The 70,621-nt window shown below is 41.0% G+C and overlaps 5 protein-coding genes across 12 annotated transcripts in view; 1 reads left to right on the top strand and 4 right to left on the bottom strand.

Annotated features, from left to right (window-relative positions):
* Positions 1-1,094, bottom strand: part of LOC120413746 (structural maintenance of chromosomes protein 6) — a 9,137-nt gene extending 8,043 nt beyond the window's left edge. For both annotated transcript variants that reach the window (XM_039574670.2, XM_039574671.2), the window contains exons 1-3: positions 871-1,094; positions 512-803; positions 1-454 (exon numbers count right to left, since the gene is read on the bottom strand). The exon at positions 1-454 is cut by the window's left edge and continues 405 nt beyond it. In XM_039574670.2, coding sequence (XP_039430604.1) covers positions 1-454; positions 512-803; positions 871-960 — 836 coding nt within the window. In that variant the 5' untranslated portion in view covers positions 961-1,094. The remainder of the gene's footprint in view (positions 455-511; positions 804-870) is intronic.
* A 1,006-nt stretch (positions 1,095-2,100) lies between these two features.
* Positions 2,101-8,480, bottom strand: LOC120413758 (uncharacterized). The gene is made up of 2 exons (XM_039574693.1): positions 8,468-8,480; positions 2,101-4,994 (listed from the first exon to the last, which is right to left on the bottom strand). The coding sequence occupies exons 1-2, from the start codon at positions 8,478-8,480 to the stop codon at positions 2,101-2,103; spliced, it is 2,907 nt and encodes a 968-aa protein (XP_039430627.1).
* On the bottom strand, positions 8,347-30,861 carry LOC120413747 (methionine-R-sulfoxide reductase B1). Of its 7 annotated transcripts, none has more exons than XR_008212349.1 (4): positions 30,338-30,590; positions 14,323-14,631; positions 8,650-9,087; positions 8,347-8,566 (listed from the first exon to the last, which is right to left on the bottom strand). XR_008212349.1 is itself a non-coding variant. In XM_039574676.2 (4 exons), exons 2-4 carry the CDS (start codon positions 30,384-30,386, stop codon positions 8,894-8,896), a joined length of 552 nt encoding a protein of 183 aa, XP_039430610.1. In that variant the 5' UTR covers positions 30,387-30,475; positions 30,673-30,861; the 3' UTR covers positions 8,347-8,893. The 7 variants fall into 7 exon arrangements, 6 of the variants coding, with proteins under 6 accessions (XP_039430610.1, XP_039430613.1, XP_039430607.1 ...); XM_039574676.2 differs by adding an exon at positions 30,673-30,861 and having other exon boundaries at positions 8,347-9,087; positions 30,338-30,475; XM_039574679.2 differs by lacking the exon at positions 30,338-30,590 and adding an exon at positions 30,673-30,860 and having other exon boundaries at positions 8,347-9,087.
* A 4,479-nt stretch (positions 30,862-35,340) lies between these two features.
* On the bottom strand, positions 35,341-37,013 carry LOC120413800 (aurora kinase C). The gene is made up of 2 exons (XM_039574750.2): positions 36,256-37,013; positions 35,341-36,197 (listed from the first exon to the last, which is right to left on the bottom strand). Exons 1-2 carry the CDS (start codon positions 36,748-36,750, stop codon positions 35,550-35,552), a joined length of 1,143 nt encoding a protein of 380 aa, XP_039430684.1. The 5' UTR covers positions 36,751-37,013; the 3' UTR covers positions 35,341-35,549.
* Positions 37,014-46,091: 9,078 nt separating this feature from the next.
* On the top strand, positions 46,092-64,455 carry LOC120413807 (E3 SUMO-protein ligase RanBP2). The gene is made up of 7 exons (XM_039574763.2): positions 46,092-46,460; positions 49,923-51,095; positions 51,159-55,949; positions 56,016-56,158; positions 61,841-62,601; positions 62,662-63,480; positions 63,553-64,455. The coding sequence occupies exons 1-7, from the start codon at positions 46,383-46,385 to the stop codon at positions 63,858-63,860; spliced, it is 8,073 nt and encodes a 2,690-aa protein (XP_039430697.1). The 5' UTR covers positions 46,092-46,382; the 3' UTR covers positions 63,861-64,455.
* The last annotated feature ends 6,166 nt before the right edge of the window (positions 64,456-70,621 follow it).

Raw genomic sequence — 70,621 nt, 5'->3', positions numbered from 1 at the left:
TCGTACTTTTCCTTCATCCTCGTGATCTCCCCCTCCAGAAAGCGCAAACTCCGCTCGTTGCACTCCAGATTGTGCTTGGCGTTCTCGTACTGGGGCGTACATCCGTTCAGCTTGGCCATAATCGCCTCCACCTGGGTGGCTTTCAGGAACAACGTGTACTGCTTCTTCTCGTCCGAGTCCTTCAGAAAGGAGCGCGCCAGGTCCTGGTTCAGCACGCACACCGGATTGTCCACCTGGATGTTCAGGAACAGAATCATCTTCTGCAGCTCGGCCCGGCTGGTGGTGACGACTTGGCCGCTTTCGCTCTTGAGCTTGTACGCGCTCGAGCCGGAAGCGCTGATCGTGCGCGTCACGATGATTTTGTCCCCGTACACGTCCCGCTCGTACGCCTCCACGCTGTCGTTCTCCAGGTGGATCTCGATCGTGGCCTGCGACTCGCCGTGCTTGATGAGTTCTAGAAGTGAAGTACAATGCAATGTGGTTTTCAGGCAACCTCGGAGTGCAAACTTACGCTTCAAGCTGCTGCTCCGGTTGGTCGCGCTGGCCGAGCAGCCCAGCCCGATGGTCAGGGCCGCCAGCACGGCACTCTTCCCGCTGCCGTTGTTACCCACCAGCAGGTTGGCCCGCTTGTTGAACTCCACGACCATGTTCCGGTGGCACATAAAGTTCTTCAGCTGGATCTTCAGAATCTTCCCGCTGCGGATGTTCTGCTCGATGTCGTGGATGATGGCGCGCTCCATCCGCTCGGTCGAGTCCGTTTGGGACACCCCGGCCGTGGTGCCGGAGGTCGACTCCGTACCAACCTGCAAATAAAGCCAGCGCAAGTTTAGCCAACCACCAACCAAAACAATCCGCAAAGCACCAAAATACCTCCTCACTGTCGCTGCTGCTTTGGATGCGGGTGCGCTTCTTTCGGGAGGTGCTGACGGGGGAGCTTTCCCGTTTCCGGCGACTACTCATCGCTGCGGTTTTTCCGGCGGAACTTTTCCGATTCCTTCAACGCAAAGCCTACTTGGGCGTTCAACCAACTCTGTGGACAGGAAATTTCGCGTCCTCCTTCGCCGGCTGTTGGTTTTGTTTTCTGCGTGTTCTGTCAAATCAAATTTGCGCGCAATGAAGGTTCAGCACGGTGTACAATGCCCGCGACACAAAAGGTTCAGGCGTTCAGGTAGGGTCGCGGCAGGGGTGCCAGGTTGCCAGATAAATCTGGCATTGCCAGATTTTTTGAGTGCCTATCTGAAAAAAAATATTTTCTATTTCTTCCACACATTGTTTTATAGATGTATTTTGTTTATTTTGTGAATCTATAATGTACAAAAAGTGAAAATACACTGTTTTTGAGCACAAAATTGCTTATTACTTTGAGAAAAGTGGCTTGCCAGATTTTTGACAGATTTTTTGCCAGATTTTTTTCTGTCCAAACCTGGTAACCCTGGGTCGCGGGGACATATTAGGGGGCGTTCATTGATTACGTTATGCTTAAAAAAAGCGCATTAACTTTTCATGCATTTTTTTCAAATATTTTTGTATTTTTAATTGTGCTTAAAACCGCTGGTTACAATTCTAGAGTTTTGCCTTCCTCACCTTACTGAGGAAAGGCTATAAAATCACTCGAAAAATGAACTTCTTAATTCGACCTCGTAGACCTACCTTCACGTTAGAGAGCCTGGAGCTTATCCTTATCCTTTGTCTCATGCTCGATTGGTACCTCCGTTTGACAGTTCTCGTGCTTCGATTGGTACTTTTGGTTTGAGATGTCCGTTCTCTAATAAGCTCCAGGCTCTCTACTTCACGTATACCTATATCGACTCAGAATCAAATTCTGAGCAAATGTCTGTGCGTGTGTATGTCCACGCAGAAAAATGTTTTGTAGAATCAGCCTGTGCGAGGTTTGAATCAACAAAATTTTTGTTGAATATAATCAACGCCGATTTTGCGTTGAAACAAACCGTGATTTTCTCAATTCCACAAAAGTCTTTTGTTGTTTCGAAAAAGCTGCTTTGACGTTTAGCGTTGATTCAACAAAAATAATGATTTTCAAATCAACAAAACGTTTTGTTGATTCAAATACTTACTTACTTTACTTTATCAGCAACAGGTCTATCGACCCAACGCTGAACTAATCGAAGATTTCCAGGATGCTCGATCTTGGGCCGCTCGTCTCCAGTCGCCCACAATGTTGGCCGCTCTTGCATCTTCGTCGACTGCACAAAGCCAACGCATACGAGGCCTTCCACGAAGCCGACGACCCCGTCCAGGTTCGCTGCTGAATATCGTTTTAGCCGCCCGCTCGTCCGACATTCTGGCTACATGTCCAGCCCACTTCAGCCTGTCGTGCTTGATGACTTTTACGATATCAGCATGTTTGTAGTCTTGGTACAGCTCGAAGTTCATGCGCCTGCGCCACCGGTCTCCTACTTGCTTGCCGCCGAAGATAGAACGCAGGATTCTCCGCTCGAAGACCCCAAGTGCTCTCTGGTCAGCCTCCTTTAGCGTCCACGACTCGTGACCGTAAAGAGCTACAGGGAGTATCAATGTCCTGTACAGCGTGATTTTCGTAGGCGTCCTTAGGCTGCGGGACCTTAGCTGGCTACGAAGACCGTAGAAGGCCCTGTTTGCAGCACTAATCCGCCGTTTCACTTCGCAGCTCACATCGTTGTCGCACGTCACAAGTGTACCAAGATATACAAACTCATCCACCACCTCATATCTTTCTCCATCTATTTCCACCTCCGAAACACCATCACCTGCACTGCCACGCGCTCTGCCAGCCACCAGATACTTGGTCTTGGCAGTGTTGATGGTCAGTCCGATCTTCGCAGCTTCCCGCTTGAAAGGGACGAACGCCTCCTCCACTGAACGACGATCGATACCAATGATGTCGATGTCGTCAGCGTATCCAAGCAGCATGTGCGATTTAGTGATGAGTGTTCCGTTTCTTTGCACGCCTGCCCTTCGAGCAGCACCCTCCAACGCTATAATGAACAGTAAGTTCGAGAGAGCATCGCCCTGCTTCAATCCATCCAACGTAACGAATGCTTCAGATGTCTCGTTAGCTATTCGCACGCTTGATTTTGCTCCGTCGAGCGTTGCACGAATCAGTCTAATTAGCTTCGCCGGAAAGCCGTGTTCTAGCATAATTTTCCAAAGTTCGTTTCTTTTGACTGAATCGTACGCCGCCTTGAAGTCGATGAACAAATGGTGTGTTTGCAGGTTGTACTCCCGGAACTTGTCGAGGATTTGTCGCAGAGTGAACATCTGGTCCGTCGTTGACCGACCCGCTCGAAAACCGCACTGGTACTCGCCGACAAAGGTCTCGGTCAACGGTCTCAGCTTGCTCCACAGGATTCGGGATAGTACTTTGTACGCTGAGTTGAGGATTGTGATGCCTCGATAGTTGGCACAATCGAGTCTTTGCCCTTTCTTGTAGATTGGGGTGATGAGCCCGTCTAACCAGTCGGTCGGAAGCTGTTCTTCGCACCAAATTCGCTGGACGATTTGATGCAGAATCTCGATCATCCGCGCGCTAACGTGCTTGAAAAGTTCGGCCGGAAGTCCGTCCTTTCCCGCGGATTTCGCGTTCTTGAGCTCCTTTACGGCTTTTTCCACGTCCTCCAACGTAGGCGGGTCCACAGCTATTCCATCATCCTCAACGTTCATCCTGTCCTCGACGCTTCCCTCTCGCGTCTCACCGTTCAACAGCTGTTGGAAGTGCTCCTTCCACCTGGCCGCTACCGCTGTCTTATCTGTCAACAGGTTACCTTCCCTGTCGTTGCACATAACAGGGGAAGGCGTCGCTTTCTTTCTTACACCGTTGACAGTTGCATAAAACCTCCGCTTATCGTTCGCGTTGTACTGTGCTTGAGCTTCGGCAAGTACTCTCTCGTCGTACTCCCGTTCTTTTCGGCGGTGGATTCGTTTCTCAGCTCGTCGCAGCTCACTGTATCGCTCACAGTTTCGGCGCGTACCCTTAACCAACATACGTTTCCTGGCCTCGTTCTTCTCGTCCGTCACTCGCTGGCACTCCGCATCGAACCACCCTTTGGGTTTGCGTCCTCTGGTCGTGCCGATCACTTCGGTAGCCGTTGTGTTGACGATGCTCTGGAGGGCTCCCCATTGCTCGTCCAGGTTACCCGTAGGCGCGTCCTCGTTGATCCGCTCGTCGAGCTTCCGACTGTACTCTGCAGCAACGTCGCTGCTCGCGAGGCGCTGGACGTTCAACCGCGCTATCCTCGCAGTCCGCGGGGTCAACACGTTCGACAGCCTAGCTCGGATCTTGCACGCTACCAGGAAGTGATCAGAGTCGATGTTCGGTCCTCTGTACGATCGGACGTCCATCACGTCCGAGAAGTGTCGACCATCCACCAAACCGTGATCGATTTGTGTGCACGATTCGCCATTCAGGTGGCGCCAGGTGTGCTTCCGAATGTTCATGCGCGCAAAGAAGGTGCTACAGATAGCCATTCCTCTGGCTGCGGCGAAATTGACCAAACGTAGGCCGTTGTCATTCGTGCGAGGATGAAGGCTCTCCTTGCCGATGACAGGATGGAAGAAGGCTTCCCTTCCGACCTGCGCGTTTGCGTCTCCGATAACTATCTTCACGTCGTATCTTGGGCACTCTCCATAGGTCTTGTCGAGACGCTCGTAGAAAGCGTCTTTATCGTCGTCGGGCTTGTCGTTCGTCGGCGCGTAGATGTTGATCAGGCTGTAGTTGAAGAATTTGCCCTTTATTCTTAACACGCAGATCCGGTCATTCACCACCTTCCACTTGATGACTCGGTTCTTCTGATCCCCAATCACTACGAAACCGACTCCATGCATCGCCTTTTCGCCGCCACTGTAGTAGATGTGGTACTTGAAAGAGGTGTTGGCGATGGGGTCCACCGCCGTGAATTCTCGCTCTCCATGACCGGGCCATCGAACTTCCTGGATGGCGGCCACATGCACGTTCAGCTTGTGCAGCTCCCGGGCAAGAAGGCCAGCACGTGCAGGATCTTGGAGAGTTCGAACGTTCCAAGTACCGAGTTTCCAATCGTTGTCCTTTTTACATCGCCTGGTCTGATGCCGATTTATCCGTCCTGAATTTCTTCTTTTGTTTTTCTGAGTTAGTGTTGATTCAAATATGCCTTATTTTTCTGCGTGTCTGTAAGTCCGTGCACCGAAAAAAAATGCACTCGATTATCTCCAGACTGGCTGAACCGATTTGGGCCGTTCTGGTCTCATTCGATCCGTCTTATGGTCTCACAAGACCTATATTAACTATTATGAAGTTTTGTTAAGTATTTCAAAAGTTATGCTAAAAAACGATTCTGGCTAAAGTTTGAAAGATTGTAAATGGGGTGGTTTTTGTAAGAAACCCCGTCTGATCATACATTTTTAGAAAGGTAAATACCAACAAGCCCAAAAGATTGAAGATCTGATAACCCTATCAAAAGTTATGAGCACTTTAGTGTCTTTTGTACACATTTTAGAGGCCGGATCTCAAATATGTTGATGAAAAAGTTGTCCGGATCTATCATGCGACCCATCGTTGGATAGGTAATCAAAAGACCTTTCCAACAAGCTCAAAAGATTGAAGATCTGAGAACCCTATCAAAAGTTATGAACACCTAGAGAGGCCGGATCTCAAATATGTTGATGAAAAAGTTGTCCGGATCTATCATGCAACTCATCGTTGAATAGGTAATCAAAAGACCTTTCCAACAAGCCCAAAAGATTGAAGATCTGATAACCCTATCAAAAGTTATGAGCACTTTAGTGTCATTTGTACACATTTTAGAGGCCGGATCTCAAATATGTTGATGAAAAAGTTGTCCGGATCTATCATGCGACCCATCGTTGGATAGGTAATCAAAAGACCTTTCCAACAAGCCCAAAAGATTGAAGATCTATCCCCCTCCGTGTACGCACGAGAGCAAGCAGCAGTCAAGTGCTCAGTGCTCCATCGTTTTTTCGATTTTTTTCGAGTGCGGCCTCGAAAAACCCGCGAAGTTCGTCTACCGGCCGTGTGCAAAAAGGTAAACAAACCAGCGCCGTGTCGGCCGCCATCGCGCAGGGGAGCGTCAGCGCTGAAGGCATCGACAAAAAGTTACTACATCCCGGATATGTCCCAAGATCACCAGTGCGAACTCGTTCCGGTACTTCCGGTGCCACGACCAGTGGCACATCAACATCCGCCAACATCCCCGTCAGGAACGAGTTCCAGATGCTGAGCGACGACGAAGAAAATAACAACTCTGACGGTAGCAGCATTGCCGACGACGACGACGACGATGATGGTCGTGCACGGAAAAAAGTGCCGACGTCAAAAAAGAACAATTCTCCAACGGAACGAAGACCACCTCCAATTTTTGTTTTGGACACGTTGGCGGACGATGTTGACGAGTTGCTGGAAGGCCTCGGATATTGTCTGAAAATCGGTAAGTCGGCAGTGCAAGTGATCACACTGAACAGAAAAGATTTCGACCTGGTGCTTGAAGAACTGAAGCGTAGCAACTTCAACTTCTACACATACGACCCAGAGAAGCCCCCTGTTAAGGTCGTCTTGCAGGGTTACCAAGACCGTCCGATCGCCGACCTGAAGCGACACCTCTCGAACGCCGGAATAAAGCCACGGGAGATAAAAGTGCTCTCGCGAAAGACAACAGTCACAGGTACACACACCCTGTACCTGTTGTACTTCGACCGCGGCACCGTCAAGATCCAAGATCTGCGGCGGACTAAGACACTGGACGGTTTTTGGGTAAACTGGCGGTTTTACACCAAGAACCCGACAGACGTAGCGCAATGCCACCGTTGCCAGAAATTCGGCCACGGCTCGCGGAACTGCAACCTCCGGCCCCGCTGCGTGAAGTGCGGTGAGTCACACCTCTCGGAGGCGTGCGCACTGCCACGAAAGGCGGACTTGGGGAAAAATGCAGAACAGACTAAGCCCCGCGTAAAGTGCGCGAACTGTGACGGCAACCATACCGGTAACTACCGCGGATGCGTCGCGCGCAAGGCTTACCTCGAGGAGCAGGAAAAGAGGAAGAAGAAAGCAGCAGCGTCCCACTCTCCTCCGCGAAGTACGAGCGCAGCCGTTCCTGCAGCTGGGCAGCGTACGGTTCCAGCGGACAACCCAGCGATCCCTCCTGGATGGGGGCGTTCGTTTGCCAGCGTGGTCGCTGCCGGTAGCGGCGATGCGGCCCAGCAAGGAGTCACCGGGGAAGATCTCTTTACCCTGCCGGAGTTCTTTGCTCTCGCGGGGGAGATGATGACGCGGTTTCGGAGCTGCCGTAACAAGGCGGAGCAATTTCTGGCCCTCGGAGAGCTGATGATCAAGCACATCTATAATTGATATTATTTTTGTCTGTGATCTAGTTTTAAGCTTTCTCTCTATCTATCCTTTTCCCATTGCACTTTCTGTAAGTTTTTTGAAAACTTTTCTTACTCTTGTCTATTCCATAGTTATAAGTAATAATTTTTCGATTGAATTACGATGTAAATCACAGCTGAAAGGAACACCAAAACTCTGTTGTGTACCTAAATGAACTCATTGTAAATTGATTATTCACAAATAAAACCGAATTGAATTGAATTGAAAGATTGAAGATCTGAGAACCCTATCAAAAGTTATGAGCGCCTAAGTGTCCCAGGCGCCCAGGGAGACAACACCTACACCTGGACTGAGCTAACGACCTAACCTTTTTTTTTAGGCTAGTCCGGGGCCAACAATTACTTCCCTGTCCGACAAAAGGCGTGATCAGACAAACTCGTCTCAAAATTTGCCACCGGGACCTTCTGGTATCGAACCCAGGCCGACTGGGTGAGAGGCAACCACCTTACCCCTTATTACTTTCTCTATATTTTGATTTTTTGAACTTTGTTGATACGACCCCTAGTTGCTGAGATATTGCCATACAAAGGTTTAAAAACAGGAAAATTGATTTAAAAGCAGGAAATTGAAATTGATGATAGCTGTTTGAACAGCCGACCATTTTTTAATATCGACAACCAAGTCCCCAAAACGAGGAATCCAGATGGGTGACCGGGGAACCCAGCTCATCGAAATGTTCCACCACAGAGTAACTCTGTGGTTCCACTACGGAATCTTAATCCCCTCGATTACTCCAAGCCGTTGTGTGCCCACTTCTTCGGAATGTGTCCATCCGGATCTGACACATTGAACCCACGCGAGCTAGAGATAACACCTGCAGACAAAGAGAATAAGCATTCTTTTCAACTCCAGCAGCCTTTTATTTTTCTGTAAATTTAAAAAAGGCAAATGTCCGCTTGGATTTCCTGGGACGGGAAATTGGACGCTCTATATATATATGACTTTCTCAACTGAATTGAATTAAAACGACATTCTTCTAAAAACTGATACAATAAATCGTTTTATTTGCAACCGAAGACTGCACGCTATGGAGGTTGGAGTTTCCACACAGGTTCGATTCATTGGATCGATTGTATTTTCTTTGCACCTTACCACTTACTCTCATCAAGTCCGGCTTGTCTTCTGCTACCCTACACACAAATCAGTGTGTAACTTTTTTTATTCATAAGTTTTGTGAGGTTTAATAAATATCTACGGTTAGTCTTCACGGAGCAGGTTGAAATCGTGAGAATTACAGCAAAGAACATGGACAAAATTTACAGCACATCAATTACCTGATTGGTTGGCCTTCTTCTGAACCGAGGTCGTGGTTTACCGCATACTAATTTCTCAAAGACGATCAAAAACAATGAAAGTATTATAACGCTCAACAGTGGGGATCCCGTGAGAGGACAAAAGGTTGTGCTCTAATTCATCGACAAACATCTCAAAGGCTTTTGTACTGCGGACACTCTACATCTCTCGCACTCGTAGACGACATTCCAGGATAACACATTTACTCGTAGCACTCCTCTTTCTCTAGCTCGATGGCGGGTCCCGACGTTCCGTTCCGGCCTCGAGAAACTCAATGGAGGCCGAATTGATACAGTATCGTTTGCGCGTCGGCGGCGGCCCATCCTCGAACACGTGTCCCATGTGGGCACCGCACTTGGAGCACCGGACCTCGGTCCGCACGCGGCCTGGTTGTGTGATTAACAATAGGAGATTGCCGCCTTTTAGTGTGAGTTGTTAAGCGATTTTTTGATTGATGATGGTTTTAATTGGTTCGCGTGAGGGGATTTTTGGTTAGCACGTGGATTTTTTAAAGAGGAGGCAAACATATTCGGGAGGATGAACAGATGTAATGAGCAGTGAAACGGTTTGTAAGCCAGCGAAAACGGAAATCATGAATGAAACAAATACATAAAAGAATCAATTGGAATGAACCAAATACGAATAAAAGATAAAAAAAAAGTCCAACCCATTCCCACGAAACGGTTGTTATTCACGATCGTGTCACGTGAGAAGACCCAAAAGATGGTGTGGCAGCAATTTGAGTTTGTCGCAGTGAGAGATATCGATTCAATTAAGAGGGGGCAAATGCAATTGTCGATTCATATTTTGACAGAGTTATTGCGTGTGAATGGGGAAGAGAAGAAAGAGAGAAAAAAGAACAATATTTTATTAGAAACCGACACCGGTATTCAACTTTTCTATCGTCAAAGTCAAACTGGCTAAATTTCAAAATAAAATCCAACAAAAAGAAAAAAAAACTTCCAAAACAACTAAAACTAAATCCAAGAAAAAACTTACTCAAATCGAACAGAGCAAACAACTCAACATCAAACCGATAATTGAAAGGTAAGAAAAAACAGCAGCGTATGTATCAATGCCAAGATAGATCGGTGCGTAAAATGAAGAGTATGATAAGCGCAAGGCGAGTGCCATAGATAAGCGAATGTAGTGCCTCGAATGATTAGCTGAAAGTAAAGCAATGAATAAACAAAAAAAATAGCGACAAGCCACTGATTAGCGTGCTGCTCGGCGAATGAACGACGACGATGTGAACGCGGCAATGGGTAAGATGCGAACAGACGATTGATTCTTTCATGAAGGGTGTGATTGACATAATTAGGACTTTGATGATGATTGGAGTGAAGTGCGAGGTAAAGTGGGTAATTGATTAGGACTGCATATCACGGCTGTTATGATATTTATCTTTTACTAGTAATCTTCTACTTAAACAAACGTGATTCTTTACAATTTTCAATTCGATCAAAATGTAAAGCAATGCTTGAAATTACACCGTTTAAATTTTTTTTAAGAGCTGCTAAAAATGTCTCAAAAATCAAAACAAGTATTTGGCAAAAAAGTGGTTTGCGTGTCATTTTTAATGTCTTACGCCTAATATTCTGCTCTGTAGCATAAGTTTATACAGGCAGGGGATTTTTGAATGGAACATTGAATGGAGCATTTCCATTCGAGCAGTTTTTACTTTTTTCTACAATGTATTCCTTATGGGAGAACTGTCATTTCTACCACTCGAATCGGTTACTTCATTGGCTCTGAGAAATCACAGACAATTAAGGGGATACGGGAAGGTCCGCCATATTGATCCACGACCCAAGTTTTTAAAAGCAGTTTTAAAGAAAATGCCATAACGTTAAAGTGTTCTGTTTTTGCTTTTATTAGTTGCAGGCGAGAGAAAGGACGATAGCAAGCATACTGTCGATTTAAAAAATTTTAGTTGATCAGGAGTTTGTAATCGCAAAAAATACGTATTTTATTCTACCATCAGACTGATCGGGTCGTTACATTTCCCAGTGGATCAAGTTTTGAAAGCAGAGCCATTACACTACCGCAAACAAACAAACAACCTCGCACTTTTTTGTGTTTGATAGTTTGCCGATTTCGCAAACTTGTTTGCGGCAAACTCGCAAACAAGGCAAAATGTATACAGGCTGACGTTTCTGCAAACAAATCCAGCCAAGCAAACTGGCAAACTGTCAAAAAGTGCGAATTTGTTTGTTTGTTTGCCGTAGTGTAATAGCTCCTTTAGATAGTTTGGCAGACGGTAAACAAGCCGTATGCAAACAATCTGTGAAGTTTAAAAATTAATTTAAGTAATAAAGCTTTCTTGTCAGAAATTTACAAACACGTTCAACAAGCATTCAAGGTATGTTTACATGGCAGCTGGAGGTTTGTTTGCATCAGGTATCCTATATCTATCTAGCAAAAGTTTTTTGTCAGGCGATTTCTAGCTGTTTTTTTTGACTGACCGCCCGATATGTCAGCCAACATGCTTCGCAGGGCTGTGACAGTTCGAGCTCGATCATTGTTTGCATCAAGACACTGTGACGAGAAGTTTGTCGTTTTTGGATTAAATTATTTTTTTTTTCACTGGGCCTAGAAAGCCTTATTAGCGAATTTGTATTCGTTCATTCGAATGGAAGTGCATACGAATGCAGCGAATTATAGGTAAAAATCAACCTTGAAATGTGTCTTGTTGGATGAGCGTGTGTCATATTTCTTACTGGGATGTTCAGCTCCATCTACACTGTCGCTGACCACGATCATACACTCAAAATCAGAAGTACCCCTCAAAAATACAGATTGTCAAGGGAAACAGATTGGTCGATGCAAAATAAATTGGTACTGGCAACGGGTTACTACCGGTAAACTTGAAAAAGGGTGAAAGAAATCCTCAAAAAGGGTTTGTTTTCATTGGGATGACAGATAAATGGTAGATAGAACCCTTTTTGAAGGGTACTTTTGAATTTGAGTGTACACACTCATCCGAAATGATCAATTTTTGAGGTATTCTCTTACGAGGGGAACTCAAACCGCGTGAAACGCTGTTTTTTATGAATGTTTGTTTTGGAACTATTTTTTATCGAGAAATTAAAAGTTAGAGTGTGTGCAACATGGAGTTAAATTTTCTGTGAAGTTGCTGTGAAGATTACCACGGCACTTTGAAAAGTTTAACTCCATGTTGCACGCACACACTTTCAATTTTACTTTCTCGATATTTTTCTTAGAAATTATAGTGCAAACAGCTGAAATCAAGTTAAAATCAGCCGTCCCCTAACATAGAGATCTCCACGGTTTCTCTCACGCACACCATGATTCTGTGTTAGTATTCGTATTTAAAGTATTGTTTTGGTTTTGATCGATTGTGATTGGCTGAATTTCAAGCAGCTGATTTTGTTTACACTATTTTTACGCAGACATAGGCAAATCGAGTAGACTAGTCGCCTGTAAAAACCAGGAAGGTGCTGTGTCCTATCCCTCGCCTAGACCAGACCAAAATCCATGATAAAGCTGTCAGACCAAATCTGTCAGACCAAGAATGTCAGACCAAAGAGCAAAAAATAAACAATCTTGGTATTCGACGTAGGTGCACACAAATCAAGAAAAGAAAATTTGAAAAATAAATTTTATTTTTCCAATTCAATGACTGGTTTTGGACTGCAAAATTTATTTGACGCCAGAAAATGATTGAACAGTGCGGCGTCCTGCACACCGACAATTAAATAAGCAGATAAAAGCCTTATTCTTCCGCTTTAATTTTTGATAGCGTTTTCGGTTTACACCTGAACAATCTTGAAATTATTTATGCGGATTTGTGATTCCTCTCGTTTCATCATTCCCTTGGTAAAAACCAGGGGGGCGACATCTATATCTCACTACAGGCAGCTCGCCCGTAGCCAACACAAGCTGTCAACTTCGGCACCAGAACAAAAGGGAAATGTCAACTTCGGCTCCAGCACAAAAGAACAGCTGTTCGTTACGGAATCAAAACAAAGCAACTGCGCACTGTAAAAAAAGTACAAAAACTGCAGGCATAAAATGGAAATAAAGTAATTATTGTTTTATGTGAAATTTAACCACAATGTACGTTTAAAAGTTAATGTATGTTTGTGAGGTGATTTTGATCAATTTATTTGCAAAATAAACTACTAAAGTAGGGATTCGGGCCGACGACCTCATTTAAAGTTGTACTTTTATCACATGAAACGTTTAACCTACTGTGTAAACTGTGACTTTTACCACAGTAATTCTTATAACAAAAAATGAATTATTAATAAAAGAAATATTTTTGTTTTCACTGTGCGCAGTTTACGCGCGTTATTAGTCTCAACCACCCAAGATGGCGGCCTTTAGCATCCCCCTGGTAAAAACCAGCTGTTTACCACGTGCTCGTGGTATAACAAAGGACACAGCTGCTTTTGACAGACGAATCATTCTACTCGATTTGCCTGTGTCTGCGTGTAACTAAACTCCAAACTAACACACTCTCGCGCGTGGATATCTCTATGACAGTTTTCGTGAGTTGCGCGTATCCACCGACAGATGGCAAGTGGGCCTCGTCGGACTCCGACCATTAAAAACGCAACTCAAAATTTGCATGGGAAACTTTTTTTTCGTGACGGCTTTCGCGGTACGCTCTTTCCAACTGTTAAAGACTAATATTTTAACGTGGCGTATCTCTAAACAAGTTTTTCAAGAAAATGATTCCAGAATGCTTATTTTGTCGTTTTCAACCGAAACAAGGCTAAAACTATATTAATTTAAACTATTCGCCATTTTCAGATGTTTGGCTAGATAATATCAAAGGCAGCCATCTTAGGCCCACTGGGCCCACAAAAAGGGGTACGCTCAGTTTGTATGGGAGCTGTCAACATGCTCCCGGGCTGGTTAAAATGCATTCTCCTGCGTTTAGAATCATTTTCAACATGGGTTGAATCAAAACTCTTTTGATTTTTTGAAAATTTTCGATGTTTAGTAGCGCTAAAAGTTTTGATAAGTAAAGATTGCGAAACATCTGAGCTATTGCGCGTATTCCCGAAAAAGACACGCGGCAAACCAGCCTCCAAACGACGCACCGCACTTTCTGCAAATGCGCGCTGTCAAATCCCATAATGCGCGTTTTGTTGTTGTTGATCTTCTTCTTGAAATCTCCTGACATTGTTGTCGGGTATGTTTTTTACTGCACCAAAAGTGCAAAAAATCGCTGGCAACAATGTCTGCGGCACATTCTTAAATGCCGCGAAGCGAGTACCTTTGAGAGAAACGGACAATAGTGTAAATTTTACATTCAAATGTTTGTTTTTTTTTTGTGTCACGTGACAGGAAGGGACGAAAAGTTACGATTTGATGAATAACGGTTTGAACGTATTATAACAGGGATGATTTTGTTTTAGTAACTCATGATATCGAACGGCTTAAACGTGCTAATTAAACTTGGGATTTATCTTCTTATTTGACAAGCAAAAACATAGAACGCTGCTTGAGCATGCATAAAAACGGAACTAAAAACATAAGCGAGTCATCAGTCACTCATACACTAATTTTCTCTGTCACGCTCAATCAACTCACGCACTCACACAACACTCAAGCGAAGCATCTACACGCGAGCCAAAAGCGTGTCACGCACGCCCCAACCATCGATCAGTCAGTCCCCTTACCGGCTAAGCTGGCATCCGCGTGAAGTGTCACCTTGCCCTTGTCCAGCACATCGTTAAACGCGGGCCACCCGCAGCCGGAGTCATACTTGGTATCCGAGCTGAACAGTTCCTGGCTGCAGACCACGCACACGTACGTGCCCCGGTCGTAGCACTTGTTATACTTTCCCGTGAAGGGCCGCTCCGTTCCCGCTTCCTGCGTCACGTGGTACTGCAGCGGGGTCAACTTCTTCACCAGCTCGGCCTTGTCCGCGGGGTTCATTTTTGACGGGGTGCCTTCCGGATCACCACCACCGGAAGTTCGCTTGCCACCTGCAATGGGATTGGTAGGACAGTGGTTAAAATGGGCTTTGCTGCTTAGTTTTATTTGTGTTATTAAATCAATTAACCTTCACCAAAGTTGCCGTGAGCTGAGATTTGTTCCGTACTCAATTTGATTTCATTAGGTCCTTTTAGGTGCTGTGACCAGGTTAGGAGGATCGGTCAACAACTAATATATGATAATATAAAAAAATCCTAACAATCCATACTTAGAGATCATGTAACTGTCAAGGGTTACTTGGTCCAAGCGGGTTTTGCAGGTCTTGAACCTGGCGATGTACTCGGAGAAAATGCCCCACAGCTCAGCCGAACTGTAAAGCACCTCCCCAGCTTCTTTCGGTTTTCCGTCCGGGACTGCAGGACTCTGCTTCTCCGCATGAAGTCCGCAAGCTTGGCGCAGCTGTGGCCCGTGGGCTCCAGAGCAGTTGGCACACCGCTTCGGCTGGGCTTCCTGGACTTCGCACTCGTCCGTCTTGTGGGGACCCCCGCAGTTGTTGCACTTCCCCTTGAGGTGACAGTTCCTCGTTCCATGACCCAGCTGCAAGCAGTTCCTGCACTGAGTCACGTTCGGCTTCAGCTTCTTGAGGTTGGTGTACCCCTTGGGGAACGTAACAATGTACGGGGTTTCCACCGATGAGGCGAACTGCTGGCATGCACCGCCACAGCATCCAAGCCGGTGGAAGTCCTCTGACGACGACGCGGAGTTGCCGCTCGCTTCATTTCTCGTGGGTATAGAAACCCACTTTGTTCGCGATCAAGTGGGCCTGCGCCGTTTCGAAACGCTCCTCAGAGGTGCACAGCATTTTGATCCCAAACGGAGTCAGCTTGCCGCTTTCCCGGCTGGTTAACCATTGTTGTTATTGTTGTTGTTCTCCACCAGCGGGCTAAACTTGTTGTTCCTCGGTGCCATTGCCGACGTCGGCTCCGTCGTCACTTGTCTTCTTCCGCTTCCGCGTTCTGACAACGGGAAGAAAATCGTCGTCGGAGGAATCTTCCACCTCCATCCACAAACACTTTGCGCGCAGCAACAACAGAGGAAAAACACGTCCACCACGTGGAGCTGTCAAACGGGTTGTCATTCACGGGCTCAATGAGATATAAACGAGCACGCTCCCTGAGAATACAAGGGGAAAGTTGAGCTTAACAATAAAAATAAAATGTCTCTTAACACCTGCAGTCACACACCTGTACGTGTACGTACACCCCAAAACTCACGAGGGCACTGAAGCAAGTCCTTCCTTCCAAAGTCGGTTGGCAACAGAAGAAAGTCAAATAAGTCCACTTTCTATCTCATTGGGGCCTTGTCCAAACACTACTAATTGGAGACGCAACAAAGTTTGTGTAACTCTTGATTAGCCAACCTAGACCCAGAAACCTAATGCATCCACGTGCTGCTGCGCTATCAAAAGTGCAGTTGACCGTTAAATGGAGCCAGTTGTTGTTGTTCTGCATTAACCGGTGGCAGCATCTGACAGCACATTATTCAAACATCCATCCAAGTGTGGGACCCGTCAATTGGAACATCAATCCATTATGCTATACGGCTGCATGGGTGTGGGCACTTCCACTCTTTTGTACTCGGTCAGCAATGAAGAACAAATGGGTACTCGCCCAATTTGAATTAAAATGTTTAAGCTTAACATTTGGTTTGAACAAATTTGAATGTGTCAATCAACAGTTCTCAAGTTTACAATTCAAACTTTTACAAAAATCAAACTTATTAAGAAGTGAGCAACGGTGGAAATGTCCATCATCTAGATCTAGACCGGTCAGCAGTACCTATGGGGCGCCGCACCCATATCCGATGTTTTCACAACCTTTGGGTAAAAATAGTACCTACGGTCGACGTAGCGCCGCAGCATTTGGCATCGAGGTGCATTTTTTCGCAACGGTGCACGTCGTCGCGACTGCAGTATTTGTTTGGGATGCTTTTATTTTCAAGTTCAAGTTTGTTTGCTCAAGGCATTTTTGTTTAGTATCGTGTGAATTGGTTGTTAGTTTCTTAGTCAGCGTCGCTGAAAATTTACCCAAACATAGTAGTTTATGCAACAAGTTGCAAAAAGATGATTTTTTCCTTTTCGTCCTTTTCGTCATGCGAGAATGACAGGAAAAGCAACTAGTTTCACAACGGAATTGCAAAAAATATTTTTTGGATGTAAAACAGAATTAAGAATAGAAAAAATCTTCTTTGATTTTTTGATAGACTGCACCGCTTTTGAGTTAGAGCCATTTTCAGGTGAAATTTTTCAGATAAATTGTCTTTCTTTGAAATCGCGACCTACATTTCAGAAAGGGTAATCATTCGATTTAAAAAAATCTAATTATTCGCTCTACAGCATTGCCTTGGCGTTCTCGATTGCGAGATTCCTACTCGAAACTAGGTGTTCGAAGGCTTGATTGTTGAGGCAATTGCAAACCTAAGCTTCCATCCACCCCGGGATTCAAACTGACGACCTTTGGATTGTTAGTCCAACTGCCTACCAGCGACTCGACCGAGACAGGACCCAGGGAGACGACTCCTACACCTGGACTGAACTAACGACCAACATTTACTTCCCCGTCCGACGGAAGGCGTGATCAGACAAATCTCGTCACGAAAAATGCCACCGGGACCTTCTGGGATCGAATCCAGGCCGACTGGGTGAGAGGCAACACGGCTTACCCCTACACCACGGGTCCCGGCATTCGATTTAGATCATGATTTTAAAAATCTGAAATATTTGTTCAAAGAGATGGACAAATTTCACAAGAGTTTGCATAGTTTCCAAGATATGATAGATTGTAAATTGAGAGTTGAATGGGTATACCCAATAGCACTAAAAAAACTAATTTTTCGTATTATATAATATAAATATTTTGTTCTTTGCAAGGCAACCAAAGATCGGATCAACAATGTCCAAAAAAGGAAATTGTAGAGAATTTTCTCAGCTCTTCAAATATTTTTTTCTTTCTTTAAATTGAACAATGGACTATGGACAAAAAACATTTTGTCTTAAAAAAAATACATCAAAATGGCGCATGTTATCAAAAAGTCACAAGCAGGGTTGTTAAAATATCAAAATATCAGCTCTCAGCAACTACAATTATCTCGCCTGAATATTCATGCCTCAAATAGACGTATCCAGTTTGAAATGGCCGCTAGGTGGCCAATGGTTTTAGAAATGACAGCTTCCATGTATTTGAATATGGGAGCTCAGGAAAACTAAATTTTTAAGCAATAAATTGATTATTTATGATAAAAGTATTGATTGATTAGGTGCACAAAATGTGTCTAGAATATTATTAAAATAAAAACTGTTCGAAAAATTTGCAATTGAGATAAGTACACCATTCGATTCAGCAGGAATTTTGGGCACCAAAAATATATAGTTTTCATATGTTAAGTATTTTATTTTAGAAGAAAATTAACAAAAAGTATGAAAATCGAGACATTTAGTATGGGAGCTGTCAAATCTCTCCCCATCAAAAAGCAGCGTTGAGCTTTCGCTGGATTTGTCTATACAACTGCTCTTCTCTCTTCATTGAAACTCTCAGCGCCGAACATAGCCGAACACGTTTTCGTGTTTACCCACTCGCGATTGACATTTTCCTTTTCTCTCTCATTCTCGCTTCCACGAACATCCTACCGCAACAGCGTTTAACCACAAAAGCCGCCACAAAACAAATTTTGCAAACGCAGTTTGAAGGGGCGTCATGCGTGGTCGGCTCCTAATCGCCATCTCGCGTTCTCTCATTGCAGTTTTCGGAGAGATTGAGCGACTCAGAGCGGTGAGAGCGCATAGAGAGAATGGCATCGCTGGGAATCACGAGACACAAGAAGAGATCTCACAAGCTATAGTGACGGCCGCTATACTCTCGGATATTTTTGGTGCAGAGATAATCTATTGATAGCTTTTCTATCACTCTTATGCTACACTGGTCACAAGAGTACTTTTTGATTCCTAATTCAATTTAGCAACAAAAAATATTTTTTCAGGGAAACTTGTAAATTAAAAAAAAACTTCCGTCATGCCAAATAGCTCAAAAGTATTTCAACTTTTTGCGTAAACAAAAATTAATCGAAAGGGGTAAAGTTAGTTTGTTTGTTTGTTTTTGTGATAAAAGATAATCAAAAAAATAGTTTTTTTGGTATACCTTTTCCCGAATAGTCCTCATCAAAACCTACAACTTTGCCTAAGACACCAAGTCGATCAGAAAATTATTTTCTTAAGATACAGATTTTCAAATTCTGCAGCAACGTTTGGAAAGGGCGCATAAGCATTTTGACAGCTGCAACTGTTTTGCAAATTCCGAGACAACAAATAACTATTGAACAAATCCTTAAGTGTTGAGAAGTAGCTGGGGTAGCCAGCTATTGTTTTACACTTCGAGTTTTGTGAAAAAGTTTCCTGTAGCTTGAGAATTAGCAAAATAGTTTAAACTGTCAACATGCTTATCCGCCCTTTTCTCGTGTTGCTCCAGAATTGCATAGCACTTTTTTGTGGACAGCTGTTTGATTTGTATGGAAAAACCAATGACTCAAAAGGACTTATTTGGACCTAAGGAAACTGTTTCATCTAAATAAAAAATACAATGGAAAGTCGATATGCGAAAACTTTGAAAATAGCTCAGACTGTAAAGTTCTTGTTTTAAAAGTTGAAATAAAGTGATTGAGATTTTTTAAATTAAGCGTTTTTTTTTAAATTAAGCGTCGTTAAGGCCCCTTACAAAAAATTTTAATTGCAATTTTAAATTCAAATAATTATCTTTGAGCTTATCTTAGGCTTATATTCTAACTCTCCGATTCACACGGGATCCCTAAAACCGGGAAAGTCGCACAAAAACAAAAACCATAAAAATATTTATATCGGCCTAATTTAAATCGACAATAATTATTGAATAAATTAAAGCATTATTTTCCCGTTAAAAAATATTTATTTATTATTTATATTTAGAAAACGAAAAAAGGTTTCAGACATTTTCTATTTGAAATTGGGTACTAAAGCCCTATGTCAATTTGTTTGTACAACGGTAAAAAACACGATTAAAAACCATTTCTGATCACTTTTTTTCATTTTAATGCAAAAAAAAATTGACAAGACAACATTTTTTCGATGGATCAACTATGGTCCCCTTGGAACGTGCTGTCAAGTAGGAACTTTTCTGTCAAGAAGGACCGCGAGGCCAATTTTTCCAAATTGATTTAAAAATCCATTTTAAACTCTTTGTGATCGTACAAAGGGTCATTGTACTCATAAAAATAAGCTTTATCGCTGTAAACAATAATATCAGCAATCCAAGCTTCATTTTAGGACCCAATTGCACTGCACGGGTTTGGTAGTTAAAAATCGGTCAAGTTTAGATTTTCAATCAAATTTTACTTAACTTGGTAGTTTTCAGTTTACCAAAATTGATAAGCTGAAAAAGTCTTCAATTCAAAATCTAAATCTTTTGACCCTTTTAATATTATGATGAAGCTCTGTGCAAAACTCATGCCATCATCGTCACCCGAATTTTATTAGGATTTATAATGACTAGAATGATCATAAGGACGTGGCGTTACATCGTGCTGCCATCTGGTTTTTTAAAGTGCAAGAGTGGAAAAGTATTGTGTCATCGTCTAAAAATAGACGGCGTCCAATCTCGCCCAGCAAAATGAAGTCGATAAAGTAGTCGGTTTCGATGGAGAAAAAGTGGAAAACGTGGTCTAAAAATAGCGACGCCATCCCCCTAATGGCTCGTTTCCCTTCCCAAGTAACATTTTTAAACCAACTAACTACCACCTAGTTTTATTGAGGTTTTATGGTAGCATCTTGATTGCTTAATAGTTTTATTTGTGCATTCACCGTAACCAAAAAGCAAGAGCTAATTAATTGGTTCTAACAGGGTTTTATGCCTCGGACATAAAACCTTGTGACAATAAAAGCTAAATGGCTTTCAATAAGGTTTTATGAAAGTTTTAAGAGAGTCTTGAAAACCCAATGGCAATGTCATGCCAAATGGTTTTATCGCATGATTCCTTAAAACCAAGGCTGTTTAAGCTGTCAAGTGCCTTCAGGCATGCAAAAAGCTTAATTTAAACCACAAGCTCCTGAACAAGCTTTTAACGCGGCCAATTAACAGTACATAAATATGGCGCTAAACGCGTGTTCTTATTGAATGTGATTTAGCGCCATCTTGGTTGAAAAAATATATAACTGAGAAATTTGATTTAAATTTGACGAAAACACTCATTCATGCTGAATTTCTAATATACATTTTTTTTTTCAAAGAATTGCAATAAAATAGTTTTTAACATTAAAAACTATGTTTACAAATAATGATTTTTTATGAAGCGAGTTGATTTTTTGGCTCTATCTCCCCTAGATTTATCAATAAAATTTCAACCGCAGCTAAATTTTAGCCAACAATTGCGAGAAACAAGCTTTCAAATTATTTTGATTACCTCCAATATCTATTATTTATTATCGCCAACCATCTCTATTTGATCATTTGGCAAGACAAAGACTTATTTTTTGCCAAAATAAAACCTTTTTGGCATAAGACGTATGAAATGTCATTTTTTCTTAACTCTTGCCTAGGTTTTAACAAAGGTTTTATCAAGGCTTTGAGGATTGTGTTAGGATTCAGTTGTAAAGCCTTGAACTCCTATGCAGGTTTTATAAACAGGCCGTGACAACCTTTTGCGGAGGTCCTTTTGGGTTTTAACAGAGGTTTATCGGGGTTCTGGGGAGGCTTTTACGACTAAGTAGTTTTAATGTTGGTTTTGGCTGATAGGTTTTATAGCGGTTGTGACAGCTTTGATAAAGCCCAAAATGTTACTTGGGATCTGCTGCAACCTTTCATCGGATGGGGGAGTAAAACGTCGGTCCCGGCCTCGATTGTTGTTAGGCCGTTAAGTCATTCCAGGTGTTCGAGTCGTCTCCCAGCTATAAAGACAATCAGCACACCAAACCAACTCTTTTCCGGTGGAATCGCTGGCGGCGATTGGACTCGCAATCCAAAGATCGTCAGTTCGAATCCTGGGGTGGAAGGTTCCTTGGAGTAGAAAGAGGTTTGGATGCCCTTCCCATTCAAGCCTTCGGACTCCAAGGTTCGAGCAGAAACTTGCAATAGAGACCACAAAAGAACTGGAGCTCGTTAATGTGGATGGCTTTGAATGACTAGAATAGCCTTTAATATTTTAGCGTGATTTTTTCAGTGATTTTTGCGGATTGCAGACTAGATTTCGCCATTTGATGTGATGATTGTCTAAGCCCAAAACGCAAATGAATCATTTCCACCTGAACCAGATTCTCGCCGCTACCAGAGCCGTCCGCTGCCGGCCGCTCCCATCGCCACCGCACCGCACCAGGGACAAGGAAAGGGATTTGGAAGACAGAAAGTGTTAATGCTCCACTTTTATAAGGGGATAAGGGAAAATTTCCACGATATCCTCAAGTGAGTTTTGCTTTGAGTTGGACGGTTTTTGGGAAGGTATGTACAATTTTTGAAGTATTCAAGAACAAAACAGTAATTTAAATACATTATTTAATGCAACTTTTCATAATAAGTCTTAAGTCGACTAGTGGAAAAATTAAATAAGAAACATTTATTCATCCTTCAAAGTTTCACAAAAGCATTTGATCTTTTTTTTTTTTTTTGTTGAATGGTTGGAAGCTATGAATTGTTAATTTTTCGACAAAATGTATCACTTAGATTCGGTTTAAAACGTTTCTTAGTGGCACAATAAACTATTGACTGGATTGAATGAGTGAATTTTCCTTTTTTAACTTTTATCGAAGCATTTCCTCCAGATAAACGACATTCGTCACGCGTAATCCTGATTGTAATCCAATCCCAATATCGCGTTTTTTCTTGCACAAACACAGTCACCGGACGCCAAGCCAAACATTTCGGACTGTTCTAATTATAGCCAGTACAGGGCATGCATACTTCGGGACATCACGACCCACTTGCCGATCGGTCGCATCGGTTTGTTAGTTCTATTGCATGATTCAACGCCATCACTTTGGTCAATCTGTACGACAACACTACTACTATTCAGCTTGGATGACTATCGTAGTCTTGCTTCCAGATTATGTGTGTTCCCAGTTTCACATTTCGACACTCTATTGAAGTATAGGCAGAGGCTTCAACAAATCCAATTAACGCACTATCATTCGATACCCTTAAAAGGAACCTCGACCCAGGGCCGCCACCGACGACGACGACGACGACGATGGTGTTGTTGATGGCAATTCTTAATTAGGACACAATATCGCGTTGCCTCATCGAGTCGAACGAAATTTCAACGCGAATTCCCACCGACTAAAACTTACACTGGATCTTTTTTTTGCCTTTCGTTTGGCTAATTTTAGAACACGGTCAAACTTTGTACACACTTTCCACTGCTGCTGCTAATTTTTCGTACGCCGAAAATTCGTGAATAATTTCCGAAACCCAAAATTTCCACTTTTCAAACAGCACACTCGCGAACCGTTCCCTTCCGGCGTTGACTTCACACTGATGATGAGTACTGGGGCCGAACTAAGTGAGCCACCTTGTACCTCGTGAGAGAATCGAGCAATGCAACGCAAGTTGAGGCGCATAAGCCGGACGCGCGGAGCGCAAGCAAAGAGGAGCGGCCACGTTGTTCAAATAGAGTTTTTTTTTTGCGTCTCGTTACTGGCCCGATGAGCTCTACAGCGAGAGATACTACTCGCGATCGGAGCAAGGTCGTCGCGGGAGGTTATAGTCGTAAAGTGCGATTGGTCATTTTGGGCAGTTGATTTTGTTTGGAGTTAGGATGAGATTGATTAAGTGTAGAGAAGACAGATTGTTCAATTTAAATGTTTTAAAATTATTCGAAATTAAAGAAAAGATTTATTAATTAAATAGAGCAACCAACTCCCCAGTACTAAACAATGTTAAGTAAGGCTTCCATCAAATGTGGATGAAATTAGTTTTTTATGCATACATATTTTGCAAAGTATTTATTGTCTCGAGATTTTAAACTTTTCGAGAATTGAGTCCTGAAGCTTACGCTAATTTTTATCAAAGTAAACTTTCCTATTCCAGACTTTTTCGTAACATCACATAAAAGACATTTATCACACAAAGGAAATGATGATTGAAAATATGTAGTCAAAACTGTTAATAAAAATTCAATATCAACCAACGAGCAAACTTTTCTAAATATTTTTGTTTAGATAAATCTATTGACACTTCTGGTAAAAACAAAAGAAAATGCTTCAAAATGGAAGCAGCCTTTATTTTTTATTATTGTATTACGCTTTAAACATGAATATAGTTACACCCAAAGTTAAAGACCGAGATTATCCGAAGTTCGATTATCCGAAGGTTTGAATGGGACTTCGGATAATCGAATCACGAGCAAAAACATTATTTTAATTTGAAATTTCAAATCTGGATAGTTCATTCCCAAAAAAGCATTTTTTTCAATATTCCGTTTCCGCCATATTGGTCGCCATCTTGGATTTAAAAAAAAATTGAGTCACTTTAGCGTAGTTTAGGGGTCATACTTAAGCTCGATAGTCAAAAATTAGACAACGAAATTTTTTTTTCTTGATTCGGTTATCCAAAGTGAAATTTTTCTGTTGCCTTTGGATAATCGAGTCTGGACTGTACTATTTTGCGAGAGTATAAACCTCTAGCGCTTACAACAACAACAAATTGTGTTCATTTGTTCATTGAAACAGTTCATCCGATTGAGTGGCTTGTATGGACAAATGGCCGTTTCTTAGGGCATCTCCGGCTCATGAATACCGAGATCGAATTTGCCACCTTGAAAAAACTCCGTCATCCCCATCGCTAAAATCAATAATTAAATAATTCGACGGTAACATTTCAAAAGGCATCATGTACATTTTGACACTTTCTGGGTTATTGTATATTCTGAAAGTACTTCTAATAAGCTACCTCTCCACCAAAAATGAGCAAAAGTTACTTTAGTAAAGTCTGTTTAATCATAATTTTAAATAAAGTAACATAAAAAAAATCTCTGCCATCAGCAGTCCCTGTTTATATAGCCCTGTCAACCTGTCAAACAAAAGACTACATAAACCTCGTGACGAAAAAAAAAGCAACATGAAAAAAGCGCCATGTACATTCGGCGAAGAAAAACGAATCATAACAAAGCGCCCCCCTCAATGACAGCAGGGTGATATAGACGTTGGTGATTTCAAAAGAAGTTATGTTTGTTTTTCTCATATAAAATTACGGAAATAATGTTTTATTGAATTTGGATGATCAAGTATCAATAATAGCAACGTTTTTCATCGTTTGTTATCATTAGAACATCTTATTTTGCTTTTATATTAAAATGGGAATTGAAAATGGATGCTCAACTTTCAAATGCGTTTTTCTCAAAACGCATGGTTTGTACATGATGCTTTTTGAAATGTTGGCGTCGAATTATGTGTTGATTCATGCCTAGAAATGCTAAAAGTTTATTAAACTTTTTAATCCTATTGAAAATTTCAAAGAATTTCATTTTTCGAAAATGTCGAAAGTTAAACCATGTGCAACCATTTGCTGTCGGGTACTCATTTTTCGGGGGCAAAGTTTTGAATGCGTTTTCGGAGATTTTTGTATGTCTGCTCTTGTGTACTATGATTCAAAAATTCAAAAATTTAAAAAATAAAAAAAAATTAAAATTCAAAAAGTAAAAAAATTAAATATTATAAAATTCAAAAATACAAAAAATTAAAATAGTAGTTTATGCAACAAGTTGCAAAAAGAGGATTTTTTCAGCACGAGTCGTACATTTATCCAACGAGGTTCACCGAGTTGGATAAATACGACGAGTGCTGAAAAAATCAAGTTTTGCAACGAGTTCCATACAACATTTTTTGCAATTTCGAAAAACACCCATTGAGTGAAATTTTAAGTCGAATTATTATGTATTTTGTCAATAAATCGTTTAAACCAAAAAAATGTTGAAAAGTGTTACTTTTCGAAACAAGTGCTGAAAAGTTCAACTTTTCAGCACTCATTCCAGTGCTGAAAAGTAGAACTTTTCAGCATTTATTTTGAAAAGTGTTGCTATTCGATTCTGTTATTTTTGGTACAGAAAAGTAGGCTATTTCGTCGTTCAAGAATGACAGGAAAAGTAAGTAGTTTCACGACGGAATTGCAAAAATGCATTTTAATAACTTATTTTGTTCAAAAAATCTAAAATTTAAAAATGCGTTTAAATAGCTTAACTTTTACACTCAAACCCCGATGGTTTGACACGAACTGTTGTCAAGCTAACGGGGTCACGTTTTAGTTTGACACCCCTTTTACACGGAGTTCACAAACACTACTAAGCGTTTGTTTTGAAAGTGTGCGTGAGCGCCGTATAAAAAGTGACAGTTCGTCACTTTTTAGTTTGACTTTGACCAACCAACGGGGTACAAACTAAAAAAGTGTCAAACGAAAAAGTGACCAACCACCGGGGGTTGAGTGTAATGTTTTTTTTTTTAATTTAAATAGCTAATTACGGCAACGGTAAAAAAACGATTAAAAACCAATTTTGATCACTTTTTTTTCATTTTTATGCAAAAAAAAATTTTTTTTGACAAGACAACATTTTTTCGCTGGATCAACTATGGTCCCCTTGGAACGAGCTGTCAAGTAGGAGCTTTTCTGTCGAGGTTATTTTTTTCAAAATTGATTTTAAAATCCATTTTAAACTCTTTGTGGTCGTACAAAGGGTCATTGTACTCAGAAAAATAAGCTTTATCGCTGTAAACAATATTATCAGCAATCTAAGCTTCATTTTAGGACCCAATTTTTTCAATCTTTTTAATTTTTTTATTTTTTTTTGTTTTCTCATTTTTCTAAATATTTTTTTTTTAATTTACATTTTTTATTTTTTTTTGTTTTTTTTTTTAATTTTGAACTTTTTTTAAATTTTTTTATAATGTTTTTATTTTTTTTATGTTTTTAATTCGTTTTAATCTTATACAAAATTTCAATTTTTTTTATTGTTTTTTTATTTTACTCATTTTTTTTTATTTTCTTCAAATTTCTATTTTTTTCAATTTGTCCTTTTTATTTTTTTTTAATTTTTAGCTTGATTTTTTTAATTTTCTTTAAATTTAAATTTTTTTATTTTTGTCATTTTTTTTTATTTTCTTTATATTTTTTTTATATTGATTTGTCTTTTTTTAATTTTTTAGTTTATTTTTTTTATCTTTATTTTTTTAATTTTGTAATTTTTTTTTATTTTTTAAAATATTTTTTTTAAATTTTGTTTAATTTTTTATAATTTTGTTTAATTTTTTATAATTTTGTTTAGGCCGATGCAAATATTTTTCAAAGTTTTTGTCCCTCGGCTCGGGCCGGGTTCGAGGGGGGGGCAAAAAAATAAAAAAAATAAAAATATTGAAATAACAAGCCATAGTTTCAACATTTGCACGGAAAAGTTGTTTTAAAATGCATTTTACACTCGTTCAGTTGTTTTGCAATCATTAGTTTTCAAAAAATGTAAAATTTGACGAAAACCAAAATTTTTGCGAAAAAAAACTTTTTGCGATAATAAACATCGAAAATTTTCAAAAAGTCAAATGATTTTTAAATCAACCGAAACATGCTAAAAATGATTCTAAGCGCAGGGGAATGCATTCAAAATTAATTTCAACTGATTGCACTTAAATTTTCATTGAAATATTGGAGTTTAAAAAAAAATAATTTTTTTTGCCCCCAGATTTTTTGAGCCAACTTCGAAGGGGGGGGGGGACAAAAACTTAAAATAAAATTTGTACCAGCCTTAATTTTTATAATTTTTTTACGATTTTTTTTATGATTTTTTATAATTTTTTATAATTTTTCTATAATTTTTTTGTAATTTTTTTACAGTCAACTCTCTGGCTGTCGATCTTCTCGATATCAATAATTCTCCATCTATCGATGAATTCTTCAGTCCCTTCAATCTGCATACTTCAATTATCTTCATTCCTCGATATTTTCTCTTGCTTGAAGGATCCTCGACGGTCCCTTGGATTCTGTTTGCTTTAAAAATCTCTTCCAGTTGTCAATAATTTCACTTTCTCATGGCTTGCATAGACATTTTTCTTGGCGAAACGAAGCTTTGAAGGGTGTTTGACATTAGTTTGTTTTTGTTTGATGGACGTTGCCATGATTCTCTCCCATAGCTGGGTATCAAGAAAAAAATATTTTCAATCGAGTCTTCATTTTGCATCGTTCTGTAAACTGATGATTCTCTTCCTCGACGGTCCCTTGGATATTGACAACCAGAGAATCGACTGTATAATTTTTTTATAATTTTTTTTATATTTTTTTAAATTTTTTTTTAAAATTATTTTCCTTTTTTTAGATTTTTTTAATTTTTTTAAATTTTTTAATTTTTTTTATGTTTTTTTTTATTTTTTTTAGATTTTTCAATTTTTTTTAATTATTTTAAATTTTTTTATTTTTTTTAACTTTTTTGATTTTTGTTTTTTTTTTATTATTTTTTTTAAAATTTTTTTTTAATTTTTTTTATTTTTTATTTTTTTTTAATTTTCTTTTTTTTTATTTTTTATGTTTTTTTTTAACTTTTTTATTGTTTTTTTAAATATTTTTTATTGTTTTTTTAATATTTTTTAAATTGTTATTTTTTTTAGAATTTTTTATTTTTTTGTATTTTTTTTGAATTTTTATTTTTTTATTTTAATGTTTTTTTTTTAATTTTGTCATTTTTTATTTTTTTTTCATCTTTTTATACATAAAAAAGCAATTTAAATTTTTGCTACCGCGACAGGTACCGCGGTGGGGTTGACGTCGGGTGCAAATTTGATTTGCTTCGATGTTTGCTACCCGCGCTGGAGATGCACTTAGCCATCGAACCATGGTGGCCGATACGGCAAAGGCACGGTTCTATATGCCAAAGATCTTAGGTTCGGTTCTCGATACCGAAACTTTTTTTTTCAATCTTCAAGATTGAACTTTTTGGAAATGAACCCCATGGGGATAATACTGTCGGTCATTTTTGGATTTATCCTCTCCACCCGTTCACAGTACCTTTTTACTACCGAACCGTTCTCTTTATCCTCTCGTATGCCGTTGCCCAGTTCTAGGAATGGGTGTAGTTTCTTCATACAAGTCTCCATACAAGACAGCCCTCAAGACGATAGAAACGTGCTTTGAAAACATTTGAAAATCTCGAGAGAGATTTCTGACCAATTCGGTGTCTTCGGCAAAGTTTTAGGTTATGATTAGAACAACAGTCTAGACTCGATTATCCGAAGGCCTTGGAAAAATTTCCCTTTGGATAATTGAATCTTCGAATCACTAAAGTATCGAAAAAATAATCAAAATTCATTAGTATCATTTTTTTTGATCTTTTTTAGATGTAAATTAAATTTTGGTAAAATGCACCGTTTTTAAGTTATAGTCATTTTTAGGTTAAATTATTCAACAAAGTTGTATTTTTTTTTATTTTCAAAAATAGTGTCCATCGAGGTGCCTATCCTTTTCCATCTCTGGAAAAAAATATTTTCGAAAAGCTGCGCAAACTCTCTACAATTTTCTTTTTTGGGCATCTTTGATCCAATCTTTAGTTGATGGGATGTGGCTTTGTAAAAAAAATCTCTTGAAAATGTCATAATCAGATTTTGAATATTAAAAAGCAAAACTTATGTGAACATTCTCAACTCTTGGAAATTACGACTAACAGTTCAATAGTGTCAAAAAAATGATTAAATTTGGCTTTTTTTTACTAAAACATATCAAAAGAATGAAAAAAAAAATCGAAGCAGGTAAAGTTTGTAAAAATCTAGTTTTTGTGATAAAAATATAAAAAATGAGTATTTTTAAAGAGTGCAATCCTTCTTTTTAAATAGTCAAAACCATAACCTAAAACTTTGTCGAAGGCACCAAGTCGATCAGAAAATCCCTTCTCGAGACACAGGTTTTCGAAAAAAGTGTTCTCATATCACTTTTCTCTGGACAACCCCCAAATGTGTATGGAAAATTGTATAAAGAAACGAATGATGAATTTAAATCAGGATTTTTTGTTGCAAAAATTCTTAAAAGGTTTTTTTTGTAATCAATCAGGAATTTTTCATAATTTCAATTTTTGTTGTTTTATTAAAAAAATAAGAGTGTCTTAAAATGTGTGTGTCCCATGTCACATATTAAAAAATAATCAAAATCTTTTGATTCTTGAAGAATACAATAAAAATCAGTATAAATATATATAAATATTTGAAAACGTTTAAGGAAAAGAGTGAAATTCTGAGTTTTTAGAGGTTAAATAAACAAGATTTTCATGTTTTTTTAAACTCCAGAATTAATTTGAAGTGTGTTTAGAATATCAAAAAAAAAGTCTTCAATCATTTAAAAGAAAATTCAAATAGTATTTTGGATTCCCGATCTTCCCTGACTTCAGGACTAAAATAAACATACCGTATCTGCGTAGACGTCGGATTTGGAAAAGGACAAAAAAATACAGTTTATATAGGCTAAACAAACGCACAAAAAAAAACAAAAGTCGATAATTAAAATCAAATTGGCAATTGGAAAGCACCTTTGAAAAATGTGATGTGATTTTTTGTTGAATAAAAAAAGGCTAAGACAGACCAACACCGAAGTAATGAAAAATGTGCTTATTTACAATGATTGCTGAATGCTTCCAACCCCATTATGCAATGATAAATAATCCGCAATTTCCCGGCAAATAAAAGTAAGTGAATCATTAAACTACCATAACGCATAATAAGGATCCCACCTGCGCTCGGAGTGGTATGCAGGCTTGCACTACTTCCAACGGAACCCATCCCGGCCGGAACAACCACCAATCTGGCAGAATTCGTCACAATAAACCTACGAATTGTTCCAAAGGTCTTCCACGGGATTCGACGCACTCCTAGCGAAAACATTTGCAGTTTTGTAACTTGTCCAGCGAAAATTTTCACAAAATAATGTTGCGAAATTACACAAATCCGGACCGGACACTTGCACTGTATTGACAAAATAGTGCTCGACATCAGACTGCGCAAAATGTCAATCCACTCTCGGTGAGGTGGTTGTGTGGAGGCCGGACAAAAATCAATAAAAACTTACCGGAAAACGACGTGACTGCCTTCTTTTTGGGGCGTGATTTATTAAAATACGTTTCCACTGCACTCGCAATTGGTTTGAGATTGATTATCTCACTTAATATCACTAGAAACTGATGTAAAAATTAGCTAAATTTCGAGGAATAATCCGGGCAAATTATCAAAACATCACCGTTCACGAACAGATTTTTGCTTTGTTTTGACGTTTGTGAAAATGACATCAGATCTCAAGTGGAAACCGAGGGACTCTTCAACGTTGAGGGAGGAAGCAACGCGTGACTAAAAACATGTTTTGTTATTTTAGGTGCTTTTCTGGAACATCATTGTAGTAACGGGACTTTGTAACAACAATCATTTGTTATTCTCCTTCCTATCCTGTATTCTGCCAGAACCCAGTTACGACGTTCTAGCTTGCCCAGTCACGAAATATTCTAGCAGAGCTGGTTCTGTCAGAATCCTGCTAGAACGGTAGAACATTTCTACTAGAATGCTGTAAGAATATCCAGCTCTGTAAGAACTCTGCTAGAATCCTGCCAGAACGTTGTGACTGGGTGGTTCTGGCAGAGTTCTGACAGAGAGGATTTAATATGGATTTTTAAATATTTTTTTAAAAATAACTTCGTGGCCCTTCTTGACATAAAAGGTCCTACTTGACAGTTCATTCCAAGGGGACTATAGTTGATCCATTGAAAAATGGTTGTCTTGTGAATTTATTTTTTTTGCATAAAAATGAAAAAAAAATATCAGAAATGGTTTTTAATCGTGTTTTTTTACAGTTGTACGTAAAAATTGACACAGGGCTTTAGTACCTGTTGGGGTTGGTCCTTCTCACCGTGAAATCCTCCTTCGATAGAACCTGAGCAGCGTTCACCAGACCCCAACACGAACCGGCAGGTGCGGCAGGCAAAGGGGGGGGGGGGGGGATGTACACGTCCAGTGCACACTCGGAGTCGGTTTCCCAGGAACAGCAGCGGCCAATTCTTCCCAGAGTCCACCGAGGACTCGTTAGATCGCACCGGATATCGCACAGTAACAACTCGCGGGAATTAAGTAAAATAACCGAGTAAAAATCGTCACTTTATTAACACTTAACATCTAACAAAAAGTACAAGTAAATTGCGCTCGCAGCGCGGGCCAGAGGCCCTCCTGTTGGCGATCTCCTATCGGCTCAACTTGGTATATTGGACTGTGTGTGTTTAAACCTAAATCTCCTACAGATCATCTTTAACCCACAAGACGATCCATATCACGCACATTAGCACCAAAATCCGGAGATAATGAGCTAATCCCAGGTGACGTCATTGATCTCTCCAGAGAGGATCGAAGGTATCAAAAGTGGTGAATATAAGTTTGACCAGGGGTACATCCAAGGGTGGATGCTACTCCCAAACAGTACCCAATTGGGTCCTAAAATGAAGCTTAGATTGCTGATATTATTGTTTACAGCGATAAAGCTTATTTTTCTGAGTACAATGAACCTTTGTACGACCACAAAGAGTTTAAAATGGATTTTTAAATCAATTTTGAAAAATTAAACTCGCGGTCCTTCTTGACAGAAAAGCTTCTATTTGACAGGTCGTTCCAAGGGGACCATAGTTGATCCATCGAAAAAATGTTGTCTTGTCAAAAAAAAAATGCATTAAAATGAAAAAAAGTGATCAGAAATGGTTTTTAATCGTGTTATTTACCGTTGTACATAAAAATTGGCATAGGGCTTTAGTACCCAATTTAATCTAATCTAATCTAACACAAACGCAGCCAGTCCGATGAAAGCATGCTGGAAAGTCTTGTGATTAGATTACGTCTCAAGCACTTTTCTTGTCATTATTAATAATTGCAGTGCATAGGAGAAACCCCAAACATGTATTACAAAATTTAAGCGGCCAGCCCTACTGCGTTGTGTTTACCGCTGAGAGGATTCACAGAATCTACCGTGGACATACCGTACGTACCAAGCGCTCCTGTTTGTCGTTTTATATGCATTGAGTTGTAAATGGAAATATTTATTATATTTTTGCTATGTTAAATTACCTTGAAACCATGTTGAAATAAAATCGACGACGACTTGATTCCTCGGTTGTATGCTCTTTTACTCGAGAACAACTGGTCACATATGATTATTTTTCAGAAATAAAACACTCAACAGATAAAAAGGTAAAAAAAAACAAAGGAATTTTAAAATTCAGAAAATTGATCATTCGAAATTTAAACTCACAAAATATTAAAATTATAATGTTCAAAAATCCAGGGATTTGAAAAGTTTGAATATACACAGTAAATTTCCCTCATCTAAGATGTTAATCCAACAATGCTCCAAGGTAAGCCGATTTTCTAAATCTAACATGGCGCCCAAAATGCACTTAAAAATTAAAGAATGTAGAAATTTTAGAATTTAGGAATTTTAAATTTAAAAATTATAGTTTTTTTAAAGGTCATTTGACACTGTTTTAAGTCAGGTGTTCAAAAATGTCCAAAACTCAAAAAAAAAAGTTTATCGGACATTTTAAGAAAAACTACAGAATTTAAGACTATGTTTGATTATAAATTTTTGATATTATTTTAAATTTCCTGACTTTGATTTTTTTTAAATTCATGATTTTAAATTTCCTTATCCTCTTTTGAATTTTTGGATCTTCGAACTTAAAGAATTTTTAAGTTCAAAATTTTTTATCTTCAGATTTTTTGAACCTTGATTTTTTTTTTAAATTTTGGTATTTTAAATTTTTGAATATTTAAACTTGTTACATGATGAAAAACAAATATATCGAATTTCTCAACTTTTTCGTTTTCGTTTTACGGAGCAAGGTGGGGGACGCGGCCTCAAGTCAGTCCAAGTCCGGTTTCTTGTGGAAAAAAGGGTAGTGGCCGAACTAGTATTGCATACCAAATGAACACCACCGGAAGATATAGGGGATCGGGAGGGGGGAGGTGAAAGAAAATTAGTGTTGATGTGAGTAGTAAGAACTTGGATGATTTGAGCAGTTACGGTAATCTAAGTTTAACACTGAATAAAGAAAATCTGAAATTGTGATTCAAAGTAAGAAGGCCCGGAATAAATTAAATTATTAGTTAATTAAATAAGAAAATGTAACTAATCGGAGATCTATGCAAAAGAAACCTATGATGTATTCCAAATTTAAAGGAAATAAAAAATACTAGAGAAAAAAAGATGAAAACTAACTGCCGACCTGTCACGTCCGTCAATAGTCTTGTCGTACATTACAACTAGAAACAGATCTGCCAATGAAATGTTACACTTCGTTCAAATCCACTAATCATTTAAGTCCAATTATTCATCTACGGAAAACTATCTAACTTTAATCAACAACCTAAACTAAACTGTCTGAAAGTAAATTTAATCTCAAATCCCCGAATGTTTTATTATAACGCCAAATAAGGTAAAGGATCTTGTTTTTAAACCAGTCTTGCCGCTTCCAAAAACCAATAAACATAAATGAACAGTTCATAAGTTGAACACTAGTAATTAAGACGACTATTTCATGCCTTTCATTTCATTAGGGCATAGAGCTTTGCAAACAAGAGTGCATCTCTATTATACCTTATGTAAACTGTCATTTGAGTGAAGGACTCCTGTTCAGAAAACCCATGCGCCCTTTTGAAATGTTAGGCTCCATTTGATCGTCAAGGCTCCAGTAGACCCTCGATTCGCAACAATGGTCGATACAACCATAATCCGAAAACCGTTAGTTCAACAGATTAACGAATTTTGTCCGATATCATCGCACTATTGATTGACCGAGACTCTATGGAAATTTTGACATATCAAAATGGTACGTAATAATATTTTTTTTAAAATAAATTTTAAAATCTATTCTATCCTACAATGCCTAGAAGAGGCCTCTGTTTCTGTTGTGAGTAAGCGCTGGTTTCAGAGTTCATTTTTCAATTTAAAAGGGGTGGGAGACGACTAATTTGCTTCATGAACTCCTACTCGGCCTTGGGACCACCTCTTAAGACACTGATGGCTCCTAGCTAGGAATTAAACCTAGACACAGCGTCGAGGCCCGCTTCGCATGGCAAAAAAGTTGGCTGGGGGGAAGTGATATTATCACGAAATTTTATTTTAAAGCCAACATTGCTAACGGCGTCGAGGTCCTTACTCATGCCCAAGGATATATCGAATTTCTCAACTTTTTGCATCAAAATTTTTATTTTTAGTTTTGAATTATTCATTATTTCTATAGAGTATTTTTTCGAAACAAGGAATTTTGAAACAGCAAGCAAAGTTTAAATCTTTCATCTCAAGAATTCCAAGCGAAAATAAATTTGGCGAAACATGGGAGAACTCGATTGAAATTTACAGAATTTCGTAAAATAAAAATGTGTAATCAATAATGTTAAAAATACAGTTTTTTTGACAATCTTACGACGGCGTCGAGAATACTTGATAGATAGGCCAAAGAAATCAGACCTCTATTTTGTTCTGCTGTTTGAAGAAGCATTTCTCTCCATTTCTCGGCCTCTTTTCTTTCAATCTGCGTAGACCACTTTGGTTGCTACTAAATACAAATATCATGCAAATTTGCACAACTCGATGCTATTTGCGCAACTCATTATTATTCATCACTGAGCCTTGTTAAATATCCTGTGCAGAGCACTGCAAATATTTAAACGACAAGGAATTTCTTTCTCTCTGAATAGCTTCAACGTGTTTTTCAAATCAACTGTTTTATTTTATTTATTTTTTCACGTTCGCATCGACGCATCAGTTCGGTTGATCGCTTTAAATCTAGTGTCGTTTCTCGCTTGACTAATCGTTAGAAATTACTTTAAAAAAAGAAGAAAATAGTCGCCATAATAAAGCATCACTTCCGCAAAAGGGGTTAAAAAGAAACAAAATTTTCAAAAAAATACTCTCAATCACTTGGTGTCGGCGTGCAGCTTAATCCACGGATGTATGGCCACGTGCTCCAGAGGCATTCGCTGCTCGGGCTGTTTGACGAGCAGGCGCGAGATGAGGTGGGCCGCCGGTCGGGACATTTCCGGCGGAACGTCGTAGCGCACCTTCATGATTTTGTTGTACGTATCATCGAAGCCGGTCGCGTGGAAAGGCGCCCGTCCGACCAGCAGTTCGTACGCGAGCACACCGAGACTCCACAGGTCCACGTTCTTGGTGTGCGGCTGACCCTGGACCATTTCAGGGGAAAGGTAGTCGAGCGTGCCGCAGAGCGTTGTTCGCGTCGAGGTTGGCTCGTGGACCGACCAGCCAAAGTCGGCGATTTTGAGGTCGCCGCCGTGACCGAGGAGCAGGTTCTCCGGCTTGATGTCCCGGTGGATGACGTTGCGCTCGTGCAGGTAGATCAGCGCCGAAACCAGCATGTTGATGTAGATTGCACACTGCTTCTCGGGGAACTTGTTGCCGGGCTGGGTTTGCAACTTGCTGAACAACGTCCCTCCCGGGGCGTACTCCAGGATGAGGTAGATCCGGGTTTCGTCGTGGAAGTACCCGTACATGCGCAGGATGTTCGGGTGGCGCAAGTGTGACTGAATTTCGATCTCTCGACGAACCTAGGAAAATTTAAGCTCAATACCTTCAACGACTTTTCCAAGCAAATCTTCAACCCACCTGATGTTCAATACCCTGAGCGTGAACCTGCTTCTTGAACAGCACCTTCAACGCTATCACAAACTTGGTTTCCTTCTCCCGGGCCAAATACACATTGCCAAACTTTCCCCGGCCCAGCGGCCGCCCAATATCAAAATTGCTCAACGTCCAGATTTTCTTATCCTTGCCGGACCCACACCCCGAACTCGACCCAGATTGTGGTTGCTGTTGCTGCTGCTGATTAACCGTTGGAACTTTAAACTCGTCCTTCTTGGGTTCTTCCGGCTGTTTTGTCGCCACCGGTTCCGGTTTGCGCGGAGGCGGAGGCAACTTGAACAAAGATTGCTGTGGTTTGGACTCGGCCGTACCCGTAGGCTGGAAGGATTTAAGCTGGAATCGGCCAACTCCGGCGGCGGACTTGGCCGCTGCTGCGGCGGCAGCCATTGACGAGGCCGTTCCTCCGCCAACGGTCGCGCTCTGTGTGTTCTTCCAGTTTTCCTTGTTCGTGTGCGACATGGTCGACAGTTATGGCGAGATTCCTAAACAAATTAAATCTACTTTCTTCTAAAAGGCACTTGCTGCACGCGACACCATCGGCGAACGTTACAACTCTTTACAAATCTTGCTGGTTTTTTTTTTTAAATGCTGGTCCGACGACGACGACGATGAGGTGCACAACCGAACGTTGAAGATTCTTCTTTTTTGTCTTTTGCTTTTGTTCGTTTGCGAAAAGATTTTCGAACGACAGTTTTGACAGTTGCGATTTGCGCCGCCAAGTGAACTTTCGAACTTTTTGAAAGCGAACTAAAAAGGACCGCCACTGAGCCACACGCTAAAATGAAATATATATGTTATTAGGGGAAATAAACCCATTTTAAGCCTAATAGAGTTATCTAAGCCCGCTCTCACGCACACTAGCACATCATTTGATTTGCTGGTCGGTACAAAATTTAACCTCACTTTTTTTCGTGTACGTACACGCAATACATGCGCACGTAGATAACTCTATAGAGCTTTATGACGTTTCGCGTACGCACACTAAGAAATCAAGAAAAAAAATTACCTAAAATTATTGCGCGTATTGAGAAAAAATCAGTTTTGGTGATTTTCTTGTAGGGGTCTCAAAGATAGGAGCGAAAGCATTTTTCACATTCATCGCAGCAACCGTGTTGATTTCCACTTTCCGTTGCTGTCAATTTACAAACGTTAGGAAATTTATGTTCAGAAATTCCGCCGGATGCAGCGGTTCTGTGGCCTTCGCGGCAGGCATGACGATCCATAGTCTTCGTACCGGGTTGGATGGACGCACTGTGAGTGGGGTGGTGATGGCTTTGTCAGGCCGAATTGTCCCTCGTTGATCAATCGGCTGCACTTGCATCCGCTATACGAGCACACACCCGGACCACCGATTCAATTACGAAGTTATCTCCCCAAAGAAGCCAGCAACGCAGTGTGTTCTTCCAGCCATGGTCGAAACCAAAAGACCACCAAGCACGCCGTGAAGGCCATAGAACCGCTGGATCCAGCCCAGAAGACCGATCAACGGGTCGGTCCGGTTAGGGGGTCGAAGACTTTGTTACACGGTTGGGGGAAATTTTGTAACAAGGGGGGGGGGGACCGGATGTAACCACTGGAAATCTGTCCGGGAGACGAAATTGGACTAATAGACAATCTTTATTCAAATTCCAGAAGTTGTTGCATGATCAGGTTAAATCTGTTTATATTTTTTCCTTAAAACGGTTCTGGATGTGGCCACCGGAGATCTTGAAACCAATTTGATTAGAGAGCCTGGAGCTCCAGGCTCTCTAGTTTTGATGTTCCATTCTTATGGATTTTTTTGTATTAGTAAAAATTCTTGGCAAAAAAAACAAGCTTTTGTAGTATGCATTTGTTCCTGTAAATGTTTGGGTCCATTTTCCCCGTCATCTTGCGCCTTTTAGCGCCAAAAAAATCAAGGACGATATGCCCTCAGGCAGCTTAACTGGCCTTCAGGGCATGCCCCGATAAGCGCATTCCTGGGCAGCAGGTTCGCCAACGACGGGAAAGCCTACCCGCAGTGCCTCCATTCGACGGTACGGTACAGCTTGTCGCGAAGTTCGCAAATTCCTGCCCCACTAAGGATGCCACCGAGCCAGCCGCGAAGGTCGCAGAACCGCAGATTCCGTCACCAAACATCAGTCAGCTAAAACCAACAAGCAATCGAAAGGCAGCTCCAAACGTTCCTACGCCTTTCTCAGATTGACAATCAACATGTTTTTATTTATTTTTTTTGTCTAAGCCTACTCTCTTGCCTTCTCTATAGGGTTTTCCAGTGCGACGGTATCTTTCTGCGGCGATTAATTGGAGCGCAGGATTCTATTTTTTCTTGAAATTATTAATACTCAAAAGAATATCGAATTTATCAGCATTTTTTTTTAATGTAAAGCTGTCATCAAATGACCTTTTTGAAAAGTGTTTCAGTTCATTTTCGCTAAATCCTGATCTACAATGGCAAATCGCAGAATGTTGCGTCTGAAAACTTGATGATTGTTTTGACAAGAGTTTGCGTAAGTTTGCTCTTGTATACTAAGCTTGCTGGTTTTCCTACCGAGTTAGCATAAGAGAGCGCAGTAGTATAGATGAAACGTTGTCGATTTAAAAAACAACAAATGTTTACAGATTCGCATACAAGAATTCTATCCAATTCCAATTCAGTTTTAAATATTATTTTCAATTATTTCTGTGATTGTTTTTGTAATATTTAAAATAAGAATATTTTTCTTCCAAAATTTCTGCGGGGGCACAATGTATGGGCTGCCCCCCCCCCTGCCCAATTTTAAGGGGGGCAAAAAGTACCGTGCCCCCCCCAGAGTCGGCGCCCCTGCCGGTGAGTATTGAGAATGTGTGCAGTGGCTAGCCAACTTCACTTACTTTCCATCTCTTTTAGCAACTTCCCGCCCACAAACACTCATCTCGCGACGGCGCAGCTTCAGCCGAATGAACCTGGACAGTGAGCCAAAAAAAAATCTGTTTCATTCCCGAAGTAGTATGTAGTATTACGTGCTCAAAATTGAATTCCGTTTTGAGGGCCTCATCAACTCCATGTTCCGGATGCGCTTCAAAGATCGGGAACTCCCCGTTCAGGCACTTTACTTTCCAGCCGGAAAACGTCGACCACCCTTCCCGAATCAACGGCCAGCTCCTCCAAGACTATCCTGATTGAGGCCGGAAACATGACTGTTGAGTACCCCTCGTTTGAGTACTAGTCAAATGACAGCACAAATACATGTAACGCGCGTTCTCTAACTTACCTTAAATAAACGAGCTTGTGCTCTATTCGGCCTCTTTCAACGCTGATACTCGAACTGTTAACAACTCGCTTTTTTTCTGCTCCGCAAATCACACTTTAACGTCTTTCCCCGGTTATATTAAGTGGCGACGGGGATAAAGGTGTAATTTTTTTTACTACGTGCGGTGGTAATTGAAAACGCGCTTGGGCGTTGAAAATTTAAGCGACCATTTTGTGGCTCGTTCTGTGGGGAGCGTTCGTTGAAGTTAGCGGAAATATCCGGCGGATTTGTGGTTCTGAGAGTGAGGTGAAGAATCAGCAGCACGCGGCAAGCATTCGGCATCGACGGAACAAATCGGGCGGCCATCGTGCGGTGAATTGCCGTGGGGATTTTTTTTTCTCTGGTTTCGGTGGCGTTTGGTGCTGAAATTGGTGCGCTATTTTGTGGCGAATCGGACGGCTATTGTGAGCAGCAAGCAACTCCGTGGTTTGGCGGCATTCCAGAGCGCAACGCTGACGGTGGATTCGGTGTGCTAATCGGGCGGAACCGGCAGGAGGAGAACAAAAGAGGGCGGAAAGGCGGTCGCTGGCGGAAATTTTTGGATCAAGTTCAAGGTCGGGACGCCATTTTGGACGCCGGCTGGTCGAAGACGCGGCGCGCGTTGGTCTTCTTTTGTTCGTTGGGTGCTGCATCACAAGGTAAGGGCGATTGGGGCCAAATAAGCTCTTTTTGCCATTTATATTTATAAAAAAAGTGAAATTCCTAGGCAGTATCACCAAGGAATTTTTGTATCGACATTTGGTGTACTAACATTTGAACATTTTGCCGTGTGATCGTAAGTGTGTGTGATTCTTTTGTTCGTGAAGAACAAAAGGTCTAAATTTTATTCAAATTTTAAGAGAGTTTTCTTCTTTATTTCATTAGTGGGCCGAATAGCCAAGGTGGAGTTTCTGCTAATTCATTAGTGCAAACTTCAGTTCCGCGGACCGGAGAACTCCTGTGCTGGTGCGCGAGTCGCTGAACGAGTTTTGCAGCGAAGGTTGAGTTATTTTCGCTGGCAAAGGCCGGGAAGGAGATCGGTGAGTGAAAAGCTATTTTAAAGTGATCCTGGATTTGCAGTAATATTTGTGTTTTTCTTTTTATTTTTTTTTTCTTTGGGAAATTTGAAATTTGTTTTTTTTACCTGATTTTTGATATCAAGACATGGGTTCGAACGGGTTAGCTACCTCTATTGAGATGTTTAGAAAGGGTACGTCATTTACGGACTGGTCCGATCGATTGGCCTATACCTTTCACGCAAATCAAGTTGCGGCTGATCGCCAAAAATCGCATTTCATGACGATTTGCGGACCGTTTCTTTTTTCTCAATTAAAGCTGCACTACGGCAAAGATGAGCTGGATAAAGCCACTTATGCTGATATTGTGTTAAAATTGAAACAAAAATTGGACAAAACGGAGCCGGACTTAGTCCAACGCTTTCGTTTTAGTCAGCGAAACCAGCAACCTGATGAATCCAATGAGGATTTCGTGCAGGCGGTCAAGATGCAGGCGGAATTCTGTGGTTTTGGGGCGTTTAAGGACGTGGCCATTATGGACAGGGTCCTGGCGGGTCTTCTTGACGGGAATCTCAAAGAGAATTTGCTGAAGGAGGAAGGTTTGACTTTGGACAAGATGGACAAGTTCATCACAACATGGAACATAGCAAAACAAAACGTTAAAGCGTTAAACAATCAACCTGGAGGATCTCAATTGGGACAGTACAGTTACTTTACACCAGAACAAATTCATTACATTCAAAAGACAACAACACAAAGACAAGGGTCTTCACGGTACGGAAATTACAGACAAAATGATGGGTTGCAAGGGCAAAATTTTCCAGAAAGGCGAAACAATTCCAGATTTCAGCCTTATAAAAACTACTATTCTGATTCTCAAGTTTACACTAACCGAAGGTTCAATAACCAAACACAGCAACAAAGGTATTTTGACAAAAGCTATGATAGGAGATATCCTCAGACTAGAATTTCCTGTGATTTTTGTGGAAAAATGGGTCATTCTAAGCAAAATTGCTTCAAACTTGATTACTTTAACAGACAATTTGTGAATTTCATGGGTGAGAGTACTGCAGATGATTATTCCTGCAATGAAGGTGGTGAAATTGAGTACGCAAATGCGGAAATGTTCAACCAAATAGAAAACTTTCAAGATAATAACGACCAATGCATGAAAATTTTTACTGTTTTGAACACAACATATGTTAAGCTGGATGAAACACAAATAGAGGACCAAATGGTTGATTTTGAAGTTGATGATAGTTGCTTGTTGAATGACAGCAAATTTTCTATACCAATTGATGATGATAGTTATGCTGACATTGAATTGAAAAGTTTGTTTACCCCGAATTGGGAGGATGATTCGATTTTTGATTTAAACGATTTGTTTGATAAAACTTGTTATAATATTGATGAAAATTGTGTTGATGCCCTGAATTGGGATGAAAATTTGTTTTGTGGTTTTGGATTTTTACATGATGAGAACATGGAAGGTGGTGAATGTGAGAATGTAGGTTTTAATGAACTTTTAGCAGATGTCAGCGTGAGTTTTGAAGGTGCCCCAGATTGGGAAGAAAATGTTGTGAGTGGTTTGAATAATTTATTTTTGTATGACGATGTTTTGGATGTGAAACAAGATGTGATGTTGGAAAATAACGTGGGTTCGATTGAACATAATTTTGATACCAAAAGGAATATTTCAAGCAATGCAATAGCAGCAAATTTATATTATACCTCAAATTGGGAAGACAGTGACAATTTTGATTTGGAATGTTTATTTACTAATGTTAACTCGAATCAAGCAAATCTTGATAACTGTGAGAGTTCGGACAAAAAGCTGCTGATTGGCAATGATGGTTGTGGAATTGAGTGTTGTATTCATGATGTTCAGAATTTGATTTTAACCCCAATTTGGGGAATGTTTCAAGAAAGTTCGGAAAGTGTTTGTTTTGAAAAAGTATTATTTGACGAAGTTTCTGAGATGTTAGGGCGAAAAGGTAGTAGTTTGAGTTTAAAGCTATGTAAATCTAATTTGAAAAACGAGTATGATATGCAAAACATTGAATTGATGATAATATTTTTGATTATGATTGCTATAATTGTTTGCCAAAATGGGTTTAAAGCTATACAAAATTCGTTGTTTCTGTACGAACTGATGACTGAAATTTTGACGAGCATTGCAAATTTGCAATTTATTTTGATTTTGAGTAAAGGATGTGCTAAAAAGTTAGACAATCGCTTTGTTGACGATTTTTGTGGTCGGCATGATCAAAAATTTGTGGACGATTGCTGGTTGTTAAATGACAAAGTTGGCAAACCGCTATATTTACAAAGCGGGAAATTGAAATGTTTACAAGTCATCTATGCCAAATCATTAAATCTGTTTTTGGAAAGTCATATTTGGTACACAATTGAGAAACAACAAGTGTTGGACAGGAATCTTATTAAAAGCATCAAACCAAAGCTGTTGGTTTGTTTGCTTGAATGTAATTGTTTGCTGGACAGTTTGGCAATAGTCATTGTGTTATTCATATTTTTGAGATTAGTTTTCTCAATTTGTTTGCTAAGAAACCTTATTCGCGGGCTGACGAAAGTGACGAATGGAGAATTCCATAATTTTAGTTTGTTGGTCATTTGTTCAATTCAGTTCATTAATTTTATTCAAGACGATGATTGTCTGTCATGGAAATTTAGTTTAATTTCAAATAGTTGTGTGTGCAATGGTACATTGAATGAAAAGCAAATTATAAACAAGTTAAACTATAGCATACCTAAAACTAAAACTTTTCAAGAGAAGTGTTTGACAGATGATCAGATAGTAGATGTGGAAACTCAATGGTTTCAATGGAAACTTTTTGAAAGGGTGGTGAATGAGGTAGTCTCTTTAACTTGGGACATACCTAGCATATATTTTCATAAAATAGATCAAAATATCTTGATTCCATGCATTGTTTGCATTAATTCTCAATCAAAAATCCACAATAGTGATGAATTACTTGTTGTTTCAAGGTCCATTGGCTTTGTTCACAGGCTGATATGCTGGATTTCTGTCCTGAGTTTTAGAGTTGTTATTACAGTTTTCATTATAAATTTCCTAAAACAATTTTATTTGTATTTTAAACAGATACTCATTCAACACGGTTCCCAGTGTAGCGAAGACAAGAAAGCGCGATGGCGGCTAGTAGCACGAACCGTCGTGTTGTGGACTCGAAGGAGATGTGCTGTTCGTGGTGACTGGCAATCAAAGAGGTTGCTGGTGGAGTGCAGCAAACGAAATGACCTTCTACTGAAGACGAAATGCGAAACGACATGGAGATTTCGAACGAGGACACGTGTGGTGCTGGATGCGGCAGATACCGTCCGTTTAGGGGTGTCTCTGAACGGAAAGCAACAAAACGTAAAAAACGCAAAAAGTGACTATTTTAAATTCCTGAACAATATTTTCATTCGAATAGTACAAAAAGTTGTATTAGATTTTTGGTTGATTCATAACCTTGCTTTATATACACTCAACCCCCGGTGGTTGGTCACTTTTTCGTTTGACACTTTTTTAGTTTGTACCCCGTTGGTTGGTCAAAGTCAAACTAAAAAGTGACGAACTGTCACTTTTTACACGGCGCTCACGCACACTATCAAAACACACGTTTAGTAGTGTGTGTGAACTCCGTGTAAAAGGGGTGTCAAACTAAAACGTGACCCCGTTCGTTTGACAACAGTTGGTGTCAAACCATCGGGGTTTGAGTGTACATTACTTTGTTATCATTTCATTAATGAGTTCGATTAACTTTAGTTTTAAGCAAAGGGGGAAGGACTGTTGAGTACCCCTCGTTTGAGTACTAGTCAAATGACAGCACAAATACATGTAACGCGCGTTCTCTAACTTACCTTAAATAAACGAGCTTGTGCTCTATTCGGCCTCTTTCAACGCTGAAACTCTAACTGATAACAGCTCGTCTTTTCCTGCTCCGCAAATCACAACTTCAACGCTTTCCCCGGTTATATTAATGACCATCGTTTTACACTGCTGTCGCGCGTCGAAACCTTCATCCGGAACCGTCCTGGGGTATTCGGAAGTGACCGGTGGCGTACCGTATGGCTTGGACTCGGATATTGGCCTACCTTGAGCACCTTGTATTTTTACACAGATCTGTGTAAAAAAAATACACAGATTTTTGAAAAACCGTTCTTTCAAATCTGTTTAAAAAAAAATACTCTAAATTTAAAAAGATCGTTCGTTGGATTAAAAGTTCGCGTTGGTGAATATTCGTAGAAAGTTCAAATTTTTCAATTTAAAAGTTGGGAAGTTTTTGATACTACTATGCATTTATGGATCAAAATCATTGTATTGGTAAAAGTATTTTACTTTTAATTGGAAAAGAAACCTTTTATGGCAAGAACACACAACATTTAGCACTCCAGGGATAATTGGGTACTAAAGCCCTATGTCAATTTTTATGTACAACGTTAAAAAACACGATTAAAAACCATTTCTGACCACTTTTTTTCATTTTAATGCAAATTTTTTTTTTGACAAGACAACATTTTTTCGATGGATTAACTATGGTCCCCTTGGAACGAGCTGTCAAGTAGGAGCTTTTCTGTCAAGAAGGACCGCGAGGTTAATTTTTCAAAATTGATTTAAAAATCCATTTTAAACTCTTTGTGGTCGTACAAAGGGTCATTGTACTCAGAAAAATAAGCTTTATCGCTGTAAACAATAATATCAGCAATCTAAGCTTCATTTTAGGACCCAATTTCAGGAAAATGTACTTGGTTTTTTACACTTATTTAAAAAAAATTAAACTGTATGTTAAAAAAAATTATTGCATTTAACGCTTCTCCACTAGCTTCAATAATTTTTTTAACATACAGTTTATTTTGTTTTAAAAAAAAATGTAAAAAACCAAGTACATTTTCCTGAAATTATCCCTGTAGTGCTAAATGTTGTGTGTTCTTGCCATAAAAGGTTTCTTTTCCAATTAAAAGTAAAATACTTTTACCAATACAACTTAGAATACAACGATTTTGATCCATAAATGCATAGTAGTATCAAAAACTTCCCAACTTTTAAATTGAAAAGTTTGAACTTTCTACGAATATTCACCAACGCGAACATTTAATCCAACGAACGATCTTTTTAAATTTAGAGTAATTTTTTTTCTAAACAGATTTGAAAGAACGGTTTTTCAAAAATCTGTGTATTTTTTACACAGATCTGTGTAACAAAATACCCAGATTATGAAAGCTAGAACTGAACAACAACCTGTGTATTTTTTTACACAGATCTGTGTTATCTGGATTTTGCGTGTAGGCTGCATCACTATAGTTTTTAAGTTTTTTTTTATCTGAGTGATTTGAGATGAGTATGTAGATGAGTAAAACCAAAACCCCCGAAATTGGTCATTTCACATTCAGCGTACAGCCCCGACCCCTCTACTTTTAGATCACTTTCGCGTGTTCGAAAAGTGTTCACGCGCGCCGCCGTTCGAACTGTCAAACCGGCTCCGGCAAAATTTCTTCACACAGGCTCGCAACTTTCAAACTGTAAACGACCGCCATAAGTGAAGGAGGCTTCTCTCTCACGTTAGCTGCGTGGAAAATTAGCAAAGGGAAAAAATCGTGCGGAGGATAAAAACGAAACCCCGAGAGCACACCTCTTTCGTCGCGTCGCGCAGGCAGGTGAATTTACGTGATAAAGCAGTGTTTAGTGTTTGCGGTGAAAAAAGGTTTTTTTCCTTTCGTGAAAAGACAGGAAATTAAGTGCGCGCAGGTTGCTTCGATTGTCCTCGCCGCGGAAAGTAGAGTCGTCGTCGTCGTCGGCCTCGCAATGTTCTCGACGTTCGCCACCAAGAAGGATATTGATCGGCACGTCAAAACGTCCCTGTCCAAGCTGCCGGAGCATGAGGTAGGTCAATAGTCCGGGTGGGGTAGGAAGAGGGCCTTTCCGGCGATGGGAACTGCTCCTGGTGGGGGTCCGGATCGTTCGATTTCTCGATTTTTTGCTTTTGGCGACGCTCTTTCACTCGACAAGGTGGCGCCCCGAGTAAAAATAGATGGCTTTTTCATTATTTTGATAGTTTTGAGGTTAGGTTTTGATGTCGAGGTCGATTGATGGGGGAATGGTGATGGAACGATTACTTTTATTTTATTTTAATGGACAAAATGTATTCTTTGTTTTTTTTTTTTTAATATGTTAAGAGTTATTATGAAAAACCCTTATAAGAAACTTGATAATTACAATCAAAAAATTTGAGAATCATTCAAAAAATAGTTTTCATTCATAGTCCAACCAAACTTAAAAGTGTTCTGAAAAAGTTTTTGTATTTTGCTACAAATATGTTATAAAACTTGAAGCGCTAATCTTGTTTAAAACCTTGGGTGCACTTTTTTTCTTTTTTTTTTTTTTTTTTTTTTTTAATAGTGTTTTTTATTAGAATTTAACTATTCTGCTCCAGGATGTTACATTTGCAATTCAGAGATTTGGAGAACCTTTCAACTGAGATCAATTCATAAGCCTTTGCAGGGAGGATACATATTTCTACGTTTAGATTTTGCTAACTGGGTGTTCTTTTAGGGAAAATAATTTTTGAGAAAAAACCCTAGATCTATGTTTGGCTTAAAAACTAATATCACAGTTGTTGGCAGAGGAGTGCTTCGATGAGCGGATTCGTTGACATCCCACACGAAGTCCTGAAGGTTCTCATTGCCCTTTCGATGCTTGCGTCGACGGTGTCGACGCCGGCCAGCTTGTGTAGATCGTCGGTCGGGTACCACGGGTCCAGGTTGTGTACCATCTTGAGCAGCTTATTCTGCTTCACCTGGAGTCGCTTACGGTGCGATTTGGCGCAGTTGCCCCAGACCGCAGCAGCGTAGGTCAGCATTGGACGGATGATGCACTTGACCACCAGCGACTTGTTCTTGATGCTCAGCTTCGACCGCCGATTCAGCAGGGAGTAGAGCGCTTTGGTGGACCGATCCACCTTCCCGATGATGTAGTTCACGTGCTTGTCGTACTTTAGCTTCTTGTCATGTACCACTCCCAGGTACGTGACTTCGTCGTCCCAAGTTGCAGGCTGGCCGTTGACGCTGATCGATCTGCGGGGAAGGTGCCGAGCAGCACGCCTCCTGGTGAAGAAGATGGACTGGGTTTTCCCAGCGTTCAGCTTGATGCGCCACTTCCGCTGAAACTCCTCGAGGTTGTTCTGTGCCGCTTGGAGGTGGGTGACGACGATCTTCGGGTCCTTGTCCGATGCCAAGTATGCAGTGTCATCCGCAAAGAATGCGTACGACACTCCATCGATCATCGGCACGTCGGAGGTGAGGATGTTGTAGAGAGTCGGGCTCAGCACTGATCCTTGGGGCACGCCGAAGGGGATGTTGTGGACGGAAGAACGCTCGCCATTCACCGTCACCGTAAACGACCGATTTGTCAGGAACGACTCGACGATCTTGACCAGGAACGGCTGGAGCTTTTTTTTTTTTTTTTTTTTTTTTTTTTTTTTTTTTTTTTTTTTTTTTTTTTTTTTTTTTTTTCTTTTGAGAGTTGTTTGAAAGTGATAAATAGTCTCGGTAGAGTCGCTGGTCGGTAGTTCGACTAATAATCCAAAGGTCGTTCGTTCGAATCCCGAGGGTGGATGGGAAATTAGGTATAAAAAAGGTTAGGATTGCCTCTACGTTTCAAGCTTTCGGACACCTAGTTTCGAGTAGAAATCTTGCATTAGAGAACGCCAAGAAACAGCTAGAAGGTGAGGAGGAACTTGCTCAAGCGGAAGCCGCCCTGGGTAGTGCGATCCGAATCAGTCGGAATGATGGGTACGATGACAAGCGCCAACAGATTACCGTCGAAAAGAAAGCAGCTTACGACAAGAAGCTGCACAAGGTGACCAGAGGAAACGTGGAACGATACAGGCAGGCTCGGAATCGACAGGTCGCGGTCTTCAAGCTCAAGAAGCGCCAGCAAGAACGAAACGCGAAAATTCTTCGAGAAGTTAAACCGGTCCCGCAGAGGCTTCGTACCGCGAGCCGACGTGTGCAGGGACAACGCGGGAAATCTGATCGTGAACAAAAGCGAGGTGTTGGAAAGGGGGAAGCAGTACTTCAACGAGCACCTCAAACGGCGCTGAAGCGAACGGAGACGGCGTAGGAGTCAACCTGAAGAACAACAGACCGGCCGGCAAGGATCGGTTACCCGGTGAGCTCTTCAAATATGAAGGCGAGAGAGTAGGAGTAGCTACCAGAGGAGTGCATGGATGATGTCGTGTGTCCCATCTACAGAAAGGGCGATAAGCTGGACTGCGGCAACTACCGCGGCCTTCAAAATCCTCTGCCGCCAGCTGTCACCCCAAGCAAGGAGGTTCGACTTCAAGGCCGCGTCGACCGCGAGCAGCTATGGCAGATTATACACGAGACCGGGTTCCCGGACAAACTGACTCGGCTGACGGCCAACATCGTTCTGGAGGGCATTACTCGAAGGGCGGGCATCGAAACGAGTGGCACGACTATGAACAAGTCCTACCAGCTGCTCTCTTTTGCCGATGACATCGACATTGTGGCAAGAAATCTGGAGACGGTGAAAGATGTCTTCACCCGGCTGACGTGTGGACTGGGCAAGAATACGACGAAGACGAAGTACATGAGAGGAAGGGGCTCGAGGAACGTCGGCTTCCCAACTGTATCCCGTCTAGCTGTGGATGATGATGAGTTGGAGGAGGTGATCGAGTTTGTGTACTTGGTATCGCTGGTAAGTGCCGATAAAGCCACCAGCAAAGAGATCCGACCTCGTATTTTTGCTGGGAATCGTGCTTACTTCTGATTACGGAAGACCACACGAGACCTGGACGATTAGGCAAGAAGACGAATGTGTCCTTCGAGTCTTCGAACGGAAAGTGCTACGAACGATCTACGGAGGAGTGCAGATGTCAAACGGAGTGTGACCACCCTGGCACGGATCGTGAGGCTCAGTCGAGCCAGCCTGTCGGATTGCTTTTTGACTGCGATTGCGAACCAGATGGTGGACAGACAGAAGAGCAAGGAAATCGTCTGTCTTTAAAATAACTTTAAGTAATTTAATCAAATTTGACCAAAAAAAAAAAAACATAGATTTCAATTCACTTAGAAAAATCAATCTCAAGAACATCTGTCCACCAACGCGCAAAAGCTCTTTGGTCGGTCCAAGTGACTCGTTGAAAGATTACAAATTATCACTAGCTATGAACAGCTTATCATTCGTTAGTTGAAAATTGTTTGCTTATTGGTAATGATAGCCTGAAGTGTTCTAAACCGAACCCCCGGTTGTTTGACACTTTTTCGTTCATTTTATTACAAAGTCAGATTAAAAAAAAAATAAATCATTCTGCTTTTGCTACAGAAATACCAACGCGGGCTGGCCATCGCCCGGCAGTACCTGAAGCTGAACGAGTTTGCGAGCGCCGAGCACTGGCTGAGCTGCTTCCTGTCGGTGCAGGAGGACAGTGCCCAGGCGCACAAGCTGCTCGGCCACTGCTACGAACGGCAGAAGAAGATCGAGCGGGCCATTACGTCGTACCAGCGCTCGCTGCAGCTCGATTCGAAGCAAACCGGGCTGATTACGGACGTGTGCAAGTTGCTGCTCTCGGATGACAACTTCAGCAAGAACCTGTCCAAGGCCAAACACTGGTGCGATCTGGCCGAATCGGAGCGCATCAACCACGAGGCGGTGCTCAACCTGAAGCTGAAGGTCGCCAACAAGGACGCGGCCACCGACAACAAGCTGGTCAAGGAGATCATCCTGAAGGAGATTCTGGCCCGACCGTTGGATCCGGGGCTGAGAATACGCCTGGTGCAGCACTTTACCGACGAGAAGAAGCTGGACGATGCGTTCAAGTATTGCTACGACATTGAGATGAAGTTCACGGAGACGTTCCAACAGTCCGTTGAGTGGGCGAACGCAATCTCGTCGATGTTGACCCGTTACGTCGAAGCGAACGCCGCCACGTACCAGTCCAACTGGAACTACTGGCTGCTCGCGGTGATGACCCTCGATCGGCAGATCTACCTTAACCTGCTGGCCGACTCATCGCTGCAAACCATCAAGCAGAGCAATATCCGCGAAATCGCCACCCTTCTGTTCGAGCTCGACCAAACGCTGCGCAAGTTCGCCGAAAAGGGTCGCAATTCCTGTTCGCACAAGCAGCTCGCCGAGGAGTTCCTGCTGCACTACCGCGGCCAACTGTTGCTCCATTCCGCATCGCTGCTGTTCAAGAACGAAAAGCAAGGCACGACCAGCAAGGCCCGCGACGTAACTACCAAGTGTTTGCCGTTGCTATTTCTGGCGTACCAGTGCGGCGTTCCGGACTCGGACGAACCGTGGCTGCGGCACACCAACGACGCCACGCGCCAGCTGGTCGCGTTCTGGAACAAGCAGGCCGCGTTCCGGTGCTGCCAGGCTGGCAGCAGCATTCTGTCGTGCGTGGACGACAGCGTCGATGCTTCGGTGATTGCCCAGATTCAGAGCGTCACCGAGAGCAAGATTTGGAACACGGCCGAGGATTTGGTCAATCAGGTGGGTGCTCGAAGGGTTCGTCGTAGAGCGAGCAAGACTGAATGTATTGTTTATCGTTTCTAGGTTCGTCAATTCTGTGCGGACATCAACTGGAAGAAGAGCATCTTCCGCGCGCTGTACAGCAACAACGGGGACCAGATTTCCAAGATGTCTTCGTCGTACTTTATGCAGAACGCTTCGATCGGCGAGCCGCAGTACGAGCTGCCCAAGCGAGAGCACATTCAGATGTATCTGGAGATTGCCCAGTATCTGTGCCCGTCGTCGCTGCCCTACCAAATCTACCTGGGGCTGGGCGTGGACGATTTGGCTGAACTGCGGTGCAAGTCGTTCAACGGGTTGAACTTTTCCACCAACAACCTGGACAACTGCAACGTGGAAACGCTCAACCAGCTGGACGTGGACTCGTTTCTGTACTGTGCGATTTTGGTGGCCAAAAGTTGCCTGGAAGGCGAGCGCAAGTACCAGGACAAGATGAACAGCGGCAAGCCGCGGATTCTGCCGGCGCCGAACATGGTTCCGACGTTGTGCGAGGAGAACAAGGCGGACTGGTGGAATGCCGCTTGTGCCGTGTTCAAAAACACCAAGTCGGCCAACTTTTCCTCGAACAAGCAGCTGCTGCAGCACGGATTGCAGGCGGTTCGCGGAACCGGCACTCCAATTACGGACGTGATTGTACTGCTCAAGTTGGGTAAGATCCTAGCCAAGCGGATCAACAACACAACGCTGCCGGAGGAGCGGCGCCAGCTGGAGTTGCGAACGGAAAGCGTGTACAAGGCGGGCGTGCTGCTGTGGAAGATGCGCAACGAGAGTTCGTTCAACAGCAGCAACATCTTTTTCAAGTACGGCGTTGATTCGTTCGAGTGCAGTCAGGAGGCGGTTAAGCTCGCGGAGGACGCGCTGACCTATCTGGCCGGGGTGTACTTCAAGCACGGTCGGTACGAAGAGTTCACGCAGGACTTTGGCGGCATTCCGCTGCCATTTGCGGCGTATTTCCGCGCGGAGGCATTCAAGAAGCTGGACGAATCGAGCAAGACCCCACTCAAGACGAAGAAGTTCTACAGCGAACGGGCGCGCGACTGTATCAAGCAGACGCAAAAGTACCTGGAGTTGCCGTACATTGAGAAGAGTCATCCGCTGCATTACGTCGTCCACAGCGAGATCAAACGCATCCAGTTCAACGATTCGATGGACGGCGGCGGTGGCAGCAATTTGAACAGCTCGCTGAACGGGTTCGGCAACAGCGGAGCCGATGACAGCGATCACTTCCAGTCGTTCAGTTCGTCGAACAACGCGGACCGGTTGAATCGATCGGAACGCGAAGTCGCGGTCAACTACAACGCCAGGACCAACGAGCTGGAAAGCTTGATTCGCAACATGATGGAGGTGCTGACCATCGTTAAGGATGATGTGCTGAACATTCGCAATGACGTCGGAGATATTCAGGAGAGGCTGGTCAAGATCGAGGATCACATCCACAAGAAACCGGCCGAAGATGACGCCGCTACGGCCGCTGCGTTGAACGATTTGTACATTTTGGACGAACTGCAGAATCCTTCGTACGTGAATCAGCCAAACTACAACCAGGCACTGCAGCAACAGCTCACACCCAATCTACCTGGACGTTTACCACCAAACCATCCAGCGGCGGCCGTCGCCATGCAGCATCCCAATCCGTACCAGCAGTTCTACAACACTTCGTACCCAATGTACATGCAGCAGTACGCCGCTCAACAGCAACAGCAGCAGCGTGCCCAAATGGGAGCCGTTGCTTCTCCGATGCACAACTACCAGGACAACAGTCTCCTTGTGCCCGCTTCACCCTACTATCAACAGCAGCAACAACAACAACAACAGCAGCAGACGCCGCAGCAACAACCCCCACCGATAATCCCGCCGACGGTGCTTCCTCCCCAACAACAACACCAACCCGTCGCTCCAAAACCGGCCAACACACTGTTTGAACAGGCTCTGCAAACACCAACCCTGCTCAACACATGGAACTCGACGTACAATGCCACCAACCTGCTGCAAACATCCACACCGACCAACGCCACTCCGCTCGACAAGGTCCCACCGGTAAACGTGGTCATCACCAACTCGGATCCCCTCCCCACAAACATCTCCGTCGGAACGTCCCAGCCAACGTACAGCGTCACGATTCCACCCCAGCACATCAAACACAGCGTAATCAGCAACACCACGCCGGCCGTAACTTCGGTCGTTGCCGCGCCCATCGCCTCCGGTATCGAGAACATCTCGCCCGTTGGTCAGCAGCCGGTCAACACCAAGTTCCCCATTGCAGCGCCAAAGGTCACAATGCCGACCATCACGCCGGGCATGTTCAGCCAAAGCATCGCCGCTTCTTCGGCGTTTAACGATTCTGGAGCTGCTGCCGCCGCCGCCGCCGATGAGGACGAAGACGACGATGATGCGGCGAACGTCTCCGGGGAGTACGACCCGCGACCGGATTTCAAGCCGATCATTGCGCTGCCCGATGAGGTTGAGGTGAAAACTGGGGAAGAGGACGAGGAGCAGATCTTCTGTGGCCGGTCGAAGCTGCTGCGCATGGTTGATCGAGAGTGGAAGGAACGGGGACTGGGCGATCTGAAAATCCTGAAGAGCAATGCCGACCCCAGCAAGTACCGGATCGTGATGCGACGAGAGCAGGTGCACAAGATTGCGGCCAATCACACGATCACACCGGAGCTGATCATCAAGCCGATGGAGAAGAACAACAAGTGCTACACCTGGGCGGCGATGGACTTTGCCGACGAGGAACCGAAGAAGGAAACGTTCTGCGCGCGCTTTTCAACGCCCGAGTTGGCCAAAGAGTTCTTCGACAAGTTTAACCAGGCAAAGAACGAGGTGGCTCGGCTGAGGAAGCCGGATTCGATGCCGGCCCCAGCACCGATCAAGACGGAAACTCCCAAGTCAAGTGGGTTTAGTTTTAGCACTCCAAAGAGCAGCGATAGCACTGTGAAACCAGCATTTGGAACGTTGACCTCCAAACCCGTCTTTGGTGCGTCCACCGTGACGACTACGACGCCAACCAGCAGTGCCGCGCCAACGACCACATCGACCCCGTTCCAGGGCTTCAGCTTTGCCAACAATTACGCACCGCCCAAGCTGCAGACACCTGCTGCACCGGAGAAACCCGCGGAACCGGCGGCGGCCTCCAAGCCAAGTCCGTTTGCTTCGTTCACGTTTGGAGCGAGCGTAACCAGCAGCACAGCGGCAGCGGCAGCAGCCCCCGCAGATTCCACCAGCAACAAGTCGTTCACGGACATCTTCAGCAGTCTGAACAAGCTGGCGACGCCGCCGTCTAGCACTACGACACCAGTTGCGGCGACGCTGAACACTTCCGGCGCAGGCGCCGGTGAAGACGCCGTGGAAGAGTTTGTTCCGACGGCGGACTTCAAGCCCGTCATTCCGCTGCCCGACCTGGTCGAGGTGAAAACCGGCGAGGAAGGGTTTGACTGCGTGTACGAACACCGCGCCAAGATGTTCCGCATGGACAAGGCGGCCAAGGAGTGGAAGGAACGCGGCCTGGGAAATATCCGGATGTTGGTGAAGAAGGACGACAACAACGTGGCGCGGCTGTTGATGCGGCGTGAGCAGGTGTTGAAGCTGTGCTGCAACCAGCTGATCACCAAGGACTTGAAGTTTACCGTTTCGGAAAAGAACACCAACACGCTGACCTGGGTTGGACACGATTACTCGGAGAACGAGCTGCAGGTGGAGACGTTTGCGATTCGCTTCAAGACCGCCGACATTGCGAAGGATTTCCACAACATGATCAAAAAGGTTCAGGCGGCCATGACCGGTGCCGGTGCCAAGGCTGAGGAACCAAAGAAGAGTGACAAGAAGGCGGAGCCGGCGAAGGGCTTTGGCGATATGTTCAAGCCCAAGGCCGGCGCGTGGAACTGCGAGGCGTGCTACGTTTCGAACAAGGGTGACGACCTGTACTGCATGGCGTGCGGTGGACCGAAAGATTCGACCGTTCCGAAGAAGGAGTCCAATCTGTTGGATACGCTGCCAAAGTCGACCAGCAAGTTCTCCTTCGGAGTGCAAGCTGCCGCCGCGACGGAAGCTCCCAAGTTTAGCTTCGGCGTACCGGCGGTGGCCGCGACTACGACGACTACGGCCGATTCGACCAAGAAAGCCGAACCCAAAGGATTCGGTGATCAGTTCAAGCCCAAGGCCGGTTCGTGGTCGTGCAGTGCGTGCTACATCAACAACAAGGGAGAGGACCTGTACTGCGTGGCTTGCGAAACTCCCAAGGATTCCACCGTTCCGAAGAAGGACAGCAAGAGCAACAACATCCTGGGCGCTGCCGACACTCCCAAGTTTAACTTCACCACTGGAGGTGGCTTCTCCTTCGGCGTGCCGGCCGCTACCAACGCAGCCCCTACCGCTCCCGCCACAACAACCGGAGGTTTCGGTTCGATAGGCACCACCCCCGGTTCCGGCTTCTCGTTCACACCCACCAAAACACCCGCCGTAAGCACGGTGGCAACAAGCGCAACCTCCACGCCAGCCAAGGCCAGCTTCCAGTTTGAGCTGCCCAAGCCGACCATGTCGTTCGGATCGACACTGGCCACGACGACAGCAACGCCCACCGCCACCGATGACAAATCCCCGAAGCCGGCCGTGCCGGAAAAGTCCACGTTCGAGTTTGTGTTCAAGCCGAAATCACCGGGCGGTGGTGGAGTCGGCGGCAAGGCCAAGAGTCCCGGACGCACCATCAGCGTCGGGTCGGAAGGTGACGGTGGGGAAGAGGGCGCCGATGAGGAGGGCACGGCCGAGGAGGAGAACAACACCTACTTTACGCCCGTCATTCCGCTGCCGGAGAAGGTGAGTCGGTTGAGGGGATGTCTCTTGGTTGGATTGACTGAAGAAATGTTTATTTTTTTTTTTTAGGTTGAGGTGAAAACCGGCGAGGAGGAAGAGGACGCCCTGTACTCGCATCGCGCCAAGCTGTTCCGTTTCGTGGACAAGGAGTGGAAGGAGCGTGGAATCGGCGACGTGAAGATCCTCAAGCACAAAACCAACGGCAAGCTGCGGTAAGTTTGAACAAATCGTGGTGGTTAGGTATTGCATTCGATTGTAATTTCTCACCTCACGTTCGGAATTTTTGATCGTAAAACAGTCCAGACTCGATTATCCGAAGGATTGTATGGGACTTCGGATACTCGAATCACGAACTTAAAGAAAAATCGTATTTTTTTTTATTTTCATCAATTAACATCAAATTCTAGTTCTGCGACCCCATTTAAGTCAAATTTAAATGCGGAGTTTTTTTTTCTTTTTTTAATGGTCCAATAAACCAATTTTTAGTTTTTGCTTTTTGGGTGTTTTTTAATACCCCTGACTCAAGGCGGTTTCAAAAACACCCTAAAACAGGGTGGCCACTCAAGTCGGGAAATCGGGAAAGTCGGGAATTCGCCAAAATCGGGAAAAAGTCGGGAATTTATGTTTTTTTTTGTCAAAAAGTAGGGAAAAGTCGGGAATTCTAAGCATACATATTTGAAAACTATTTGTTAACTCTTGAATAATTTTGTAATATTTTGTGCAATTTTCAAATTGAATTCGCTCAATTCTGATTTTGTAACTTACTTTAAATTTAAGGTTTTTTTTTCACTATTTCAATATATTTGAGTATGGAAAAGCTGTTTAAGACATTCAAAATCTTAATTAATATTGGAGTCTTTGACACAGATCTTCATAATATTTTTCATGAATCATATGATCTCTGTTAGTTTTTGTTTATCAAACAAGAGGTTAAGTTAATTAAAAACTATTATAAACTAATTTTTTTGGTAAATATTTTTAATTGTTTAACTAAATTCAAAAAGTAATTAACAATTTGTTTTTTTTAAAGTGTTGCCTTTAAAATTTTTTGAGAGTATGGGTAAATTACCTACTATACATAAAGCTTGATGTTCAGTTTGCGGAAAACTTAAATAATATAATAATATCAGCATTTATGTTTTAATCATTCTTTGATTTAAAATGATGATGAAGTTTAAAAAATAGGAACTTAATTTTAAGCTCAGTTATCTTTGACTTTTTGTCATTTCCAGATGACTTTTTGTCATTTCCAGATGAAACGAAGTATCAAAAACTAATGTATGCCAATTTAAAAAATAACATGGAAGTTATAAGTATTGTTGAACTTTCGATATTTTTTCAATGACTAATTGTTTGTGTTTCTACTCTGAATCATAATAATTAAATTCCTTTTTTGAAGTTTTTTTTTTTTAAATGTTGTTTCAGTTTCTGTATTTACAAAAAGTGAATATATTTGGATTATTTTTAAATTGATTTAATTTTTTTTTCGGTTGTTAATATTGACTTTTCTTATAGAAAGTTTTTTGTTTGAAATCATTTTTTGGATAAGAAATGCGTATTGTTTGAGCATTCCGGAAAAGTCGGGAAAAAGTAGGGAATTTGAAAATGGGATTTGATTGGTCACCCTGCTAAAAGCAAAAACTGGAAATTCGGTTTATTGGATCTTTAAAAAAAAACTCCAGAAATGGTTGATTGCTTGTAAAATACAATTTAAAATTCTAAATCACATTAGAGTAGTTTGAGGGTCAAACGAATGCTCAACAATCAAAAATTAGACATCGTTTTTTTTTTTCTTTCGTGATTCGTTTATCCGAAGTAAAATTTTGCCAAGACCGTCGGATAATAGAGTCTGGACTGTATTACGATCGTAATTTGTCAACCTTCGACAAATTACGACTGACGATCGAGAAAGTCTCGATGTGTTTAAAGCTTGTTTTGAAAAAATCAAAAGTTTCGAGAATCACAAAAATTTCAAAATTAGAAAATTAAAAAAAAAGTTAAAAAAAATTCAAAAAAAATTATAAATATTAAGTCGTAATTTGTCGATAGTAGATTGAGATCTACCGTCGACAAGTTACGACTGACGATCGAGAAAATCTCGAAGAGTATAAAGCTTCTTACCAAAAATTTTAAAAATCTTTATATTTTTTAAATTTCATTTTTTTTTAGATTTTTAAGAATTTAAAAATTTTCCTTCACAAATTTAAAAAATGTCAAAAATTCACGCGAAAATAAAAAAAAAGATCAAAAAAATTAACTTTTTTTAAACTTCTAAAATTTTTAAAAAATTTCAAAAAAATTTAAAGTAGGTACATAAGTCGTAATTTGTCGATGGTAGATTGAGATCATTCGATCTACCGTAGAAAAATTACGACTGACGATCGAGAAAATCTCGATATGTGTTGAAAGCTTGTTTTCAAAAAAAAAATCTGAAATTAAAAAAAATCAAAAAAAAATTTTTTTTGAAAATAATTAAATTTAAAAGAATTTGAAAATAAAAAAAAATTATAAAAAAAAATTTAATTTCAAAAAAATTAAAAATTTTATAAATTTTAAAAATTGAAAAAATTAAAACTTTCAATAAGGGCATCTCCAGCGCTGGGGTGCAAATCAAATTTGCACCCGGCTCATGAATACCGAGATCAAATTTGCAACCTTGAAAAAACTCCGTCATCCCCACCGCTCGGGTATCAAATTTGCCACCGAAACAAGCCCACCGCGGGGGGCAAAAATGGGTTTTTATCATTTTTTGCTCTCGTTTACCTTCAAAATCAATAATTATGTGTTGATTCATGCCTAGAAATGCTAAAAGTTTATTAAACTTTTTAATCCTATTGAAAATTCCAAAAAAAATAATTTTTCGAAAATGTCGAAAGTTAAACCATTTGCTACCCGATTTGATTCCCACCAAATTTGCTCTCGAGTTTGCCCCCGAGTCGCCCACCGCGCGTAGCAAAGCAGGTATCAAATTTGATCTCAAGTTCATCTGTAGAAGAAAAATATGTGTCGGTACCTGTCGGGAACTCATTTTCTGATACCCGACAAGTACCGGCAAGCCGGGGGCAAAGTTTTGAATGCGTGTTTCGGAGATTTTTGCTCTTGTGGGTGATTCGAAAATTCAAAAATTTAAAAATTCAAAAATTCAAAAATTTGAAAATTCAAAAAAATTTGTATGTCTGCTCTTGTGGATGATTCGAAAATTCAAAAATTTAAAAATTCAAAAATTCAAAATTTTTTGTATGTCTGCTCCTCGGGTCTGCTCTTGTGGTGATTCGAAAATTCAAAAATTAAAAAATTTAAAAATTCAAAAATTCAAAATTTTTTGTATGTCTGCTCTTATGGTGATTCGAAAATTCAAAAATTTTTGTATGTCTGCTCTTGTGGTGATTCGAAAATTCAAAAATTCAAAAATTTTTGTATGTCTGCTCTTGTGGTGATTCGAAAATTCAAAAATTCTAAAATTTAAAAATTCAAATATTTTTGTATGTCTGCTCTTGTGGTGATTCGAAAATTCAAAAATTTAAAAATTCAAAAAATTTTGTATGTCTGCTCTTGTGGGTGATTCGAAAATTCAAAAATTTAAAAATTCAAAAATTCAAAAATTTAAAATTTTTTGTATGTCTGCTCTTGTGGTGATTCGAAAATTCAAAAATTCAAAAAATTTTAAAATTTAAAAATTCCAAAATTCAAAAATCAAAAAAAAAATAAAATTTTGAAATTTTTGAAATTTTTAAAATTTTTGAATTTTTTAAAGTTTTTAAAATTTTTGAAATTTTTAAAATTTTTGAAATTTTTAAAATTATTAAAATTTTGAAATTTTTAAAATTTTTGAAATTTTTGAAATTTTTGAATTTTTTTAAATCTTTTAAATTTTTTAAATTTTTTTAAATTTTTTAAATTTTTGAAAGTTTTCAAAAAAAATTCCGTGCTTGATTCGATTTTTCCGTGCATAATTCCATTTGATGCGGTAGCAAACAGGCTGAATACCGGGTAGCAAAGTGAAATCCCAAAGAACTGAGAGCAAATTTGCTACCGCGACAGGTACCGCGATGGGGTTGACGTCGGGTGCAAATTAGCTTTGCTTCGATGTTTGCACCCAGCGCTGGAGATGCACTTAAGGGGAAATGAAGTTCATGAACCCATGCCATTTTAAAAATCATAAAAATTAAATTATTGTTTTTTATATTTTTACGTTTTTAATTTTTTATGTATTTTTAAAATTTCGAAAATTATAAAAATTTTAAAAATGTTTTGAAATAGGGTACGTTATCCATTAGTGGACCCCTTTCCTATAGTGGACCCTCTGAAGGGTTTTTTGTTGAAAAATTCAATAAAATCACAATTTCAAGCGTGTTTTTGTCTACAAATCTTTTATTTGGCATGTTCAGCATCATTTAAAACAATGTTGACTGACATTGACGTGTCCTTTCAGCCAAAATAAGTGTTTTGAGTTCGACATCTGAAATCAGCCATGGCCACTAGCATTTTCACAACAAAACTGCATTTATATTTTATGATTGAATTAACTATCCAATCATTTTTTGACTGATTATTCAACTTCAGCAGGTCGAAATAATGTAAGTTTAAGTAACTTTACTAAAATAAAACGAAGAACTGCTCATTTTCGAGCAAAAATTAGGGGGGTCCAATATAGGACAACGAAAAGCCAAACTTTTCCAAAAGTGGACCCCTGTTAATTTAACTTACAAAAATAAAGAAAACTGTGTATTTAAGCAAAAGTTTCTCTTAAACATACAATGAATGCTTGTTGTAATTAACCTAAACGCATGTTTTTTTCAATTATGAGTTTAAATATAGCTGTTTTTATGTTAAAAGTACCAAATATGCTGAAGCCGAAAGAATTTATAATTAATCAAAACTTTAGTTAATGGTACTCAACTAAAGCATCATAGTTGCAGTTTGAAATGATATTTTATAAAAATAAATCAATAACAAAACATTATTTTTAAATAAACATGCGTGGTTTTATCAGCAATTGTAAACAAAACTATTGTTTAGTTTCGGTCAATCATTTATGTAATTAATATGAAAAAAAAAAATGCATCAAAATTACTTTTTTAAATTATTTGTATGTTTACAGTGGTTTTTGAAACGTTTCTCTGATCTTTTTCGGAAATAAATGTGTTTAAATGTCTGTTAGGTTTTTTTTGTTGTTTAAAGCCAAATTTGTTAACAAAACATATTTGTTCATGATGAAAAGTGAGCAAAATCCAACATTTATTCATTATATCTATGATTAGACCTACACCATGCATCAAAACATCAAATATCGGTTAAATTTGGTATAAAAAATAACAGTTTGCCTATAGTGGACCCGGGTCCACAATCGGATTATGGACCCGGGTCCACTATAGGAAAAGGGGGTCCATAACAGGCAAAAAAAACTTTTTTTTCAAATGGCTATTTTTCTGCTCAAAAACAAAAAACTGATGAAACAGATACTCAAAATTGATCAAAAACACTCCAGATTCCATTATTCTGTACAAAGGGTTATGAAAAAGTGCTTAAAATATTGAAAATTTGTGAAAAATGTGCTTCGGCTCTACTAGGGGGTCCACTAATGGTTAAAATACCCTAAGAAGCTTTTAATTTTTTTTTACTTTTTTCAAAAATTAAAACAAAAATTTAAATTTTTGTTTTTTTTTAAATAATTTTTGAAATCATAAATTTTTTGAATTTTTAGATTTTTTGAATTTTATTTTGATTTTTTTAAATTTGTAAATATTTTAAATTTTTATGATTTTCTTTAATTTTTTTTGGATTTTTTATTTTTTTTTTTATTTTTCAAATTTAGTTTTTTTTATATTTTTTGATTTTTTTTGACAACCGGCACAAATATATTTTTTACTGACGCAACCTTATCCTCTCAACAGAGTCGTGATGCGGCGTGATCAGGTGTTGAAGATCTGCCTGAACCACGCGCTGGACGGCGACGTGCAGTACCAGAAGAAGGACGACAAGTCGTGGCAGTTTGTGGTGAACGATTTCTCCGAGGGCACGTTCGAGGTGATGAACTTTTCGTTGCGCTTCAAGACGGCGGAAATTGCCGGCGAGTTCCGCGACGCCGTCGATCGTGCCCTGGGGGGTGAAGAATCGGTCAAGACCCCTAGCGGCGGTGGCAAGCTGAACAGTACGCTCGAGTCGACGATTTCCACCCCGAACAGCAACTTCAACTACTCTCAGCTGAGCGATATCTCGCTGGACGACAAGGAGTTGACGACGAAGCTGAAGCTTCCGGAAGGGTTCTTCGACAGTCCGAAGCAGCCGTGCAAGGGCTGCCGAGGCTGCGACCCGGACAGCTTCGTATTCCCCAGCTATGGAGCGGCAGTGAACGTGGAACTCGTTGACGACAAGCCGCTTCCGGTGAGCGTTGCTCAGGTGAAGAAGGTGCCGGTCGCGCCCAAGTTGAGCAAATCGCCGAAAAAGGTTAGCTTCAGCGAGCACACCGAGGAGCAGAAAGTGACGAGCTTGTTCGGGTCGGTAGTGATGCCCTCGACGACGGAGTCCAAGTCTTCACCGTTCAGCATCAACAGCTTTGTCGCGGCGGAGAAGCAGTCCAGCACGGGGAACATCTTTGGGAGTGTGACCAAACCGGCGACGGACCAGGGCACGCCCAAGTCGATCTTTGGCGGAGGTGAGTTGAGTGTGAAAAGAGTTCCAGGAGTTCGATATTGAAACTTTCTCTTCTTGCTAGGTTTCCTCAGCTCAACCGGAACGGGATCTCCCGCGAGCGGGTCGATATTCTCGTCGTCGCTCAACACCACGCCAAACCCGGTGATCAAGCCGACTCAGGACGCGTTTAAATCTCCGCTGCTACAGCCGGCGGCTGCGTTCGGAGCCACAACGGCGTCAACGCCAAGCCTGAACAAATCCGCCGAAGGTGTGCAGCTGTTCGGTTCCAGCTTCGGCACGAGCACGCCCCCCACCCAGAGCATATTCGGGGGATCACCAGCAGCGACGACCGCCACAGCGAACTCAACGGGCCCGGTGTTTGGATCAGGTGGCAACATGGGCTCCAAGTTGTCCTTTGGATCCGTGCCAGGCTCGGACCAGAAGGTGTTCGGTTCCGGGATGAGCTTCGCCGATGCCGCCAAGGGCTTCGATAAGAAGGTGGTGGAGGGGGTCGAAAAGGTGGAACCTCCCAAGGCGGACATCCTCGATAAGGCGGACAGCGGAATGAGCTTTGCCTCGCTGGCATCGGGCACGGACGGGGGCTTCCTGTGGAACAAAAAGACGCCGGCCAACAGTGGCTTCGTGGGGCTGACCGTCAAGGAGGACATCTTCACGCGGATGGCCAACAAGAGCAAGAACGACAGCGGTGCAGGTGACGGGGAAGAAAATGACGAAGCTGCTGGCGGTGGCGATGAGAACTACGATCCACACTACGAACCCATCATCAAGCTGCCCGACGAGATCGAGGTGCGAACCGGCGAGGAGGACGAGATGAAGCTGTTTGGCGAGCGGGCCAAGCTCTACCGGTACGACTCGGACGCCAAGGAGTGGAAAGAAAGAGGTTTGTAAACTCTCAAAAAAAAAAAAAAAAAAAAAAACACGCCCAAGTCGGTACTAATGATCGTTTCTTTAGGTGTCGGCGAGCTGAAGATCCTGCACCACCCGGGCCGTAACAGCTACCGGCTGCTGCTGCGGCGCGAGCAAATCTTCAAACTCGTGCTCAACCACGCCCTCAACAGCGACCTGCAGATCACGCCGATGAACAACTCGGGCAAGGCGTTCGTGTGGGGCGCCATGAACCACGCCGAGGAGGGACCCCAGCTGGAGAAGTTGGCCGCGCGCTTCAAGAACGAAGATCTCGCCGCCTCGTTCAAGGCGGTGCTCGAGCAGTGCCAGGAGAAGCTGCGGCAAAAGCCCGACCTCGAACCGGACCAGGACTAAGGACACGAGCGTCGACGTTGTTGGCAGGAGCAACGCGCGCAGCATAAGTAAGCTCTAGTTTTTTTTCTTATCTTATTATTTTTACTATAGGTGTAATTATATTACGGTGGTCACGTTATTGTCTGTGTTTTATGTATGTTTTAAAACTGTCGGTTAATTTACTCTAAAAACCTTTGTTGTGTTTAATTTGGTCGAACCCTGTTGAAATTTCGAAACATGCCAATTATTCTTACTTCCTTTCGATCTGTGGAAGAAAAATCGAACAGACGCATTAAATTGTTGGCTAGAGAGAGAGAGCAAAGTACACCACCCTATCAAATACACACCAATATACCAATATACATGCCAGCGAGCAACTAGGTGTTAGTTATCTCCGCGAAATAAAAAAAAAGAAGAGAATAAAAATAATCTGAAGTGACAATCATGCACGGGACGAAAACACACACACCCAAACAAGCGCGCTCGAAGCGAAGCGTGGCCAAGACTGATTTGTAGCGAAAAATTACAATTAAAAAAAAATAACCAAAAGTTAATCCCAAATTCCGGGCATGCATTCAAAGTTCTCACTTCAGGTTAGTTTTGCGTGGGAGAAAAATCACATCGTTAAATCTAGCTTAGCACGTAAAAATTAAAGCAAGCAAAAAAAACGCGGAAAGCGATGCTTTCCTCCAGACGGGTTGTGGTAGGTTCATGTTTGTGTTTATTTTGTAACGCTGTTCCGATATTGAATTTCCCCCCGCCTCCGGAGCAACCACATGCCCGAAAGAGTCAGCACAACAATAAATCTGTCTAGCTGTAATTTTGAGTCGTTGATTCGCATCCGAAAGGTCCCTTTGTAGTGAATCCGTATGAATCTAGTTACAATTGTGTATTTTTATTTTTAGGTTTTTTTTTTCTTCATAAAATTATTTTTATTAGGTCCTTTTCGGTACTGGGACCTGGTTAGGACCGAGTCGACTTTTGTAATTATATTTTTCTTAAAGCTAAGAGTAATTACAGAGGATCTTGTGTGTAAATGTTAGTGGGAGGGGAGCATATGGCTTAGGTTTAACAACACAACATTGATTCATAAAATTATCACCAGAAGTGGGATCTAAGGGGTCTCTCAATCAAAAATGTACACCTAAATATTTCACTTTAGGATGAGATAATAATAATTATAATAATGCACCAAAAACCATAGATAAACATACCAATTCATGAATTCACTGTTGTAGTAGGCTAATGCCTTGGAGTGTTCCCTTCAGTGTTGTACACTTGGTTGATAAAAAAAAGTAATTTAAAACTGTTTTTGCAATTCCGTCGTGAAACTACTTACTTTTCCTGTCATTCTTGAACGACGAAATAGCCTACTTTTCTGTACCAAAAATAACAGAATCGAATAGCAAAATAAATGCTGAAAAGTTCTACTTTTCAGCACTCAAATGGGTGCTGAAAAGTTGAACTTTTCAGCACTTGTTTCGAAAAGTAACACTTTTCCAAGGGGTTGGAAACTCTTAGATCTATAATTATTTTGTTAACCAGTATATCAAAATATATGTTAGTATACTTATTATTTCCTTCCAATCGCCAGTATACTTACCAATATACTGAGAGTATCTTAATATACTAACAGTTTATTGCTGTTCGGTAAGTATACTAACAAGTATACTGGAATATCGTTAGTATACTCAGTATTCTTAAGTAATATTAGAGTTTCCAGCCCCTTGCACTTTTCAACATTTTTTTGATTTAAACGATTTATTGACAAAATACATGAAAATTTGACATAAAATTTCACTCAGTGTGTGTTTTTTGTAATTGCAAAAAATGTTGTATAGAACTCGTTGCAAAACTTGATTTTTTCAGTACTCTTCGTATTTATCCAACTCGGTGAACCTTGTTGGATAAATGTACGACTCGTGCTGAAAAAATCCTCTTTTTGCAACTTGTTGCATAAACTACTATTAGTATTTTTTCTAGCCGGTGAAGGTATGTTTTGTTATATGTTATTGAAAAGTTGAATCAATTACCTTTCTGAAAATATCAAGCAAAACAATGTAAATGGGCCAATGCCGAAGTGTAAACAAAGAATCTGTCCTGCTCGTTCCTAATGTAAACATCAACTGACGTGAGCAGGACAGACTCTTTGTTTACACTTCGACATTGACCCATTTACTTTGTTTTGGGTTGTTACGGACGGCGCGGATAGCGCGGATTTGCTGACTAATTTTGCTCAGGCGCAGATTTCGCGCGGATGGCAATTTTGATAAATGAATATATAAATAGATAGAATTACTTTCCAGTTATTAAGAAAATATTATCAAGAATTACGAGAATTAGTTTTTTTTTTTTTCATTGAGTGCAATTTCAATTTCTTATTAATAGATTTTTTTTTGTGCATGCCAAGGATTGATACCTAAGAGCATGCAATGGCACTGACCTTGTTGCGTGCTCTTCGGTTGACGTCCACGTAAGGAACATCCTGGAAGGAGCGTAACTAACTACATCCGTAGTTCTGTTAGATCATCCGAATTATCTTGATCAGAACAGTATAGCTCTGATTCCTTGCGAGTGTCCTATTTTCTTACCTCCACGTTGGCTTGGTTTTCATGATGAGCTAGCTGGTGGCCTGTGGAAACGGATCGTAAACCTTTGACCACCGCGGGTCAGAGTCGAGACGGCTAAAAGAAAGGGGCGCAACAATGTAGGAAAGGGAAGTAATTTGTGATTGTAGACGGTATTGTTTTGATTCGCAGTATGTTGAGTCAACTGCTGTGGATGTACCTGAAACATCGCACAACGGGGTTTCTCTTCTCTTCATTCTCAGCTACCACCTATCTCCTATTTTTATTTTGCTCTTCTGATTCCCAATTCTTCACTGATTCTTCTATTTAATATCCAACATTTGATTTTAATTTTACTAACTTTTGATTCTCTTATCTCTCAAAGCTTTTCCACTCTTTTTTTACCAATTGATACTGCTGTAACAAACTTTGTGATTTTTCCTTAAAAATATACTTTTCCTTAATGTACTAGTAATATCAAGTCTATTTATCATTCGCCTAATCTTTTTTGATTTTATTGCGAATTTATTTATTTGAATAATTCTTTATTTGTCCTATAAATTATCATTACTATAATCTAAGCTTGTTTTGTATCTCTATTTATTAAGTATTGTCTAATTTTACATCTAATACATCTAGCTTCTCATTTTTATTCTTCAAAAGACGCTCATCATTCTCTTACTATTGATACTTGATTTTTATAAAATAAATTCTCTTTTACTCTCTATTGTTATCAATCGTCACCCTTTTTTCAAACAAGTGAGGTTTGAGCCCTTACTCAATTTATGGAATGGTTAAAGGATGAACACAAATATTACTATTGTATTTTTGGTAAACTTTTATAACATGCTTAGGACCAAAAATTTTAACAAAACACCGCGACAAAAGAAATAGCAACATATAAACACGACTCAACACTAGGAAAGCTTTCAGTAGAAAACAAAACACAGTAAATAACAATAAGTTTTTGATTTCAAACTAAAAATAAAACAGTTTTTGCTTTAATGAAATTTGTTAGGCACACTTTAAATGGTTAGGCGCTTATACTTACCTCAAACCCTACGTAATGTACCACCCCCGGCCGAGTTAAAATGCGTAACCGGAAAAGAAGGTGTGCATGCCTGGCACGAACACTCAAAGCGTGTTCTAGCGTGCTGCTCGTACTGACTCAGAGCAAGAGTGAGATGTAGTGCAGTGCGTGTTCGTCGGGAACCTAGTGCATAAGATCGGTCAAGGCCCGTTCTTACACTGAAAATTGCGAACGTTGAAGGGTGATAAGAAATGATACAAGAGACTTTTCTAACATAGTTTACAAGAAGTTTGATCACTTTTATAAAAATTATCACCTAATAAAACAAACATTTTTGAAAATCTCGTTTCGAAAAATACCACCGGGACCGTCTGGGGTCAAACCCAAGCCGACTGGGTGAGAGGCAGCCACGCTAACCCCTACACCACGGTTCCCGACCCACAAATGGGTTTTAATTCAACACTTCCGTAGTTGTTGTTTTCCTTTCCTTTTTTAATCATCTAACTTTTCGGAAAGCTTATTTGAAAACCTCAAAATGAACAGAATTTTGGTGGTTATGTTAAGAAATTTCCTTTTTTGCACATAATTCGAAAAAATACAATGAATTTTAACGTCGTTTTCAGAGCGGTGATGTTATTTGACGTCTTTTGCAAGACCCTTTTGTTCGTGATTTGATTATCCGAAGTCTCATACAAATTTTCGGATAATCGAAACTTCGGATAATTAAAGTTTCGGAAAATCGAGTCTGAACTGTAGTTTTTTTGTTTCTGGATAGCTGTAAATCGAACACAAAAAAATGAAGTGATGTGATTATTTATTTCAATGGATTCTTGGCATGTACTGCCCCCGATGACATAAATGTCCCATGTGCATTTTCATCGCTGTTGAGGTATTGGTGCAGTTTGGCTCAAAATCGTGTGCCCTTTCAGAAAATCCAGAAATCCGGGGTTTTCGTAAAAACTTAACTCGAAGCTTAATGTGTCGGACAAACTTGTTTTGCGTTTTTCTTAGCTTACTGTTTTTGCATATGGGACATTTATGCGTACATGGTTGAAATATTGAACTATTCGAGAAACATTTTTTCAGAAATGGTCACCCATTTAAAAAATCGAAAGACTACAGTTTTTTAGTTAAAACCAATTTTTAAAATTTCTGTAAAATGCTTTTGATTGTAAATTCGATTTTTCATTAAAAACTGCGGTTAAAATTTTTGTTGGGTGATTTTTATTTTTTCTCGAAAATACACATTAAAAAAACTTGGCGGCAACATTTTCGGCCGTACTTCTCTATGGCTTGAAAGTTACGGATTATGCTAATTAGAATTTGTGTGAAAAAAATAAGATTTTTTTTTACACCACTCCACAAATCGATCAGAAAATTCGTTTAAAAGATACAGATTTTCGAATACTTACGTCTAGATATCTCTTTTTTAGGAGCCGCTTATTTTCGTTCACTCATTAAAAAGAGCCGCTCTTTTGAACGGCTCTTTCGTTCTTTTTCAAAATATGGATGCACAGGGTTTTGTTTTAAATGGTGTGATTTTCAAAGCTATTTCGCATTGGAATGATATAAATTATTTGAAAAATTTAACTAAAAACGAGAAGATGTCGGTCTTCTGAATGGCATCCAAACTTTAGTCTAGGATTTTGGAGAAATTGCTATTAATGGAGCACTCTCATTCCAGCAGTTTTTGCTTTTTTCTACAATGTATTCGTTATGGGAGAACTGTCTTTTCCATCACTCGAATCGGGTCCTCCATTTCAAAATTGCGTTTATTTCTGCCAAAATTGAACTAATGCTGATATTATATTTAGAGAAAATTTTCTGTTAACTCTTTTCTACATTCTGATTTTATGGATTAAGTCTATAAACGCTGAAATTTATTCGGGCAAGAAGATTTATTTTTTTACAAAATCTTTCAGCTACTTTGTAGATGTTTGGTGATAATTTACAAGTTAAGCAAATTGAAATGCTTCAATTTTTATTCGGTTAAAACTTTAATGTACAGTCAGTACACTGATAAGTTCCTTCACTTTGTTAAGGAAATCATTTACATTTGGAATTAAAAAAATGGAAACTGAAAATATGAGCTTGAAAACTATTAAGTTGTTTTCGGATATTAACATCAATTGCTATTGAGAGTCTTTCAATATTTATTGATGAGAAAGTACACCAAGAGACAATCCTGGGATTATTTTCTTAACTAGCATTGAAATATTTTAAATTTTATTTTAAATTCTCAATAACAAATTAATAACTACAATTTGTTGGAAACTTAATAAAATATATTTATTACAAGTTTAAAAATAATTCCATCTTGGAACGTTTCTTTCAAAAGACCGGATGTTGTTCGATCGCTCTTTTTAATGATCCGGCTCTTTGAGCGGCTCGCTCTTTTTTTTGGCCACCTCTACTTACATCACAGAGCTTACGTATCATTTCGACGGTAACATTTCAAAAGGCATCATGTACATTTTGACACTTTCTGAGTTATTGCATATTCTGAAAGTACTCCTAATAAGCTACCTCTCCACCAAAAATGAGCAAAAGTTACTTCAGTAAAGTCTGTTTAATCATGATTTTAAATAAAGTAACATAAACAAAATCTCCGGGACCGTGGTGCAGGGGTAAGCGTGATTGCCTCTCACCCAGTCGGCTTGGGTTCGATCCCAGACGGTCCCGGTGGCATTTTTCGAGACGAGATTTGTCTGATCACGCCTTCCGTCGGAAGGGAAGTAAATGTTGGTCCCGGACTAACCTACAAAGGTTAGGTCGTTAGCTCAGTCCAGGTGTAGGAGTCGTCTCCCTGGGTCCTGTCTCGGTGGAGTCGCTGGTAGGCAGTTGGACTAACAATCCAATGGTCGTCAGTTCGAATCCCGGGGTAGATGGAAGCTAAGGTGTAAAAAGAGGTTTGCAATTGCCTCAACAATCAAGCCTTCGGACACCTAGTTTCGAGTAGGAATCTCGCAATCGAGAACGCCAAGGCAATGCTGTAGAGCGAATAATTTGATTTTGATTTGAAACAAAATCTCTGCCATTAGCAGTCCCTGTTTATATAGCCCTGTCAACCTGTCAAACAAAAGACTACATGAACCTCGTGACGAAAAAAAAGCAACATGAACAAAGCGCCATGTACATTCGGCGAAGAAAAACGAATCATAACAAAGCGTCCCCCTCAATGACAG

Source organism: Culex pipiens, chromosome 3, assembly GCF_016801865.2.
Source record: "Culex pipiens pallens isolate TS chromosome 3, TS_CPP_V2, whole genome shotgun sequence".
Classification (NCBI taxonomy): Eukaryota; Metazoa; Arthropoda; class Insecta; order Diptera; family Culicidae; genus Culex; species Culex pipiens.
The sequence above is the reverse complement of the archived record's forward strand: the minus strand, read 5'-3'. Positions and strand labels throughout refer to the sequence as shown.

What these genes read in the sequence shown, in the direction of transcription:
- LOC120413800 (XM_039574750.2), bottom strand. Translation starts at nt 36,750, where the DNA reads ATGTCGCACACGAACAAGGAAAACTGGAAGAACACACAGAGCGCGACC. An exon ending in CTCAGGGTATTGAACATCAG is followed by an intron (nt 36,198 to 36,255) that starts GTGGGTTGAAGA and finishes AAATTTTCCTAG; the next exon opens with GTTCGTCGAGAGATCGAAAT.
- LOC120413747 (XM_039574673.2), bottom strand. Translation starts at nt 30,488, where the DNA reads ATGTTTTCGCTAGGAGTGCGTCGAATCCCGTGGAAGACCTTTGGAACA. An exon ending in GCATACCACTCCGAGCGCAG is followed by an intron (nt 14,632 to 30,337) that starts GTGGGATCCTTA and finishes ATCCCATTGCAG; the next exon opens with GTGGCAAGCGAACTTCCGGT. An exon ending in CGCGGATGCCAGCTTAGCCG is followed by an intron (nt 9,055 to 14,322) that starts GTAAGGGGACTG and finishes TCACACAACCAG; the next exon opens with GCCGCGTGCGGACCGAGGTC.
- LOC120413807 (XM_039574763.2), top strand. Translation starts at nt 46,383, where the DNA reads ATGTTCTCGACGTTCGCCACCAAGAAGGATATTGATCGGCACGTCAAA. An exon ending in CCGAGGATTTGGTCAATCAG is followed by an intron (nt 51,096 to 51,158) that starts GTGGGTGCTCGA and finishes TATCGTTTCTAG; the next exon opens with GTTCGTCAATTCTGTGCGGA. An exon ending in CAAGTCGATCTTTGGCGGAG is followed by an intron (nt 62,602 to 62,661) that starts GTGAGTTGAGTG and finishes TCTTCTTGCTAG; the next exon opens with GTTTCCTCAGCTCAACCGGA.